The sequence below is a fragment of the Cornus florida genome, unplaced genomic scaffold (genome assembly GCF_030987335.1).
Source record: "Cornus florida cultivar Cherokee Brave unplaced genomic scaffold, ASM3098733v1 CherokeeBrave_3.0.0_Hap2_Chr06, whole genome shotgun sequence".
Classification (NCBI taxonomy): domain Eukaryota; kingdom Viridiplantae; phylum Streptophyta; class Magnoliopsida; order Cornales; family Cornaceae; genus Cornus; species Cornus florida.
The window spans coordinates 103285839-103356370 of record NW_026775576.1 but is presented as its reverse complement, the minus strand read 5'-3'; the positions used below and the strand labels follow the sequence as shown (position 1 = coordinate 103356370).

The following is a 70532-nucleotide window of genomic DNA, read 5'->3' as shown; positions in this document are numbered from 1 at the left end:
TTGCTGGTGATGGGGATAAATGGGTGTAGGCATAGTTTTAAGTTTTAAGTTTTAAGTTTTAAGGTTGAATTTGGATAATCTTAAGCTGACGAGTGCTCATAAGCTTAGGGTGATAGTCGTTAATTTCTACCGACCAGTGCTCCTAAGTTTACATTTGGCTATATTTATTCTATGATCTCAACTTCCCTTTAGGGTCTTCCAGAAATACAGTTTGAGAACGAGAATAGTAGCCCTATAGAAAGAGTGAGTGACTAAACAAGGTCGAATAACTTGGCGAATTTTAAAGACGTAAAATATTTTTAGTTAAAAAGTGTAAAACATTTTACGTATAAAATATATATTTTTTTATGCCAAAACAAAATGAGCCCTTAGACTTTTTTATTATTCTGATGTAAGTATTTTTCTTATTTTTTGGTGTTTGGTTATATAAAATAATTGCTAAAAGTTCTTACAGTAAAATATTTTACAAAACAATCACAGCCCAAGACTATTTTTATTTTGCAGTACAAATATTTTACATGTAAAATGATTTTTTAAATTTTTTCTAGTGTTTGGCTTGAATTCCAAAAAAAATAAAAAAAATAAATCTAATTTTTTTAAAAAAAATAATATTTGGTTACTTATCCAAAAAAAAACTTCGAAGGACCCAACCCACTACATACATCCCTCATCCCAAGCATATAAATCTTCTCTCTGTAAATTATACCATATATTCTTTCTTGCACAGTAGCGCTTAAAAAATGGATTTCTCTCCCTTTTTAATCTTTTTATTTCTCTTCAATATATCTTCAAAGTGACATCGATTCTCTATCAAAGAACCCCAATTATTGAATTTTAAAAGGCCATATTTCTTCTCACTTCATAGCTCAACCAATCGATTTTCACATTACTATAATCTTGATATTCGTTTTGGGGCTTCAAATAAAATTTAGATCAATCGTTGGCTATTTGGATCAAATTTAGATCTATTGTTGGCTATTTGGATTAGACCCTATAAAACGAGAATGGTAGCTACAGCATTCTGTCGGTTTTTGAGAAAGGTAAGAGATACTATGGATTTTTAGAGAGCGAGAGAAGGAACAACTAAGCAAGGTAAGAGATACTATGGATTTTTAAAGGAGTAAAACATTTTTACTTAAAAAGGTGTAAAACATTTTACGTGTAAATATTTAACATTGACAATATTTTACAAAAGAACTATTTTATATCAAAACAAAAGGAGCCTGAGGCTCTATTTCTTTTGATGTGAAATATTTTTCTTATTTTTTGGAATTTTTTTACATATAACAATTAGTAAAATTTATGAATTTTAAAGACTTAAAAACATTTTTACTTAAAAAGGTGTAAAACATTTTACAGGAAATTTTTTTACTAAGTATTTAATACAATCAAACACCAAAAAAATAATAAATATATATTTTTAAAATATTTTACGTCAAAACAAACACATCAGTCTATGACTCCTCTTTGTGTTGACTCAAAATATCAAAATATTTTATCCGTCAAACGTTTTTTTATTTTTATTTTCTGGTGTTGGGCTTGAATTCCAATATAGTTTTTTGCAATTTTTTTAAAATCGTACTTAATTACTTCAAAACTAACTTCCAAGGTCCAACTCGAGGGCCAACCGGCACACTACATACATACATCCACCCATCCCAAGGTTACCCTTTTATAATTTTCCGAAAAAAAAAAAAACAGGTTACCCTTTTATAAATCCCTCTCTGGAAATTATACCTTCTCTTATTTTTTGTACAGCAGCGCTTAAAAAATTATTTTCTCTCCCAATCTTCAGGTGATGTTGATTCCTTGTCAAAGATCCCTAATTGCTGGATTTTAACCAACCACATTTCCTCTCACTTCGTAGCTCAACCAATCGATTTTTACATTTGTTAAAATCATGATATTTTTCCTTGAGTTTGACGTAAAATTTAAATCGATTGTTGGATTAAACCCTAAATATGTTCTTACATTTAAGATCTTGAATAGGGTAAATTTTGAAAAGTTATTTTGGATTTTTGTAATAATAATTCGAGAATAGGAATTATAGCAATAACAGTCTACTAGATTTCAAAAGAGTAAGAGATACAATCGGTTTTCACAGAGAGAGAGAGAGCGAACAAAGGGTAAAATGACTTGCGAATTTTAAAGGCATAACACGTTTTTATTTAAAAGTTTGTGTAAAATATTTTACAAAAAAAATATTTAAGTCAAAACAAAAGGAACCTTAGTCTTTGTTTCTTTTGATTTAAAATATTTGTTAAAAATTATTTTTCTTATTTTTTTGGTGTTTGGTTGCATTAATTAGTAAAAAAATTGGATTTTAAAGTCGTAAAACATTTTTACTTAAAAAGGTATAAAACATTTTATAGTCAAAAAGTTTTACTAGATATTTTATACAACCCAACGCCAAAAAATATGAAAAATATTTTACAGCAAAACAAATAGGTCATCAAATGGCTCCTTTTGTATTGATAAAAAATTATTTTTTTAAATCTTATTTGATTACTTCTAGACTTAACTTTCAACGGTCCAGCCCACTAAATACATTCTCACTCATCCCAATTACTCCCTCTCCTTTATAGAAATTGTTTCATATCTTCTTTATTCTACAACAACAACAATTTTTTTTTTTTTTTGGCAGACTAGTGGGAGGGAAGATGAGAATACAGACGCACCAGTCTGGAGAGGTAGACGTTTTACCAATTAAGCCATATGCAGCTTTACAACAATGTTTAAAAAATAAAAAATTTCTCCCTATTTTACCTTTCTATTCCTTTCCAATTTATCTTCAAGTGCCATCAATTCCTTGTCAAAGAGACTCGATTACTGAATTTTAACAAGCCATATTTATGCACACTTAGTAACTCAACAAATCGATTTTTATGATGCTATGATCCTGCTATTCTTTTGTGGTTTGAAATAAAACTTAAATCTGGGTGTTTTTACAAACATGTACTTGTGTTTAGGATTTTGAATAGGGTGAATTTTGAAAAATTATTTAGGATTTTCAAAATATCAATTAAGGAACAACAATAACAACTGTAACATATTATTTTTCAGAGAGATAAGAGATACAATTGGTTTTTAAAGAGTTAAGAGAGAAGAGATAAGAAAAAGTGAACGATTAAATAAGATAAAATGACTTACGAATTTTAAGGCTTAAAATATTTTTAATGTGTAAGATATTTTTTTTGTGTAAAATATATCACATCAACAATATTTTATACAGAAAAGGAGCCTAGGCTTTGTTTATTTTTTATATAAAATCTTTTTTATTTTTTTATTTTTTTTGGGAAATAAATAGAATTAAAAAAGCTCATTTGCCAAAAAAAAAATAAAAGCGAAGGGCTTTTATGTCATTTAGTGGCGAAATAGACAATCCTTTCTTAAACCCTACCAATACAACCGAAACCTCGAAGTCCTCAGCAAAAGGTTTTGATTCTCTTTTCGCGTTTGGTTTCTTCTGTTTTTTTCAGATGGCGAAGCGTTTGATCCCTTTTCTGAATCGCGTTTTGGTTGAGAAAATCATTCCTCCGTCGAAGACTAATTTTGGAATCTTACTCCCAGAGAAGACCTCAAAGGTAGGTTATTTCGCTAAAAATCCCTCCATTCTCTTGCCGCCGAAGAATGTTGATAAAACTTCCCTCTTTAGAAACTGTTAATTTTTTTTTGTAGTTTATCCTTTTTTTCTTGAATAAATGAATTTCATTTCTTGCTGGGTATTGTTTAAAAATCAGTTTTGTTTCGTGAATGTCATGTTTGTATGGGAGTACCAACATTGAATACCATAAACCAGTGAGAGTCTCTGGATTTGACAAAATAACCTTCAAATAAACACTTTGATTGGTTACCACTTTTTTACTGTTTCGCTCATGTTTTCTTGCGGAAAGTTGGTAATACTTCTGTTAATAAATGTGTGTTTTGGCATCCTCTTTGAATATGTGAATTTTAATTTCTGGTATTGTTTGAATCGGTTTTATTTCACTTCTATTGTACGCTTGTATGAGAATGTCGACATTGAATACGATAGATCAGTGAAATTAACCTTGAGCGGAACAATTTGATTGGTGATTAGTTGTTATTGGTTGTGTTTCTTTTGGAAATTTTGATCTGGGTTTTACTTGTTTTACTCTGCCTGTGTGATGTTTAGTACCTAGCCGGTCCCAAGCCTAGAAAAGAAGGGTTGCGTTAGGTAGTGTGACAGATACTGTAAAACTCTTGTCAGGTGCATTATGAACCTGAATCCTAGAAAAATACAAGTAAATGTTGGGGCATTCCCCATAAGTGACACATTGCATTAGCTTTCGGGTACTTCAAAAAATGGATAGGCGCATTGCTCGAATGCAGTAAAAAGAAGACAAGGGTTCGTGCATTTTTCTGGAGAATTTAGCTAAGGATAAAGGAATGGAGTTGGTAGACAATATAATTAGAAGGAGAGTTAACATAGTAGCTACAATAATCTAATTGGGTAGGAGAAAAAGTTAGAGAAATTGAGAACACACACAGGATATAAAGTTTATTTCACCAAAAAAAAATAGACATAGAAATGGAGTAGGAAAAAGAATATAAAAGAAGTCATAGTTGCTACTTTTTTTTTTTTTTGATAAGCAAAGATGCAATAGAAAGCTACACAAAGCCAAATAGGGCACCTAAACTTTCAAAGAGTTCAAAAAATTAACTATCTCCCCCATAGATTTACAATTTCTCCCAAGACCCCCAAAAAGAGAGAGCTAAGAATAGAAAAGTTAGCACTCCAATAAGAAGATTCCGTTCCCTCAAACGATCTCCTGTTACGTTCAAGCCATAAGCACCACCAAACACACAAGGGCGCTGCCCTCCAAAAATCACGAGCTTGGGCACCCACTATACACCCTCTCCAAGCCTTAACCAGCCCTCGCGAGGAGCGAAGCACAATCCACAACACCCAAACAAGGCCAAAAATAAACTCCAGCAATCCCAAGGCACTGGGCAATGCAACAAAAGGTGATCAACAGTGTCCTCACCTCTCTTACACATGCAACACCAGTTGACGACCACCTATCTTCTTCTTCTTAGGTTATCCAGCGTCAAGATCCTCCCCAAAACAGCAGTCCACACCAAAAAAAACCCACCTTAAGAGGGTCATTGGAACGCCAAACAGCCTCCATGGGAACTCAGGCCCTAAATCATCAGTAAGGCATTCATAAAGAGATTGGACATCAAAGCGTCCCTGAGATCAGTGATATGATAATATTAGTAAAAATTGTGTTGGGAGGCAATATAGTTAATATAATTAGCCCTCGTGCACACTAAGTAGGATTAGATGAACACATTAAACCACACTTTTGGGATCATATGGATGAAGTTATTCAAGGGATACTCGAAGGAGAGAAATTATATATAGGAGGATACTTTAATGGGCATGTAGAAAAGATGTCGGAGAATATGAGATAGTACATGGTACATTTTTGTAATCTTTAACATAAAAAAGGAAGATTTAAGGGTTTTAGTAAAAGATGTCAAAATTAAAGAAAGATGAAAAAGTTACTTTGAGAAATTGTTAAATAAAAATCACATAAGGAGTTTAGGCTTAGAATAATATAATAACCTTATTGATAACATATTTTATGTAGGATCAAGGAGCGTGAGCTGCGTGAGTATAAAAATGCATTAAAAACGATAAAATTAGGAAGGGCATTAAGGCCAAGTGCCCTACTATGGTTTGGAAGTGTTTAGGGGATGTAAAGGTGTCTTGACTAACTAAATTATATAATAAGATAGTAACAACTAAGAGAATGCCTAATGGGTGGGAGCAACTTATCAAAAAAAACAAAAAAAATGGGTGGGAGCAGAATTATTCTAATACTTATATATAAAGATAAAGGGGAAATACAAAATTGTGCTCCATCCTTCCCACAAAAAGTGTCCACCTTTCCATTTTTGGCTGTCCCAAAATAATTTTCCTAATTCAAAATCCAATGTACTGTTTTTAATATTCCTAATTTACCCTCATTGCCTTGAAGTTATAAAAGCATGTGGACCCACTATAGAAGGGTATGTTTAGAAATTCATTCCCTACCACTATGATAAAAAAAACATAAAAAACTACACTCTTAAAAGTTAGATTCCCAAAAAGGGACATATTTTTATGGGACAGAGGGAGTAATTATGATCGTGGTATTAAATTGCTAAGACAGAAAATTGTAGTGTTGGAAAATCAATTTAAATTCATGTGAGGCTATTTACTTATTGAGGAGACTAATGTAAAGATTTAGAGAGATGAAGAGAGAACTTTATATAGTTTTTATTGATTTTGAGAAATCCTATGATAAAGCAGGCACGTATAGAACTAATATGGAGAATTTTAGGGAAAAAAATCACGAAATATATTGACTCAATAAAAGCATGTATGACGAATGTGTGACTATTGTTAGGACTACCACGGGGGAAACAACCAATATTTTCAATTTTTGTAGGCGTACATCAAGGGTCAGCATTAAGTCCGTATCTTTTTCTCTTAATTATTGTTAAACTGACGAGACACATTCAAGGTGAGATATCAAGGTGTATGTTATTTGCTGTTGATATTGTTTTAGTTGATAAAACTAGTGGATTAAGTGTTAAAGTGGAGGTTTGGAGGGTAACTCTATAACTAAGGGGGTTTAATATAAGTAGGAATAAAACTTAATTCATAGTGTGCATCTAGTATTTTGATAAAATGGAAGAGTGCATCCAGTATTTTTCAATTAGCGTATCCCTATAAGATTGAAAGGAAAGTTCATAAACAACCTATTAGACCAATTGTTCTTTATGGGACAAAATGTTGGCAACTAAGAAACAACATATACATAAAGCGAGTCTAGCGAAAATACGATTGCTGAGATTGATGGGTGGGAAGATAGTAAATGATAAAATTAGAAATGGACACATTCACGAGATGGTTGTAGTAGAACCAATTGTAGATAAAATGAGGCAAAATTGATTAAAATGATTTAGTCATGTGCAAAAAAGACATTTATTTCGTCAATTAGTAAGAGTGATATGATCCACATTGAGGGAAATGCTAGAGGAAGGGGAAGACTAAAGTTAATGCGAGTAGAGTTAGCAAGGAAGGATATAATAACATGTGGTTTAACCAAGGTTATGGGCTTGGGTAGATCATAATGGAAAAATAAGATTCATGTAGCTGACTCAAAGTAGTTGGGAAAAAAGCTTTGCTGAGTTGAGTTATTGTTTCACTTTGCTCATGTTTTCTTTCTGAAACTTCAGTATAACATCATTTCAATAGAGATTATACAGTTATAATTATGTGATTAGTTGAATTATACCAGGATATCATATAGTAATGGTTTTACTTTTATAAAATGTGTTTTTAAAATTTTCCGCTCATGAGTTGTTGACCTTTATGTTGTTTGGGTTTCCAATAATGAAATGATGCAAGTTGGAATGTTTTTTAGGGCCTGTTATTGAATCCATTTCGTTTAAGTGGGTTTTGTTATCATTTTTATGTATTCAATGTCGACGTGTCATTGTTTTTTCAATATCGGAAATGAAAACTAGGTAAAATTTTACAATGGGTGTTTCTGAAACATTCTATAATATGTAATGGAGTTGAATTTCTAAAGTTCAGAAAATTAAAAAAGTTCCCTTTAATAACAAATGTTCCCCTAAACTGTTGTTGAAAATTTTCCGCCCTTCTTGCGTTTTTCATTTTCAGAAAAAGAGATTTTTTAAAAAAATGTACCAAAAACAGTCCCTTAATTTCTTACTTTCCTGCTTTTCCTCGGCCAACCAAATGCAGTGCAATTTATTCTCATTTACTCGATATTAACTCTCGCTCCCTCTCTCTCTCTCTCTCTCTTTCTTTTTCAATATAAAGTTTTAAATGCTTTCAATTATTATGTTGGAGTACAGGGGCTTGTAATCCATTTGTCAGTTTGGCTTTGTATTTTTAATATTTCTTGTACTTGATGATTCAGATAAATTCTGGAAAAGTTGTCGCGGTTGGTCCTGGAGTTCTTACTAGGGAGGGAAAGCTGATTCCTGTCAGTGTGAAGGAAGGAGATACTGTTCTATTACCCGAGTATGGAGGAACTGAGGTGAAGCTTGGCGATAAAGAGTAAGTAAAAGATTTTTTGTTTTTTAGGCTCTCCTACAGTCCTACTCAAAATTCTTACTATTTTCGTTATTTGTCTTTTCCAGCTTACGTTAATGTGATCAATCTTTCTTTGTGCCATTAGCATAAATTGTATTACAAGAATTAGAATCTGTGTTGGTAACTTCTGTTATTAAAAATGTTCTGTAATTGGTCAAGTTGATTCTTTTGGTTTAGGCCAGTCTATGTGCGGTTTGTGATTTTCTGTTAATGTGATGGTTTTGTTTGGCTTATGACTACTGTCTTGATTGACTTGGTTGGATAAAGAAAACTTTGACCTTAGGACTTAAATTGATAATCTTTATTTAGTAGACCCTTGAATCACAAATAAGATGAGTTCTAATCTTTTTGAATTGTAAAAATGTGTTTTAAACTGACTACAACATGTTTGGACTTATATCATGAGGCTTTGAATCAATCTAGGTCAATACAGTCCCTAGAGGTTTAATATACAGTCCCTAGAGGTTTAATAACCACCCTTGGAAGATTGATCACCTCAAGTGACGAGGCAAGATGATCCATCCAGGGACGGAGCCAATGAAGGCCTAGGGGGGGCACGTGCCCCCCCTGAGTTGGTCAGCAACCTATAATATATGTGGTAATTTTAAAAAAAAATTCCATATGTATGAAAAAATTTATATAGTGCCCCCCCTCAAATTTGTAGTTCCTAAAATTATATTCTTATTTTTTCTTTTACTCTTCACATTCCTTAAATTTCCTTAGTAGAAAAAGTCAAATTTTTCTTCCTCAATTGAAACTTTTTAACTATTTCCTATTAAAGTTCTTTCATTTTTCTTTCCTTTTATATTTTAATAATTTTCTTCTTCTTTGTCTTTTTGAATTTTATAGTTGTTATATATATATGTGTGTGTGTGTGTGTGTACTCCGTATTGTTTTTTTTTTGTTTGGCAGTGTGCCCCCCCTCACTTGAAATCCTGACTCCGTCACTGGATCCATCACCTTTGTTCTGGAATCTGGACAGCTTAAGGGATGATCCCTTTTGGCCTAGGAGCTGTCCTGCTTTGAGTTTTTTCAACGTTTTTCTTGATCTGAAAATTATTTTAATTATTGTTAAAGTGGGATCAGGGTTTCAAATGTATAAAGATTGTAGTGTCTTTATACATGAGATACCTAGAGAATTTAGCTCTTTTGCTCCCCTTTTGAGATATTTTCAAAGAGTTGGAGGTTTTTTTTTTTTATAATAAATATTGTATTGGATAGTTTTTCAAAACTGGGGCATATCCTTCTGCGTTCTAAGACTTCCAATGCTGTCCACATTGCGGAATGTTTTTTTCAAGAAGTTGTTCGACTTCATGGGTCGCACGACACCATTTTTTCTGATCGAGATGTGAAGTTTGCGAGTTGGTTTTGGCGCAAATTATTTTAGCTGCTGAATAGAAGGATAAAATTTTCTTGTCCTTTTCACCCGCAAACTGATGGTCAAACCGTGGTTATTAATTACAACTTGGATGACTTGCTTAGTTGTCTTGTTGATAATCCATTTCTTGATGCTCCTATTACTCACCTTCCACCAGGCCCAAGTTTAAAGGTGGAAATCGAATATACTATTGATCACCAACTTGTTTCAATAAGAGGAGGTGGTTATCAAAAGTTCCTTGATAAATGGATTCCCGATAGCAAGTTGCAACACCTACCTCCTGATCTCTCTATGAGCAATTTCATGCCTTTAACTCGTCGGGGTTGAGTTTTTCCAAGTTATGGAATCTTCCATTGGGGCGTTGAAGTTTTCCATTATCTTTTCTCTTTTTTGTTGGGGTTGGGGGAGAAATTATTCATCTATAGATGAAATTGTGAACTTTATGGGTTCTTTGGGACCATAGGTCTTTCCCTTTTTCTTGTTTCTGGCTTTTTTACAGCTCTTGGGACGCGTTCCCCTTTTGAACGCTTTCTAATACATTTTACTTATCAAAAAAAAAAAAAATGGCAGCATTGTATAAGGGTGTATAAAAGGCGCAAAAAGGATGATTCTAAGACTTGAACTGGCATAGGCTAGATGATGTGGGTCCACATGGAGGCTTAAATAATTGGGAGTTGTAGTAAACTTTTATTTACTTCTGTTCTGCTAGTTAGTATTGGTTGCCTTAATTATGGAGTAATCCAAGAGTCAAATGTTGATTACCGTAATTATGGGGTGATTACTTTTATTATGCTATAGAGCCAAATATTGATTACCTCAATTATAGGGTGATTACTTTTATTATGTTATAGAGCCAAATATTGATTACCTCAATTATGGGGGTAATCCAAGGGTCATGAGTTACACTTAAAGAATGCTATAAAAAGGTTAGGAGGTAAACTTGGTGACAGTGAATGAATGGATAAAATACCTATGAAATTTCTTGGCTGAGTGATTCACAAAATATGAGGGTGTGAAGCCTTCTCTAGGTGTAATGCCTAGACCTGTTGGTGTGATTCCAATAGGCTGCTGTTATTCTATTTCTTTTCTCCTTGATTTTCCTACATTCCTATTATCAAACCTCCAAATTTCAGCCCTGGAGGTTTTAATTTTCAGCCTCTGAATTCTGTAGGATTTTAGTTATTTAAGGTTGCTCTCTTGTCCATCATCATTTTGTCACCCTTAGAAAATGTGTGCGCATTCATGTTTGCTTGGAGCTCTAGTGGAGATCATTCAAGAAGAACTAGCAGCCAATTGTATTGCAAAATGCTTATATATTTGTTGGAGTTATTCTTCCCGTAGTGAACCACTGAACCGTATTTGGTTCACTTTGCGGACTAAATGTTGATGATTGGTTAAAAGGAAGGTGGATTACGGCTGAATAGTTGTACTTACGGTTATCTTTGTCGCGGCACCCAATGATCTAGCGCAGCTGTACGTGATTTCATGTGAACCTGGTGGCAATACTCTTGAGTCAAAGGTAAATTAATAGCTGGTGATTCCGGCACAAGGTTCTCTAACTGGTTTTAACATTGGCATTTGGATGGTGTCCTTGTGGTTTTTCCCATTGGGGGTTTTCACATTAATCCTTGTGTCTCTTATTTGCTTTTGTGTGTTTGATTGATTAAGTAATTTAAATAAAAAAGAACTTACTAATTAATTTTTCTCAACCATAACAAGAATAGAACACCTTTTTTGCACCTTGTGCGGTTATGTTTTGGATCACGCAAATCTTGCTTACTGTCATATCAGATTGCTCAATTTGTGACCGATAAATGAAGAAGATTGCAAATGTGGTATTTGATAATTGGCTCAAGTTTGCAAAAGGATTTAATTATCCCCACATCCCCTACCTTTCTTTACCTGTACATTCACTGACACACAAACACTAAAAAGCTGGTTTTCTAATAAACAACGATGCGTCTTATTTTTATATTTTATAATGGATTTCCATGCCAGCTTATTGTTTGTTCTACTACCACTACTTGCATGACGATTCTGACTCTGCTGAACTTTCTTGGAATGCAATTTTAAAATATCTAGTACAGTTGAGTTGAATATTAAAGAAGCTATTGTTGCATCCAATGCTGTTTTATTTTATGCAGGGACTCAGACAAGTTACTGCCTAGGCAAGGGCATTATCATGTTGTTTTTGCATTCAGTATTTCTAATATACGATTTGATCAGAGTGATGCCTGGGCGGTAACTAGGGTCCTTTCACCAGCTAATGGTTGCTTGGGACCTTACCACGCCAAGCTTTTTCGTTTAACATTTATAAATGTGCATCCATATATCTTCTAATCTTGCCATCTCCCCAATAATAGTAATGATGACAATGATGATGGCAAACAAAGCACATACTTAAGTAATACTTCTATAAAAAAGTAAGTAAAATCATATAATCTTATAAGCAGATAGACTGGATTACCAGACTCATTAAAAAACAGTTTCTCATAACTATAATCTTTGAAGTCCTAGATAGGAGCGAACATTAAGCCCGAGCTAATTGAGCTCCAGCCTTCATCTCTCTCTCACTCTCCCAATTACTTCCCTCTTCCTATTTTTTTTTTAGCGTTGGCAATTTGTGTTGGAAAATCTACCCATTTTAAAAACATGCTTATCATAACTATTGAACTCTGCCTCAAACCTTGATCTGCTCGTTCAGAGCTGTTGTTTTTCCTATCTAGTGAATACTCAAAAACTGTTTTAGTTGCGTTCACTCAGTTTACAATGTCAATACTAGGGGTGGCAAACGGGCGGTTTAGGTCGGGTTTGGGTTGTGACCCATATTCAACCCGCTTGTGGGTCAACCCGTCATAACCTACCAACCAGTTTTAGGAAAAAAAAAAGTTATTGTTTTGAATAATCTCATTATTTTAGTTCTTGATTTTATATGTATAAAAGCTTGTAAAAATATGTATGGATAATTGTAAATCTTCCAATTTATTTTGAAAATTCTTTAAATTTATATTATTTTATTTTATGACTAGACATGCATGAAGTTAAATGTTATTTTTATTTATTTTATTTTTTTTTATTTATTTTTTTTGATGCAGTAGATAAACCAAAAAAAAATATTGATGCAACTCTAACACGCCTTCCCATAGAATCCCTTGAGTAGGAAAGCAAAACAGATATAATACACGATACAATGTATTGTGGATGCAAAGTAATACTATAGTACTCCAAAGAATTTTAGAGAGAGAGAGAGGATGATGCGAGGGAATCTTAGAGAGAATTTTAGAGAGAGAATTTGGTATTGTGTGTGAGAATTTTAGAAAGGAAGAAGATGTGAATTTGAGTCAAATAGAGGATGTGAAACTGAGTTTCTTATATAATGGATGAAACACGGGTCAAAATGGGTGACCCATATTCAACCCGTTTAATCCTTTATAAAAATGGGTTGAATATAGGTCACTCATTTTGACTCATAATTTAAAATGGTTCAACCATATCCATTTTAAAGCGGACAGATATGGGCTGGTTGGTGGGTCATGACCCATTTTGCCACCCCTAGTCAATACGTTGAAAGTGGTCTAAAAGCTGCAAATATAATTGTAGTAGATGAAATAAGAGCCTTCGCTTAAGCTCCCGACTCCCTTGGGCTTTTTGGCAACCATGTTTTAGGTTTGACCTTTTATATGACAATAAGTTGAGCATTTTTCTTTAGATGTTTAGATGGAATTTTGAAATACATTTGTGCTATGTTGGGAGCACTAATCGGCCGCTTGGATTTGGAAGAAATTTAGTTAAAACTTTGAACTAAAATTCCTCCAATCCCAAATCTAAAGCATTGATTCAGTGTTCCCAAATGCAACATTAGTGTTAAATGTTGTGAAGGTGAAATGAATGTTTTTTGTGGCTGTTTGTTCATCTTTTTCATGGTTAATAGTGCTAAAACACTGGGTTGAAAAAAAATGTGTTATTGTGAGGTGAAACTTAGAATCAAATCAGCTCGACTAGTTTGGCTCGAATTTACCGGTCTTAAAATTTCTGTGTTCCATTGAAGAAGAAAACATTAATTATGTTGACAACCTAAATCAGAACATTCCTTTTGTTCTTGTGCTTTTTGTTTTTTCATGATTTATTGTTAACAATTTAGACATCACGAGCATCCATCACAGACATCTGCTGCTGAGTCCCCATGGCAATCATCAATTCGTTTTTTCAGATCTTTTAGTTAAGCTAATTGCTGACTACTATGTAAGTTTTGATGGTGATGTAAATAGTTCTTGAAACTTTTCAGGTATCATTTGTACCGGGACGACGATATACTGGGAACACTGCATGACTGATGTCTTTACTTCCCACCATGTTGAAGAATACTTCGTTGAGAATTTGATTGGGTTTAAGCTGTACCTTTAATGGAAGATTTATACCTTGCTTTAGCGATCAGACAGCTCTAGTTTAATCTGTGTGCTCCATAAGAAACATGCTATATTATTATTAAGGATTCCAATTGTTTTGAGGAACAAATTTACAAAAAATTGGGGCATGTTTGGTTTGTAATTCTGAAAACAGTTCTTAAAAATTCAGAGATCAGAGAACAATAAAAGAAAGTTCTCTGAAAACGATTTTTTTTATAATTGAGTTTTCAGAAAATTGAACCAAACAGAATTTTTTGTACAGTTTTTTGTTTTCACTTTTTTGAAAACAGAAAATTGTTCTCCGAGTTGCAAACCAAGAAGGGCCGATTTCTAGGCTATTTAAAATCTGAATTATTATTAAGAGCAGTTTGTTCAGTGTTCAAAACAATTTATGTCCTCCCCGTGTCAGGATTGGGTAATTTGCCCGCCTGCTGCCTTCCTCGGATATGGTAGCCGTTTCTCAGACTCCCTCTCCAGAATCGAATCTTAATTCTCCGTCACTACCATAGTAGGTCACTATCTTACCATCGAAAGTTGATAGGGCAGAAATTTGAATGATGCGTCGCCGGGTGCTTGGGGGCACTAAACGGGTTAGGTAGGGTTTGAGAGCACTGGTGCCTTTTTACAACGCTTCGTGGTCCCAATCATAGTTTTAGTAAGTGTCTCATCATATTAGACCATGAGATCGCTTGCCTGTGCATGGAAATCATGAATTTTAGAACTGGATTTAGTCTCCTTACCATAAATATGCTAGTTGGAATTCATTATATTCTCTACGGGAACCTAATTCCCGATTGAAAAATAAGATGAGCCAGTTGTTGAACAGTGTAAACAGTTTCATGTCTCAAGTTTTATCTCAATTGGGACTCCTAACTGAGATAAAATTCATCTCATCAATTTTTTTTTTGATGAAATGACCATATAAATGCGGTTAAGATCCAGGTTAATCAATTCTAGATAAGGATTTTTTTTTTTTTTTTTTTTTTTTTTTTTTTTTAACATTAAAGTGGTATTTAATAAATTTGAAAATTAGGTGTTCAAATTTTCAAGTGCTAATTATAAATTGAGAACTTTTTATTTATAATTTTGAATGTTCAGTGTTTGGGTAATAAGTGAAGTGTCATTCACTTGAAACTTACCCATATCTGCAGTAACTATTTAATGCATATTTAATATAACTTCATTATTTTTTATATTGATTAAAGTGAAAACTCATAAGGATTTATATATATATATATATATATATATCCAAGTGAGAAGGATTATGGAAGAATAAGAAAAACATAGGGAAAGAATGAAGTTAAATATTACTCCATTTAACTTTTTAAGAGGATATATTTTAATATTTTTTATTATATTGGTAGTGAATAAATTATCAAATATGTACCGGATGTGATTGTTTATTTTTTATTTTTAAATTCGTAAAAAGGTTAAATTGATAATGTTGTAAAAAATACTACTCTACAAATTGGTAGACATTTAATTTAAAATTATCTTTTATGGTCCGTATCTATGTGTAAAGGTAATGAGTCAGGTTCATGTCACTATGTATTAATCATATAACTAAAGACACAGAAGGGAACAAAATTGAATTAAAGATCATATGAAATGCTAAATTGTTCATTTCTTCTTAATAAATCATATATCTATACTATTATTAAATGTGTAAAGTGTTTCAGTATTTATTTATTAATATAAAAAATATTTATTAATTGATATAAAACTCTAAAAATTTCTTAATAAAATTCAAATTACAAATTACCTAATAAAATTCAAATTATAAATTACCTAATAAATCTATACTATTATTAAAATAGTTTCTTTAACATAAAATAAAATCTAATTAGACAAGAATAAGTCTACCACAAATTACCTATTTTTATTTTCAATAAAACTCTATCACAGTATACAAAGATATATTTAAAGAGTTTCTATAAAACTCTAACACAAATTACCTATTTATCTATTTATTATAAGTTTTTAATAAAATAAAATCTAATTATACGAGTATTATTAATATAAAAAATTATTTATTAATAGATATAATAAAAAGAAATCTAATTAGATAAATGATATATTTGAAGAAAATAAAATAATTTATATAAAACTTTACCATAAATTGCCTATTTTATTTTCAATAAAAGTCTATCACATAAAAAAAAAAAAAAAAAAAGATATATTTAAAGAGTTTCTATAAAACTCTAACACAAAATTTAATTATTTTATTTGAAATTCAATCAAGAGGGCACATGTCATTAAGCCTATGAATAAAGGCATGGAAGAAGAAGAAAATAAGACAAAATTAAATATTACTCCACTTAACCTTTTAAGAGGATATATTTTAATATTTTTTATTATATTGATAATGAATGAATTATCAAATATGTACCGGATGTGATTGCTTACTTTTTTTTTTTTTTAATTCGCAAAAAGGTTAAATTGGTAATGTTATAAAGAATAATACTCATACAAAAAGGTAGACATTTAATTTAAAATTATCTTTTGGTTCTTATCTATGTGTAAAGGTAATGAGTCAGGTTCATGTCACTATGTATTAATCATATAACTAAAGATATAGAAGGGAACAAAATTGAATTAAAGATCATATGAAATGCTAAATTTTTCATTTCTTCTCAGTAAATTACATATATATATATATATATATATATAGCAATTAATAAATACTATATACCCTACTTGGGAATAGGACTGGGACTTGGATGAGCCTAACCCGAGAAATTTGAGTCCCATTCAAAAATTTTACGGTGTAGGCAAGGAATTTGGGACTATAGGCGGTGATTGGGCTTAAATTTTAGAGCCCGAACCCAAAATATATAAAATAAAATAAAAAAAGTAAATAAATTACATATTTTTAATGTCACACGTTGCATAGATGATTTAATATTTATAGTAGGATATTCACTTAAGCGCAGTTGCTTTAAAAATTAAAGTAGAATATTCACCTAACTTAAACGCAGTTGCTTTAAATGTTTAAGGTAAAATAAATTAGTAATTGAATTTTAGTTAAAGAACCAAAATAATAAATAATATAAGATTTGGGTTGTTTCTAAAGTTTAATAAGAAATTAAGAATGAATTTTATTAAGTATGAATTTTCAAATTCTAATAATATAGTTTGGTTGATTTATATCATTTTTATTTCATGTCAAGTGAATACAGTTGAGATGCACTTTAATATTTTTTTCAACATTTATTTATAGTTAAATATTACAATAAAATATCATTTTTAAAGGCGTAAATACTTAAAAAAAAAATATCAAGTGCACTTTAACATTATCCCAAAAATTACAGTTGTTAAATACTTTCGATCAATTACAATTTCTCATTTACCTTGACAATAAAAAATGAGATATTGTGATTGGCCGCGGGTATTAGCTTACCCCAGTACCAAAATAACTTCTCTCGTGGTAAGAGGACTAATTAATTACAATCTAATTAATTAGATATCTCAAACCATTATTTGACATTAAAAATATAAATTTATAGGACAAAAGTGCTCTTTTAATACTTTTTTTCTCTCCTTACTTGAATAGTGCATATATATATATATATATATAAACACCTAAATTTTTTTTTACGCCTATGTGTATATATATATATATATATATATACACACTTTCCTTTATATATCATCAAATCTTTGCTAATCCAACCATTTTATCTTCTTTCCTTAGGATATCTCTCTACTATTCTCTCCAAAACTAATTTGATGGCTAATATTAAAACAGTCATGTGCCAAGTCTCCCTTTCTCACTTTCTCTCAATCTCTCTCAAAATCTCAGATATTGAGACCAAATTTTTCTCTTTTCTTTTTAGTAACTTTCATACCTAAATTTTGCTTGCCAGAATTTGCCGGCTTCTTCAACTTGTGCTAAAGTTAATATATGCACAGATATAAATAAAAGAAGAAAAAAAAATTAATTCTCCTCTCTTGCTGGCTTCTTCAACTTGTGCTAAAGTTAATATATACACATATATAAATAAAAGAAAAAAATAATAAAATAATTAATTCTCCTCTCCTTAGGATATCTCTCTACTGCTCCCTTCAAAACTAATTTAAAGACTAATATTAACATACGTCATTTGCTACGTCTCCTTTTCCCTCTTTCTTTCTCCTCTCAACCCCCCTTTCTAAATATTTTCTCTTTCCTTTTCACAATAACTTTCATATTCAAATTTTGTTTGCCTGAATTCGTTGACTTCTTCAACTTGTGTTAAAGTTAATATATACACGTATATAAATAAAAGAAAAAAAAATGATTAATTTTGAAAACAAAAAATATATATAAATAATAACGATGTTTGGCTATTGGAGTTGGGATTGGACCGAACTAAAGATGGTCTTCTCTGTCTTCCTCGTGGAACGACTGATCTAAGATCGTCATCTTAGATCACTTGACACCATTACCTTTGCCAAATCTAAAACCTTAAATGGATTCCTTGATTGAATTTTTAGTTTATTAATTTGTTCTGATTTTTTTTTTTTTTTTTTTAACTCAACATATATTTATGATTATTTTCTGGTGAATTGAGCAAAATCTAAAACCTCAATTGTTGGTTTTGGAGATGATACAAAATCAGGAGCAATATCGAAAAAAGATTCAAACATCCAGAGTCAATATAAGCATGGATGGGCTTGCAACTACAAATGCATTCGTCGGAATAACAAGAATCCTTCACGCCGACTACAAATGCATCCGCTGGAATAACAAGAATCCTTCACGCGCAAGCATGGTTTGGTTCAGGTCTGAGATAAAAAGTTTACGATTTGAGAGAAAAATAAGTTTTGGGTAGGTCAATTACATGAAAGTTACTGAAAAAGGAAGAGAAAAATTTGGTTTACTGAAAAAGGAAGAGAAAAATTTGGTCTTGTATCTAAGATGGAGAGAAAGATTGAGGAAAGAGAAAAAAAGGGAGAAGGAGATGTGGCAAATGAGTGTCTTAATATTAGCTTTCAGATTAGTTTTGGATGGATCAGGGAAGAGATCTCCCAAGAAGAAGATCCGTATTTTTTTCTCTCTTTATTACGAATCCGTATATATATATATATACACACACACACTCTCCGTATATAACTAAAAGACAATTAAAAAAAGAAATAAATAAAAGAATCCATTCCCATCAAACAATTTTAAAAAATAAAAAAATAAATAATCATAATCAATTATGATAATGTTACTGATATATATATATATACGGGTTAAGTACAAGAAACACCCTCATGATATGCATATGATATGCATAAGGTGCAAAAAATACCCTACTATTTTATTTTTTATTTATTTTATTTTATTTTATTTTATTATTATTTTTTTTTTGTGCAAAAAATCCACTACTATTTTTCTGGGTGTAAATTGCCCCATAATTAGCCATTTTGACCCATTTTTTTATAAAAATTTCAAAATGCCCTCCTAGTCCGGTGAAAGCCATAGCCGGCGAACACCATTTCTGGCCCGCCAATAATTTTTTGTGTTTAAGTGTTTCACTTGAAAACCCATTTATGATTTACGATTTTTGTGATGAAGGATGATTGAAAACTCATCTCCGGCAAACTCATTTCTGATCGAATACCCATTTAAGAGTACGCTTAGAATTTACTATGGTTCAAAATATATGTGAAGAAATGTTACCTTTTTCCATAACCGAAACAATTTACAAGAAAGGTGTAGGGAAAACTACACTTAATAAATTTAGGACAAATTGATCTATTTTTAAAGTTAATTTTTTAATTTGATCGAGTTAGATAAAATAATTACATAAGCATAAATAGCTATTATTTATATCCAAAATACCCTCGAAACTCTAATTTCAAAATACCAAAATATCCTTTCTAAATCAAATAATTCTTTAATTTAGAAAATTTAGAAAAACAAGATTTTTTAGTTGACTTTCAACTTCGCATTTTTGCATATGGTGTATTAATTACCAAAATAAATAAAATAAAAAAATAACATTATATATATATATTTGTGCAAAACAATTTAAGGTATGTCCTAATCTATTTCGGTTCAAACATGCAAATGTTAATTTAGAAATATACAAAAAATTTAGTGAAAATTCATTATGTATAGAATTTTTTATTTCAGTAAGTGGAAATTCATCACACACACACACACACACACACACACACACACACACACATATATATATATGTATAATTTTAACCATATCTCCTAATTCACACCACTATAAACTTGTAAATATGAAAACTTTCCTATATATACATATCTACACATACAGCACAAACACGCGATAGAGGGTAGAGGGAGATCATGAAAAAACTAAATGGTTGCTTCAGTATAAATGGTACACCAACAATATATATTTTTTATTTATAAAACAAGTGTAATTAATTGAGCCAAAAAATTAATGATCATCTCAAGGCATGCACCACAACAAAGACGATTTATATATTCTTGAGTTTAATTATATTTTTCTTTTTGGGGACTAACATTTGATTGCCTCATTTTTTACTATTTTGAATCTTTTTTATTATTTGTATAAGTTCTCGTGTGTGTATATATATATGAAAGTTGTAACAATATGGTTCAAAGTTAAATGAAATATCTTATTTTTTAAAAATTTTCAAGTAAATAAATTATTTAAAGAAAATAATTGATTTTAGGAGAATAATTTTTTGTATTTTAGAGTAAGTGTTTGGAGAACATTTTGGATCTAAACCATAATTATTGATGCATATTTAATTATTTTACTTTATTTAACCAAAACCAAAAATAAACTTTTAAAATAGGCCATTTTATTATTTATAACTCCTAATAAAAACTTTATGCAAGTGTAGTTTCCCATCTGGCATAATATGCATTGCCATTACACTACATTCAAAGGTTTTTCTTTTCTAATACCCGGGAGTTAGCAAATTTAAAGAACATATGGGCTTCCTAATCAACAAAAGTTGCAAGCCAAGTGAAAATATCATACTTTGTTGACCATGATCACAAGGTTGACACATATTTAACATAACAAACTAAAAATACACAGATTTTTTTTTAATACCAGATAATAGGAATCATGCTTTTGTAAAAACTTAACGACTCCCTGAAAATCAGATATCCTTGTAAATGACAGCTATAATTATAGAATGCCTATTCACTGATCATGATTGAGCTTAACTGACAGTCCGTGATTAACTAAAATAATAATAATAATGTTAAATGGGTTTTCAATCAGAAATGGGTTTTCAATTGAAACACTCAAAAAAAAAAAAAATTGAAGGCACGCATTGTTTGGCTGGAAATGGTGTTCGCCCATGATGGCTTTCATTGGACTAGAAGGGCATTTTAAAATTTTTATTAAAAAAAAAAATGGTCAGAGTAGCTAATTAGGGGGCAATTTGCACCCCGAAAAATAGTAGAGGATTTTTTGCCAAAAAAAAAAAACGAGGACAACAATAGGGAGTTTTTTTTGCACCTTTTGTATACAGTGAAAGTGTTTCTTGTCGTATTTAACCATATATATATATATATATATCAATTAAAATATATATATATATATATATATATATATATATATATATAAACATGTGTTTACATTCATATACAAGTCAACTTAAGAGACATATGTAACGTTAGTGTTCGAAGTGCCTATTTTTTGTCTTTAAAAATTTAAAACAGATCACAGGTATTTTTCACTAATCCTAGTAATAATACCCCTCATGCTTTTAATGACGCGTGGAAGGACATTTGGAAAATCAGAACCAAAGAAAAGATCAAGTTTTTCATATGGCAGTGTTGTTTGGCAGTTTTGAAGAACCTCCAGTCTAAAGAGATTGTCTCCGATGCGATTTGTCGTGTCTGTGGGATAGAAGAAGAGACAATTTCTCATATGCTTTGCAAATGCCCCATTGCCTAGGTGGTTTGGAAAAGCAGTCCTCTCATGTTGACTTTTTCAGACTCTAGTTCTTGTTCATGGCAACACAACTGGTTATATCTTCTGAACTTATGGCACGTTCATCAGGCCTTGGAAAGTTGTCTAAGTCTTGTCTCGGTTATCATGTGGTAGTTATGGAAAGGGAGAAATGATTGGCACTTCAATAGCAAAAATTGGTCTCCCCACTACATCATTGATCGAGCTTTATTCAACTTCCGTGAGTTCTGGGTAGTCCTCCATCAAGACGCTTCCATTTTCAGTCCCCAATCTTTCTCGTCCCCCCGTCTATCTTCTTGGCAATCCCCTATTTTGGGTAGATTAAAGCTAAACATTGATGCCGTTTTCAATTCCATCTCCCATCTCGCGGGGGGTGGTGCCATTCTTAGGGATGACAAAGGGAGACTGGTTCGGTGCGCCTCTTTCTTTTTTGAGAACGTGGGATCGCCTGCAGCGGCAGAAGCTCTCACTTTAAGGGAAAGTCTGAAACTTCTATCTTCGTGGGGCCACACAAATGTTGATATTGAAGGTAATAATTAGCGCATTATGCAGCTCCAGTCGGTGGATGGTTTCTCCTCTGTTATCGTAGAGGATATTGCTTGTTTGTTGCCTCATTTGCACTCTTGGAAGCTTCTCTGGACTCCTAGAATTTGCAACAGAGTTGCTCACTTCATTGGCAAATGGGCTCTCAGGTCTAAGTGTAGTGATCTTCAGTGGGATGTTTTGCCTCCTAGTTTGATTCAAGCCATTGAGGTTGATTTCTAGTTTTTCTGTCTGTGTTTTTTTGTAGCCCTAAAAAAAAAAAAAAAAAAAAGTAATATTAATTTTAAATTTTAAATTTTAAATGCTCATAATGATAAGAGACATATAATTAATTAGTTAATATAAATTTTAAGAATCATAACCAATTAAGAGTGACTCCTCCTCGTTGTCTTGCAGCTTGGTGGACCATGCCTGTGAGTAGGGTTAACCCATTTATCAATGCTGATCCACCCAAATTACTGGTACATGTAAATTTCGTGCAGAAAAAGCTATATTCACTTCATCGTATTTTTAAAAAGAAACTCAGAAAATTCACAAAATCTAAATTCAGATTTTAAGAATTTTCTGAAATTACTAGTTATGGGAGTACCATACTTTGCCCAACAGAATCCTGAAAAATTTGGGCCCATTTAAAACTCACGCAACCAAAAAACTGTCCCTTTTCACACCATTCAAAGCCCAAATGGCAAAAGTGTAGCTGCGTGGCTTGGAAACGGTGAGTGCTGAGACTCTGCCAAGTCTATCTACCGTTACACTCACTCAGCACACCACTCCACACTTTCTCTCACTACCTTCTCTCTCTAGACCGGCCTTTCCCTTTTCAAAAATCAAAATTATACCAAGAAAACGGCAGAGTGAGAAACAGGAGAAATCCCAATTCTTGTTTTTGATCAAAACCCTAGAAATGAATACAGAAGACGACCCAGTGAGTCTCTTCATGATTCTGGATCAGTGGCCATATTTGCCGATTGGATTCGTGGAGGTTGGGGACGAGGAAACTCAGGAATTGTCCGGTACTATCTCTCAATCCTCCGAGACCTACATGGTTGGATTCGTTATCGTCAACATCGTTGGATTACAGTACTATTCAGGCACGATCAGTGGACGAGAGATGGTTGGTTTGGTTCGCGAACCGTTGAACCAATACGATCAAAACGCAATCAAGGTGCTCAATACGAGGACGGTTCAAGTGGGTCACATCGAGCGGGCGGCGGCGAGGGTTCTGGCACCGTTGATCGATGCCAATTTGATCGCCGTCGAGGGCATTGTCCCCAACACGCCCCGGAGGGGGAATCGGTTTCGGCTCCCTTGTCAGGTTCACATTTTTGCCCGGATTGAGGCCTTTTCGAGAGTGAAGTCGGCCATTTCGCGAGGTGGGTTGAATTTGATTTCGGAAGACAATGCGTCGTTTACTCTGTCGGAGGCTGTTGCTGTGAAGGAGAAGACGAACGCCAAGGATGGAAAGAGTTTGGATGAGATATTCAAATTGGTTGATGAAAATGTGAATAAAAAGGGGGCTATGGAAGCATTGGAACCGCCTAAAGATATTATCAAATCGGAGCTTTTCTTGCACCAAAAGGAAGGCTTGGGATGGTTGTTTCATAGAGAGAATTCCTGCGAATTGCCGCCTTTTTGGGAAGAGAAAGATGGCGCTTTTGTCAATGTGTTGACAAATTATCAAACCGGTGACCGGCCTGATCCATTACGTGGTGGAATATTCGCTGATGATATGGGATTGGGTAAAACTCTCACCTTGCTTTCCTTGATTGCTTTTGATAAATGTGGCAATGCTACTTTTACAAGTGATACTAATAGTGTAACTATGGAAAAGGGAGAAGAAATCGATGAAGAGAATGAGAGATTGGTTGTTTCAGGGGGTAAGAAATCAAAGAGGGGGAGAGTCAGCAAAAAGGTTACCAATTCACGCAAAAAACAGAAAACAGAGAACGCCCATTTAGATGTAACGGTGAAAGGAAAATTAGTGGGTGGATTTGATAGTTCTTCTAGTGCTTTAGGTCCTAAAACAACGTTGATTGTTTGCCCCCCTTCTGTATTTTCGACTTGGATAACACAATTAGTGGAGCACACTAATCCTGGAAAGTTGAAGGTGTATATGTATTATGGAGAACGGACCAAAGATGCCAACGAACTTCAGAAGTATGATATAGTTTTGACGACTTACAGTACTCTCTCTAGTGAAGATGGTGGGTCAGAATCACCGTTGAAGAAGATAGAGTGGTGGCGAGTCATTTTGGATGAGGCACATGTAATTAAGAACGTCAATGCTCAACAAAGCCGTGCTGTAAGTAACCTCAATGCCAAGAGAAGGTGGGTTGTTACAGGTACACCCATACAAAATGGGTCTTTGGATTTGTTCTCTCTTATGACATTTTTGCGGTTTGAGCCATTCTCAATTAAAAGCTATTGGAATAGCTTGGTACATCGCCCAATTGCTCATGGAAATGAGAATGGGCTCTCGCGGCTGCAGGTAAGAAAAATTTACCCTATAATGGGAACATATCTTCAGATTCAAAATTTGATATTATATCTACTGAATTTTCTACTTTACAAACTTGGAAATTATCTTTATCTTGTTCTACTAAATGCTTCTCCTTTCTCATTGAACAATTTTGTCTACAATAGTCTGTATTTTTAAGATCTCAGTGCTTGAGTTTATCTAGTGCAAAAAATTGAAAAGAATAGATTCATTTCTTGTGTGCATTAAAGGTTTATTATCATATCCTTGTAACCTGGATATACATTGCATTTTCACTTGGATATGTTTTCTCTCTCTCCCCAGTCCTCCCCTCGACCCCATTTGAAATTGCCCCAAATCCATCCCATTAGTGCCCCTAGTTTGAGGTGGGGCAAATTGCTATCCCTATTTTGGGGACACTTCCCTACTACAGGAAGGACAAATGGTGACATGGACACGTGTCTATGTCCAAAGAAGAAGAAAATGGAACACCTGAGAGAGGGAGTGAGCGTTGTTGTCATACCAGGTCCCAATAGTGGAACACTTAAATGTCTCTTCATTGTTTGCATCTACTTCCTTCTCCTCACTCTACCTCTTTAGGTAAGAGAGCTAATGTCAATTTAGAACCTTTTTTTTTTACTTCCTGTATACCATAAACTCCTTTAAATATAATAGTTTTATAAAAACCTGTATGCTAGACAACTTCTTTAACTGTATTCTTTTATCTTTGTAACATGCAAAATGGTAACAAGGTTTAGTTAAGAAGCACGGACACTTCTACAAAGGTGCCGTGATTGTGTCGGACACGACATTTCATGGACAAGTGTCCGATACTTAATGGACATGTTAATAATTGAGACATGATTTTTATTAATTTGGACACTTAATTGAGACAGTCCGGCCACTTGGCTTGCATATTTCGAACACTTGACTAACACACTCTACACTCTCAAATACAAGTCTTCTAGAATACAAACTTATACAATCTTGAAACGAAACAAATACAGTTCAAAGTGTCCAACCTCTTTCTTTTAAAATAAAATTGACACTATATACATGTCATAACATGTAATGGCACTTCTAAATATATGAAGACAACATTTATAATGTCAAGGCGGGAGAGTAATTACATATATAATATTAGGATGTTCACATAGCTCTTTCCAATAGTCACATAGCTCTTTCCTCTAAATTATGCAACACACTGTAACGGTCTTGTTTGATAAAATTATTTATATATATCAGCCGTGTCCACGCCATATCCGTGTCCAATTTTTTCAAGATTTGACATGTTGCCGTATCCGTATTGTATTGTGTCCTCGTCCACGCTACATAGAGGTTTACAATAGATGCTGCTAAGGTAAAAAAGTAGTGATAGACTATAAAGAAATGTATTTATGTATATGAATCTGTGTCTTGATTTTTTGGACCATATTGGATAGTGTGTACATGTATTTTACCTCCACACATCTACAATAATAAACTCAGCTTCACATTCACCATCTTTGCTACTGAAATTGAAGCAATATAATTTCCAATCTCCGTTTTAATTTTAACTACTTTTTTCATCAATGCTTCATAAGAAACTGCATATAGTTGAGTTGATTTGAGTTCCTGAGCTGCTGCAGTGTTGTGTTGATTTGAGTTCTGTAGGCCCCTTGACGCTTTCTGTTGAAAATTCAAATTGTGTACAGTTGAAAAGCATCTTTACTTCGTTTCAAAATTTTAACACATGTACTGGTACTGAAACAGCAGGAAGAACACTTGTATACAGATTTATCGCTCTGCTTGGTACTTTTCAAGGCTATTCAATCAAGTTCTTTTTTGATAAGTTTATTAAGTTCTTTCCAGCTAACTTTATGAATGAAAAGGATTTCTTGTAGTTGGATATTAAGAAATGGAAGACCCTCTGTTGCATGCATTAGTAAGTATACTACGAGGATTCTTTATCTAGAAAAAATTGCATTGTAGATAAGAAGTTGAGGATGGGGTAACATATTAGAGGCAATGAGAAAACTTAGTCTGATTAGTCAGTATTATATTAACAACAACAAGATAATCTGATTAATATTCTTAACGGGATTCAGGATTGCAATGATGCTTATTAAGGTTATCAGAGAGTAGTTGAAGGCTTTAAAAGCATCTTTGGTGGAATATACAAACATATTACCTTCATGTAGAATGGTCTTTGATATTCACGTTGTAAATTTGTAATGCAGAACAGATATTTTGGAGATGAATGATTAATTTCATTTTGTCACCTATGTTATTTCTCTCTCCGTCTCTCTCTCTCTCTCTCTCTCTATGTGTATATATATATATATATATATATGTTCTGCAGTTCTTTATTGGTATGATAACATTTGGTGGTCATTCTGCCTGTATCTTTTCAGGTTCTTATGGCAACTATTTCTTTGAGGAGAACAAAGGACAAGGCTGTAATAGGGTTGCCAAATAAAAGTATAGAGACTTGTTTTGTGGAACTTTCTGTGGAAGAACGAGAGCTATATGATCAGATGGAAGGAGAAGCCAGAAGTGTTGTCCGTGATTACATCTATGCTGATAGAGTAATGAGCAATTATTCAACTGTACTTAGCATAATTTTACGACTTCGCCAGATCTGTACAGATTTAGCCTTGTGCCCATCAGATATCAGATCACTACTTCCACCTAACAATATTGAAGGTATTTTTATGAATTTGTCATCTTTTAAAATTTTATAATATTCTTAGAGAGGTCTCATGGCAGTTCTTCTAATAATATCTATTAGTTCTCTCTCTCTCTCTCTCTCTCTCTCGTATCTTCTGAATTATCATGGAACAAAAATTTGGCTCAGTAGAATTCAATGAGGATTTCAGATATAAATATATATAATCTCTTTTTTTAACTTGTGTGTACAACTTTATATCTTGTATTTTTGTTCTCAATACCCTACATTCCTTACATGTCTACTATTTCTTAAGATATATTGTTTTAGGTGATTTGATTCATTCTTCTTGAGGAGGACGTTATTTCTCTTGTTCTTATATTAGTTAAATTTCTCTCCTTTTACACATAAAGTTTTTCGTATTTAACTTATTATTGAGATAGTGTGAAAAAAATATAACGCATACGATCCTGAAACGAGGCAAACTCAAAAAGTCAGTGGGGGAGAACAGGCCAGGGTTTAAAGGTAGTTTATATGCTCGTGTTTAGATCAATACTTTTTTTTTTTTTTTGGCTTGTTTGTTGGGTTCTCTTTTTATTAAGAGATTGTGATGCCATATTTATTGAGTGGCTAAACAAATATGATAGGTTTGGAAGCCTAAAATAGAAGATGTGGGCTGCAGGAAAATTAAGAAGTCCTGTTTGATCCTAAGGGAAGTCTTTATGGTAATATGTTGGGTCATAATTATGTTTTCCTGAGGTAGCATGTAAATTGGGTTATAGTTGATGTTTGCTCTATGTTAGTACACTGCTGATAACTTTTGTTTGTATTTTATATTATGTTTTAGGAGTTTTGGATATTTTGGTTATATCTAGCTTTATTGGATATTGGCTGTGTATGGTACTGGTGCATGGGTTCATGTTTTTGGTCAAATTGTGTTTTTCCCAAGTAATTGGGAAAAGCTTGGTTGTTGTTGTTGTGTGTGATCATTTCTTGTCTCTAGTAGATGTCGAAAATTTCTTTTATATATAAAATTTGTAATTTTTCTATTTTATAGGACCCTAGTTATGTAAGTTTCTACTTCCCTTTTTTCCTATATGCAAATGCACATTCAATTTGGTAGACTTTGAGTTATATGAGAAGCTTGGTGGTTTGTGGTACAACCTAGCCTTAAGGGTTGAATCTTAAGGGAACCTATTTGAGATTTCTAGACTATAAAAAGGTGAGATTTCTAGACTTCTCATTATAAAATGTTTGAACCTTAGTAATACAACCACAGATACTAAAACCTCGTTTACTTTTAATGGGTGACTGTTTATGGCCCCAGAATAATCCCTGTTTCATTATTTTCATATCCATAACTTCATCCTTCCTAGTCCTAATCAACCCAATCATTTTTTTTTGTTTTTGTTTTTTGGTTCTTCAATTTATCTCTTGAACCTAAAGATCTTGCTATTCAGAGTTTCCAGCTGCGGCGTCTCTGAAATTCTTGCAACATAATACTTCTTTAATGAAGGCAATTTCAATTCTCCTTGGAAAACCAAAAACAAGCTTTGTAGCCTCTCTATATTCCCAACTGTAAAGAATGTTATTCCAAGTTTGAAGTGCTGTCCATCATTACTTGGCGCCCAAAAGTGGGATATATTGTGCCTTGCAAGAAAATAAGGAAATGTAGAAGAGAGAAAAAAAAAATTAGGGCCAGTCACTAGTCTCCTACAATTTTTTTTCTTTTTCTTTTTTTGAATTGTAAGAAATATTATAGCAATCATCTTAAAGCTATATGCGGTCCAAGCCTTTTCTATAGGAATTGTAATCTCCAATTGGCCCCATCCTTTTGAACATGCACATTTGTGAAGGCTTCTTCTCTACGCTTAAATTTTGATTCGGCATATGCATTACAAAGACCTCTCCTCAGGTAATACTCGCTACCTTCTTCTCTACGGTTAAATTTTGATTCGGCATATGCATTACAAAGAGCTCTCCTCAAGTAATACTCGCTACCTTCTTTATAGGCACTTTTGAAGATCATAGAGAGGAGTTTCTCTCCAAAAAAAAAAGTCTCATTGAAGACTTGAAAATTACCACGAGGACCTCCTCACCATAGACAAGTCTTTTTGAAGAATACTGTGAGGACTTCTTTATTGGTTAGCATCATTTGAAGAATAATAAAACCCTGACGTGCCTCGTGCATGGGCTGAGTTGGAGTAGAACTGAGTAAATGTCTATAAGTTCAGTTCAGGGCTAATCGTCAATTGCCATGACCTGCTTGCAAACGATAGTCCTATGGAATCCTTGGAAGTACTTGACTGGGTGGCTGAAGTTAAGGGTTTGTCGGGGTAACCTCACATCTTGCATTGGTTGAGTTGAAGTGGGACTTAGGAGGCTTCTACAGGTTTAGTGCATGGCTGGTCATCATAACCCACTTACAAATTACAAAGGATAGCCCTCTGGAATTCTCGGATTACATGGCTTGGTGGCTGAAGTTAAGGTGTGTCGAGTTAAGTTCACTTTGAGGCTTGCGCATATCTTGAACTGGCTTGAAGAGTAAGAACACTACACCCAAATGACATATGCACAGTATGACATGACATACCGTATTGGACCACTGGAAGACTTTCTAGGGGCGCTGGCTATTTTGGCGCCATCTTATTGCATTGCATGGCCACTTTAGTGCATAGAAATTTCTATCCGTAATGGTTAATCCCTTAGTTGTTGCGATGTACCTAGTACATCTTTGACCTCAAGGAGTCTGGGCTCTCTCTCTCTCTCTCTTCCACCTAGTTTGGTTTATTTGGACAGACGTTCCCATTGCTTCTTGGTATATATGCGAGAAAATATGGATAAGTATCTAACTTCAATGAGAAACTGAAATATTTGTATATATGTGGCCACATTAGATTTCCATGACCACAGTTAATTTTTTTATTTTTCTTTTTATTGTTCCCTTGACCCTGTTATGTTTTATCTCAGGCATTATTCTTCCCCATAATTGAAATGATGCTCCCCATTCAAACTTATTCAAATTATGCTTATATTGAGTAGTGTGTTCGGTGTTTTTACTCATTTTGTATTCGCTTTCTTTTCTAAATTCTTTTGGTGTTTTGATGTAATTTAATTATGATGAGTACTTATAATCCTTAAATTGAATACAATCAGATGTATCCAACAATCCAGAATTGCTGAAAAAGATGGTTTCAGTGCTACAAGATGGGGAAGATTTTGACTGTCCAATTTGTATTTCTCCACCGACTGATATTGTTATTACATGTTGTGCTCACATCTTTTGCCGATCCTGCATTTTAAAGACCCTAAAGCGCATGAAACCCTGCTGTCCACTGTGCCGCCGTCCATTGTCAGAATCTGACCTCTTTTCATCCCCACCAGAATCTTCTGACACAGACAATACTGTAGTTTCCTCTTCCAAGACATCATCGAAAGTGTTAGCCCTCCTGAAACTCCTGTCAGCTTCTAGGGATCAAAATCCAAATACAAAATCAGTTATATTCTCACAGTTCAGAAAAATGTTGATTTTACTTGAAGAGCCCCTTACAGCTGCTGGTTTTAGGATCTTGCGCTTAGATGGGTCCATGAATGCGAAAAGAAGAGCACGAGTAATTGAAGAATTTGGAGTCCCAGCACCAGAAGGGCCTACAATTTTGCTTGCAAGTCTGAAAGCTGCAGGTGCTGGTATAAATCTTACAGCTGCTTCTAGGGTCTACTTGTTAGAGCCGTGGTGGAATCCAGCAGTGGAGGAACAGGCTATGGATCGTGTCCACCGGATTGGGCAGAAAGAGGATGTCAAGATTGTGAGGATGATAGCTCGAAACAGCATTGACGAGCGGATATTGGAACTGCAAGACAAAAAGAAGAAACTGGCAAGGGAGGCTTTTGGTAGAAGGGGCTCAAAAGATCGGAAGGAGATTAGCATAGATGATCTCCGTACCCTGATGTCCTTGTGAGGTACTCTTACTTTTACATCATGTACATGTAAAAGTATGCATGCATGCATGTTGCATTTGCTCATACATGTATCTACACATTCTGTAGTTTTTTGCCATGTAGTATGTATGTACATGTGCATCGACCCATCAATACAAATATGTAGGGTATGTATTAGATAGGTTCACTTTTTGAATGCTGGAACCATTTCTTTACATGTGTCACAGAACAAAAAAAATGTCAAAAATGAGATCAAAAGATTTCCTTTTTGTCCGATGGAGTTATTTTATTTTTTTATATTTTTTTCCCGGTTTAGTTACTTTTCAAAGGATTCTGATCCAGGTTTTGTCCTTGTTTAGAAGAACAAGAGTAATGTTATACTCACAAGATTACTTAGTTTATACGAACACTGCCCAGCCCAAGTTGTAGATCATGTATTTATGCGTACAAGTGTAATGTATATAATATGTGTAATGTTTACACGCACACACACGCACACACACTCACATATATATATATATTCGTGGATATATGATGGAAATGGGCTGGATTTGCTGTCTGCGGTGATGGGTCAAATAGAGTTTGTATTGGCATGAAAAACGATTTTGTAACAAATTGGTGTGGATAGTTGTTGTGCAAATATGCCAAAATTCTGCAGAGACAACTCTGGTGGCAGCAACATATTTGGTTTTAGTTGAGGAGAGCGACCTGTTTGTTACATTGAACTTTTTCAAGTGGGTGAGAGGAATTTCACAAGCTGTCTAGTACTATCTTTTGAAGCAACCCTAAAAATTAAATTGTATAAGAGCCAGTTTGGGGGTATTATCGGGAATTCATATACCATCATGTGGGTTGAGGGAACTGTTATGTAAGTGTAGGTCCATCTTGGGAGGGTACAGGGAGTCCCACATTAAGAATTGAGTGCAAAGAAGACCAAATTGACTAGTCATTTTTGGTACCATACTGGTCATATGAGAAAAACTTTGTTGCGTACACATCCGACCATTCATTATTACGTGTTACACGGACGATCTGAGATGGTGCAACTCCATAGTTTTTCTCATAACCGACCTCTCTTTTGTTTTGTGCTCATCCTAAACAAGTAGCAAAATGTGGATCTCCTTTCATCATATGCAACCTGCCCAACCACTAGCCACCACTAGCATGTAATCTGCACCACCACATTGACATGCGAAAAATAGTGTCACAGAGTGTTTATGTGATCTGACTCTATTTATATTGAATTAAAATAAAGATAATGACGATGATAATAATTACAGAGAAAAGAGTAGTCACACCTACTCACACAATACATAATTGTCATCCTTCAAGCCGGAAAATGTATCTTTTTTTCATGAGATATTCTTTCATGAGAAAATGAAATAGTTTAGTGAGAATGATAGGCTAATATGAAAATTACATTATAACCTTAAAATTGATTTTGTCAAAAGTAAAAGTAGCAAGGACGTGTTTTGGTTTATTAAATATGAAAAAAAAAAAATTCCGTCCAATTAAAATAAGGAGTTTTTTTTTTCACCTGATTTAAAATTAAAAATTAATTTAATTTGTGAATCCTATTATTCTCAAATTCAATAATTTAAACTTAGAAATGGATTTAGTGCGAAATCAAATTTCAGTATTATTTTGATTTATGGATTCGAATATGACTGCATTGAATCCAAACCTTTATAGAGGACTAGAATTCTCTCTAGTCTTCAGTTTTTCGCTGATGTAAGTACGACCAACAATAACACTAGAAGACGTTCAAACCTTTAGACTTTTGCACCCTAATTATATTTGACCCAACAATATTTCATGTTTTTTACTTCTTGTTTTTAAATTTGGGTCATTTGACTTTAATTTTCATGTCAATCTAGAAAATATGAAGGATGTGGGCACATTTGCGTGTGAGTCAGACAACCACGTGTAAACCTAACAAACAATTGTGAATTTGGCAAGTTTACAGTGTGTCCCACCACCGCAACAATCCGGAATACCAATCCAATCCCTTATGAGTCATCACATGCTTTTTGCGCCACTAAACAAAATTCTTCGTGTGCGTGTCTGTGTGTGTAATTGTGTGTTTATTATATATATGCGTGTATATAATATATATTGTATATAGGGAGAGAGAGAGAGACAAGCGCCACTTTTGTTTACCGACTTGAATTTGACATTATAAGAAACTTTTGATTGTTAAAGTTGGTATCTAAAGAATAATGGAGTAATTGATACAAGTAGTCAACTAAGCAGCCCACTCATAACGATGAGATTCATTTTGTTTCATAAATGCATATATATATATATATATATATATATATATATATATATTGGAGTAACAACAACATCCACCACCAACCTTAGCTGTGGGCTGTGTTGAAAGTGACGACTATATTGGTGCACGGCCTAAAATTGTGAACCTTATGATACCACATCAACATAATAAATGACACCTTTTAATGTTGTTATGTACGTATTTGTTGGTCCAACTTTTTCAATCATACTACTTCTTCCACTTCGAATTCGCCTTCTCAATTATTAGTTCAACAATTCTACTTCATCTACCAAATCAGTTTGGAAGCCCATTGTACGCTAATGGCTTTTGTTCTTCATCTACCAAATAACTATGAAAAATAAATAATATACACATTTTAAATGTGGATAAAGTAGTGGGATGTGTATTTCCCAACGTGATGTCATCCATGACATCATGACATGTGTGAATTCTACATATGTTCTTATGAATAGTCAATAATATTGACCGTTCAAAAAAAGAATAACTCTCTAATTTTTTTTTTTTAAGATAAAAAAAAATATAAATAGCATTACATTTTGTAAGATGGAAGGAAAAGAAGGAAAAAGAGTAGGAAGGGAGCAACCATTTATTATTTGGTAAATGAAGAAGAAGGGAAGATATGAGTGATGGAGTAGTCTTCTATTGTTTGGCAGAACAAAGAGAACCATGAAGGATGGAAGGTATGAGACAAACATCCATTTTTTGTCCACCATTTTGTTTCCATTCAAAAGTCCAAAAAAAAAAAAATTTAAATAAAGAGAAAAATAAATATATTTATAAAGTTTTACAAGCATTCTTACTCTCATTCTAATATATTAATTTATATATTTAAAAATACATTAATAAAATAATTATGCCATTTATTTCCTTCCAACAATACAAAAGAAAGAATATCAACATCCCACATCTTAAAAATATATTAACAAAATAATAATGACATTAATTTTCATCCATCAAAACTAAAGAAGGAATGTCAACATCATTTCTTAATCATGTCTCATCCCACTCATCCCAATCTTTTTCCATTCATTTTCCTTCTACTAAATCTTTTTTTATTTTCACTTAGACTTCTAAACACAACCAACCAAATTAATATGTTTTTAATTTTCATATGTGTACATATATATATATATATATATAGAGGACTGTTTACCTGTTTACTGGTATGCAAAAAATTTATACATGAATTAAATCTTAACTGTTGAATATGAAAAAATAAATTATCTTTTTAATTGCTCAATAAAATTTAACAATTAATATATGAGATGTGCATATATTTTTCTGCACATCATAAAACAAGTGAATAATTCTGAGTATATATACACACACACTAACATAAGCTGTGGGTGTTCTTGATGGTTCTTGAACTAAAACCAAGTTGTGAAGTTGTTGAACCTAGTTTTAAGATGTAAGAAATGATTTTCCTTTAAAAAGGTACACATTACATCTCACTTTTGGAATATGCCACTTGTGTAGTTGTGTGTGTGTCTCTCTCTTACATGTCAATGAATGATTGACTAACCTTTTTTTATTTTTTTATTTTTTTATTTTTTATCTTCCCTCACCGACACGTCACTTCACCGCCCGCTATTTTGTTGCAAAACACACGAGTCGCCGAGTATACACAAAACTCGCCTCCGGAACATCATCAGTAATTCCCAATCTCCTTTGCCTCACTCTAATTTATTTATTATTATTATTTATTTTCTTCTCTGGCCTTTTCTGTACGTTTTTGAGTTGTAACCAACTAACCAAGTCAAAGTCTAAATCCAAAACTTCACTACTTAAAAATAAAAATAAAAAACTTAAAAAAAATTAAAGGTATATTTGATTCAGTTTTTTGATTTTTAAAATTTAAAATAAAAAATATACAAAAATAATTTAATTTAAAATTTTAATTTAAAAATAAAGTATATGTTCAGAAAATAAATTTACAAAACCAATACACCTATCTCTCATGAGAATAAAGTATGAAAATATCATCTCTAATAATAATAAAAGAAGAAAATATGTCATACCATCACTTTTGTTAAAATTTAATTGCACATGGGACATCGTTAATAGTTGCACAAGTGATAAGTTTAAAATTGTAAAATGATGATTTAAATGTGTTTGGAGGAAAAAATTAAATAGAGAGAATCTATTTTCTATAAATCAATTTAGCACTTTTTATGCAAATAAAAGCTTAATCAGTCGGAACTAATTGCAACTAGCACGTTTTTGTGCAAAAAAAATCCTGTAAAAAGTAAAAATTGTGAATGTATTGAATTCTTCAAAATATAAGAAGAATTATTGTAATTTAAAAATCAAACATATCTATTTGTTATTTAGATATTGTACATGTAACTCTTTTATAATATATTCCTAGATATTAGGCATTTAATTCTTGATATGAAGAAACAATTGGTATTCACATTTATGGTGGAATTTGGAACTGATGGCCTGTTAAAAAAAATAAAGAACACAAACTAATCTCTTTAATACGGATACGGGACACATTAAGAAAAAATATGTATATGATTTGACAAATTTTAAAATAGAGGATATGGATGCAGCATGCATAAGTTAAAAATAATATATAAAAATAATAATTTTTATTTATTATCTATATAACTATAAATTAAATCATTAATTAGAAATTAGAGTTAGATATTTGTTATTTTAATTTTTAATATTTTATATTATATTTTTAATATTTCATAATATATTTTAAATTATATTTAATCTAAATTTTTTAAAAAAATTACAAAATTAATCCGCGGATCGAAACGTATCTTTGTGGTTTCTCAACCATGTCTAACTAAAATATATATTTTTAAAATTTAAATAGTTTTAATTATCTAATGTGTTTGAGCCATGTGTGTCCGATAATGATACGGCCAAAACACCCCTAGTCAAGTGTGAACCAGTGCACCGTGTAACTGTAATTAATTTAGTGCTCTAAATATATTTCTAGTCAGATTCTGCATTCTAGGCTCCTAGCTTTTACCTCCACGTTGATATTCAAAACGGGTTTCTTAAAACCGTTCGGAGTTGAACCTCGTGTGAAAACCAGTTCTTTGTGTTGATTATCTATCTGCCGTTGTTTTTCTAACCAAAAAAAGTTTCTCGTCTTATCGCAATACACGGTATTCCTTTTAGAGAGAGAAAACAACTGTAATAGTTTCATTTTATTTTCTTCTTCTTCAATTTCTCACAATTGCAGTATAGCTTTCTTTAGATTTTTAATTGATTCGACGGGAAAATTCGAAGACTCGATAATTAGTCAAATATTGGTTTTGTAAATTTTGCCAGAATAACGAATAAATTTGCTTAGGATATATTGTTGATTTTCCGGTATAGGTTTAGCGTTCTATTATAATCTAGAAGATATTGATTTCCGATCATCTGTTACAACCATATCTTAAGTTTTGTATGTGACGTAATCGATTTGTTCGTCGATTATCAGAATACCTATCAACAATTTTGGTCAAAACTGATTAAAAAAAACCAGAGGTTTGACCATTTTTTTATAATCATTTTACCATCCAACTTTGATCGAAATCCAGATTTTGATTTCTGGGTGTTTTCAAAGGCACAAGAAAGCCAAATTCTGATTTGTTTTATTGACTGAAACTCGATTTTCTCGATCTGGGTTTGTCCGAATTCAATTCGGAGGCTCTATTTTCAGTCATGGCGATGAATTCTGGAAGTCTTGATAAGTGGAGAGACTATTTTCGCACTGCAAATTCTGATATATTCGCCATAATCGAGCACGCTATTATGGTGGCAGCTTCGGATTGTCCAAAGGAGCTTAGATTGAGAAGAGATCAAATTGCAGAGATTTTATTTTCATGTAAATTGGGTCGGTGTTATGGGTGCGATCGAATTGAGTTGGCGGTGCCAGGAGATGTTGTTGATGATGATGATGAAGATGAAGGTTGTAAAAGTGGGTCTGATACAGATAGGTTTAAATTTGAGGCTGGTGGTTGTAAGGAGAGCAAGGTGAAGAATAGTCATAGAGATGATCATGTTGATATGAACATGAATCATGTTAGCAATTACAGCTTTGGAGAAGCTGAGGCATTGACTGATGAGATTGAAGAAGAAGGTCAGATTGTTGGGGAGGTCTTGAGGATCAAAGAAATTCTTCATAACAGTCAAGATGAGGTTTGTCTCAATTATTTCTTTTAGTATATGTTCAATTAGTTTGTTACCAATTAGCATTTTGTCTTACTAGTCTCAATTTTGTATTTTGTACACTGAAATCAAAGTTTTCACACTTTTGATGGTAATTAATTTTGATAAATTGCAAACTTCTGCTGCTTTCTGAAATTGGTTTTGAAGAATTTTTTCTGTTAATTAGGATATTGTTCTTTGCTTTCATAGTAGCATCTCTACCACTACTTAAAGTTTATCTGTTTTTGAGAACAGTTTGGAAATTTTGAGACCTTGGTTGTTGATCCATTATTAGAGCCTGTAGTTCTATTGATTTTAAGATGGATTTTGAAGAATTTTGCTGTGTATTGGGAGATTGCTTGATTTTAGTTTTGAGTAATTTCTTTTTGTTATCTGGTCTTTGATTGGTGGTGGTTTTTCTGACAGTCTGATTCGGTATTATGCGATTCACTGAGGCGGCTTCAACTAATGGCCTTGTCTGTGGATACTTTGAAGGTTTGAACTGAAACTTTTGTCAGTCACTAATTTTGTTTGCCATTTAATTAGGGGCAGTTACCATCTCTTTAATGTTGTTTTAAGTTTTCTACTGAAATGGGGGCATATAATTCTTTGAACCTCAGTCTACAGAGATTGGAAAGGCTGTTAATGGTCTTCGAAAGCATGGGTTGAGGCAGATTCGGGATCTTGCACGGACGCTCATTGAGTATGAAGTTCTTTCTGCCTCTTTAATACTGTCCATATGTTCTAATTGTGGTCAAAAGAGGAAATAAATGTGTAATTATTGCCACTTTCTGAAAAAAACTAATAATGTTTTTCATGCTATCAACAGAAAATTATACCACTTTACAACACCCAAATTTTAGTTTCTTCTGATTCTAAATTTTGTAGTGCTGATTATTCTATTTGCTCTATCTGTTTTTTTTCTGCATCTGCTCATAAGCTGTGTAATATATTAAGAAGTGCAAAATTTCTAGCCACAAGCCTTATTTTTTTTACTATGACATGTTTGTTGACAGAGATTCAATAGATTTCTAGAATTACTCCCACTTCTGTTGTCTTATAAATTTAGTGTAGATAATAGGTTTGTTTGCACATCCGTCAGCTAATTCTTTGCATAATATGAACCTCACCGTGTTGCATTCTTTAGTTCTGCTATATGGATGAGTTGACTCCTTACCAATGTTTCACCAGAAGCATATGCATAAGTGAAATTTTTTCTCAATTCAATGTCGTTCATATAGAAATTAATTGCTCATTTGGTTCTTCTGCCTGTTTTTTCCTGATTGATTATGGTGAATTCAGTTCATTTCCTTTATAATAAGCTATAGTTAGATGTACCTCTGAATTTTTCTATCAATTGTTTCTGTTTAGCAAAAACATATCCCCTGAAAATTTAATTTAATTGTTGTAAAATGCAGCATGTGGAAGGATATGGTTGATGAGTGGGTCAATGCTACAACAGCTATTGCAGGTAGGTTTATTTTATATATTGTCAATAATTTATACTTAATAAATATATGTACTATATTGTGTCTTTGCATTCTCTGTTAAAACCAAGTTCAAAAGAGGTATGTTAATTGTTCACTTATAGGTGCAGAGGGTACCCCAGAGTCTGTGAACCCATCTGTTGTTGATGAAGAAGAAGGGCTCCCTTCACCTCCACTGGATGAAGGATTTTTCCTGGCTGGTCCGACTACTACAATGGAGCTCTCTCAGGTATCTATATCATTTTCTTCTTCTTACTTAGGAAATCAATTCAGTTATTTTTTATTTATTTTGTGTTATTTATGTGGCTATTAACTGATTGGATTTTGTTTATGTTTGTGTTCCTCAACTCTTGGCTGCAAAGTTCTTCGACTGTATGGATGATGATGGAAGTGAGTTGAACTTGTCATCCCTTGTGCTTTTCTTGTATAGCTTTTGCTATTCAGGTTTCTATTTGAATTCCCCACTTCTTTGAGATTCATGACTCTGAATGGGGATGTTGTTTCAGATCCTCGAAACGGTGGGGAATTCAAGAAGAACCGTGAAAATGGCAGAAAACCATCGATGGAGAGCCAAAATGTTCCAAGGCGGAAGCAGCCGCTTCCCAATGAATCGAAGGTTCCTGCCAAGGACAACAAGGGTGAACAAGTGAAGAAACAAGAAGCTGTAATGAGGAAACAAACAGCTATTGTGAAACCACATAAGCACTCAAACACTGAATCTGGGCCGGGGAGACCAGCAAAACCGAATGTTGTGCAGAAGGTCAATAATGAGACAAAATTCCAGCAAAAATCAGACAAAGTTGCAATCCAGAAGAAGCCATTGGCTGCTCAGCAAGATGTGGGTATCAGTAGTACCTAAAATTCATGTTCTTTTCATCTTCGTGATTTGATTTTATCTGACTGTTGTTACTTGTTTGATTAGAAATTGCAGCGTTCGGATGAAGATGCTGTCAGGATGAAACTTGAAGCAACAAAGAGGAGGCTTGGAGAGCGGTACCAGCAAGCTGAAAATGGTATGTGTGTCTTTCTATAAACTTAAACGAATTAAGTTTTGGTTTTTGTCAATTTAGATCCTGTTGGGTACTAAACAAATTTCAGATTTTTAAAGTCTCCTTCTTTTGCCAAAACCCGAGCATCATAGAGGAATATCTTGAACACAATTGGCTTTGAAATGGCTCTGAATAGAAAAGATGTGACATTGAGATTCAAGAGCTTGTCTCCATCAATTTAAAAGATTCAAAGACATTTAACTAGTTTCAATTTTATCTGATGATGCTTTGTAATTTTATTTTATTTTTGTTAAACAGCCAAGAGGCAACGGATGATACAGGTTATGGAGTTGCATGATCTCCCTAAGCAGGGGCTTGGCCATAAAAATGCACACATCCGACCTGGGAGGAACAATTGGCATGGGGCAAGTGGACGTCGCTAGCTTCTATAATTTTGTAGACTTGGTTCCAATAACTTTGAAGTTTCTTCAACATTATGAAGTAAATATCCGGCTTGCTGTGGCTTAACCTGCCTGAGCATCAACAATGGCACTACTGATATTGGAAGGTTCACGCATTTGAAATTTCTGTCCAGATTTAAGTACAGACTTCTTCACTGGAACTTGAGGCGGGTATGACTTATGCGGTATTTATTGTAGAAAACCCTAATTTGCATCCATCCATTTGATAAACCCTGCAGAAACATTATTTTTCTCCTTTTTCATAGTTACATTGGAAGTCATAAAGTTGCACAAAATAAGTGCATTTTCACCAGATCACATCACACACATGTTGTAAAACTACTAAATGTTCTTTTTTAAGGCAATGAGTCGATCGTTAGCTGACTGAAACCTAGCTGTTATTATGTTATACTGTAATATTGTTGGGACAGATTGTAGAGGAGATGTTACTTTTTATTGAACAAGTTTTGGAAGCATAAAAAATAGCACTTCAGTTGTTATTGACGGTGGCATCAATCCAGTTCATTTTTCAAGTAGGTTGGTGTTATTTTCTTGACGAGGAAACCCTTTTGTCATCCAGAAAGTTTGGAGGGTTCACAAATGCTATTGTATATTTTGGTCTTCCATTTCAAAGGTCCTTTGTGACTTTCTAGTCAACACATGCTAAATAAGCTTAGTGAATGATGGGTTTTCAATTTGTCCTATGATACTAATTTCACTATAATTAAAATTTGAGCAAAACACATAAAATCTCCCTCGACTTGTAACATTTTTCAGTAAATCCTTCTCGTCTAATTTTTTACCAAGGAACCCTCCTCAACTTGTAGTCATTTCCAATAAATCTCCTTTGTATAATTTTTTTACCAAAGAACCCCCCTCAACTATTTAAGGAAGTAAAACAGTTGATATTTGGCCTAAAATGTCATTTTATTTAAATCTTAATTTTTTCAAACTTCAAAAATTCATATCTCACAAATTGTATATCCAAATATTGCAAATAATATATGCAAGGAAAGCTTATAAAACAAGGATTCCATAAATATATGATTTGTTTAACAAAACCTCATAATCAGAGAGAGAAATAAACAATCTAAACATCTATTGCAATAATCTTATTTTATTTTATTTTATTTTTTATAAAATACGCAGGTTATTTACAAGAAAATTTTCAAAACTATTTATTTTCATATGGAACACAACATATAAAAAAAATAGCCCCAATAAAGACGGAATATTCATTTTTATTTATTTTTTAAATGGTGAGTCAATAAAAGAATGAAAATACTTTGACGCAAAGTATGATATCTCGTGGATATGATCTCTGTTGGGGCTATTTTTTTTTATTTTTTTATTTTATATATTCAGCTCCATATGTAAATGAATAATTCTGAAAATTTTCTTACTGTAGTAGATTTTTAGATTGCTCATTTCTCTCTGATTATGAAGATTTGTTGTACAAATTTTATATTTTTGTTTATTAGAAGTGGTGGTTTTTATATTACATTATTACATTTTGGTCCAAATATTAACTATTTTACCTCCTTCAGACATCAACTATTTTACCCCCTTCAAATAGTTGAGGGAATTTTTAGGTAAAAAATTAAATAAGAGAGATTTATTGAAAAATATTACAAGAGGAATTTTTTGATAAAAAAAATAAACAAGAATAATTTACTAAAAATAGCTACCAGTGGAGTGGGGTTTGTGTACTTTGCCCTTAAAATTTTGATTTAGTGAGCTCTTTTGGTTATTGCTGAATAAAATAATGGTTGATATGGTTTCCAATAGGTGCTGAAGTTTGACGCTGTAATGGGAATATATTCTGTTTACTTTCTAGGTTGGATTGCGTGTATCTCTCTCTCTCTCTCATATTTTGAATTTGGAAGCTAAAAAGCTTTCAAATTCAAAATGACAACTTGAAATGCCCGGTCTTCGTATAAATTTATTCTTGTGTCATTCTATATTCATTAATAAACAATAGAGTAGAAATTTTGTGTCATTTCAATTTCACTACATATTACATTTTTTTTCTTTGCAACAAAAATAGGATTAAATCTTTACTTCTAATAATGTTTCCAATATATATTGCATAATTTCAAACGTATGGAATGTGTTATGTCGACAAATGACATATATTTAACTCCATATGCTGTGAAATATAAAAATTTTATAAGCATGATAGTTGATATTGACACTTCACGCAAAATCTAAAGGCTCACTTCAATTTTTAATTTTAATACTTAAAATAATAAGTCTGTCATTCATTTCCTAAATAAAGTCCGTAAAATTTATTTGAAAAGATGGTACAATTTAATTAATTTTTCTTAAATTTTTTAAAAACTTACATCACTCTTTAATAACCAACCAAGGAAAAGTAGTATAAATGAATATTAAAAGACACAATAATTAAAATATAATCCATCCTCACTTTTAATTTGATAAAGAATAAAAATAAACAATATCCATAGATTTTCCAACTTTGCTCACAACAATGGGACTCCAGCCACATATAGTTGATATGCTATATTTTCTCTCCCTAAAAGTCAAAAGTAGGATTGGGACACTTTTGTAGTGGGTTAACCAAATGATTGCTCCACTGCCCTTTATTGATTTGATCTTTAAAATGAGATTGCAAGGGATAAGGGTGTCCTTGTTCTTATCTATCCCGATACCTCACAAACCAAACCGGACTTAAGTATTTAGCCTAAAATATTTTTAACAATAATTTATTCAAAACAATGTACTTGATATTAATCTCAAATTAAATCTTTGTCAAAACCAAAAAAAATAAAAAAATAATATTTTACTTGAAAAAAAAAATACACGCGCGCGGAGTCTTTGTTACATAATTAACTCAAAAAAGCAACATCATTACATTTAAAACTCAACATTATCATATCGAAGATGTAATTTTCGATGTAATTATGGTATTATATTTTTGATTTAAATTACATAATAAAATATAATACAAAAATTTGTACAAGAGAGAATGTTGATGAAAGATGATTCATTTAAGTGTCTTTTATTCTTCCTTTGTTGAATCGTTTTTCAACAATATTTTTTTAGTAAAGATCTATGAAATTTTGCTCAATATTTTTTTATTTTATTTAAATTATTGGGTAGAGAATGAACTAAGAAGAAGATGATACAGAAAGAGAAAGAGAAAAGTTTGTAATGGAATTCAGAAATAGAAATAGAAATAGGTTAAATAATGGACAATATAGAAATTTGATATTTATTACTTAAAAAATTGTATAACTTGCTAGAAGTCGATTAGAAAGTATGTTTTATTGGCTTTGGTCAATCGAACTTTTAAACCACTGATACTTTTTAAAAGTTCGTTCTTAAAAATTTTACTAAATGTTTTTTATTATTCACAAAGGACTTTCTGGACTTATAAACCCGTTTTGAGACTATAGAAAGCTTGTCAATCAAGCCCTTAGACATGGAATTAAAAAGGATTATTGTTGGTTAGATGATTTGAAAGGCCTAATATCTCAAATGCCAAAAATTAAATCTATTTTTCTTTCATTTTCTCTCCCACTAATTAAATCTGTGAATCAATTAATAAAACAAGGCCATAAATAAAAAGTTGCTTCCATCAATATTAAGTACCAGAGAGAGCCAACCATTTAAAAGTATCAATAATCAAAATTAATAAATCAATCTTGAGTTTTCTAAGCTATCATGCATGAAACAAAAACAGGTTAAGTACAGTCGAAGCTTGATTTATTTTATTGATTCATGCATTTCATTACTCATAAATTGAAAGGTTGGTTCAGTTAATTGGTTTGGTTAACTAAGAGATTGGGTGATATATCATACCAGCCCAATTTTTCTGTGTTTTAAAAGTGGTGGATGATAGTTGAATCGTGAAAGTGGTCAACTTGGTGCAATGTTTGACAACCATTTTTGCCTAATTAAGTAAAATATATTGGTAACACCACCGTAGGTCCATAGTAAATACTGTAACAGCAAACAGTATAAAAAACTATATATATATATATAAAATAAAATTTAGATGACCTTTTTTTAATTACTTATTTTGTTTCTTAATCATGCAACATTTTTATTTTATTAAATATGTTTTTGTTTTTATTAAATTTATAACAATTTTTATGTTATCAATCATGTTTTTAATCCCTATTGAACACACTTTGCAACAAAAAATTATTTATGTCTGAAATAAACAAAAGCGGCTGTGAAACAGTCTCAAGTTGATGTTTAATTTGTTAGATTTTTTATTTTTATTACATGTCATCTCATATGTAAATTTGTAATATTTAACTTTTTAATATCATTTCTAATATTCTATCCTACCCTAATTTTGATTGTTTAACTTTCTCTTATCTTATGGGAAAACAAATAGAAATCCTCTTTCATCTATAGTTGGTTGTATTTGTCCATATTAATTAAAATTAAAAACCACGTATCATAGAATTGGCAAGTACACTCCAATCAATTAAGATTGATAATCATAATGCCGTTTGATTTTTAAAAACATACCACCACAAATAAATTTTATGTGCTCAAATTTCCAAGAATGTCTCAATTGGTGTGTGCCTTCTAAGTTCTATAAAAATAGGTCTTGAATTGGAATTACCTTGAAAAATTCGAATCATTCTTTATTCTTTTTTCTTTTTTTCTTTTTTCTTTTTATCTTTTATTGAAAGAGTACAAATATCAAAATAAAAGTACAACTACTTGTGGTCATAATACCCATGTCCCTACTTGTAATACTATATTAGTATGAACCGAATTTCAATTTTATGTAAATAATTGTCTTGAGACATAAATTGAAGAAAAAAAACAATTGAAAACTAAAAATACCATAAAAATACTTTGTGATATTTTTATTATCACCATAAAAATAACAAAGCAACGCAATCTATAGGATTTATTGGTCATTTGGTCCTTTCAAATAAAATTATGACAATAAGATTGTAACAATTCAAGTAGCTAAAATGTACATGTTAAAATGGATAATAAGAGTAACTAAAAAACTATATGTATAATAATGAATGTGTGGGGAAGAAACTAAGAATAATCTAAAGGTAAGAAAATGTGGAAGTATGAATTATTTCATTTATTTATTTTAGAATTTTTTTTTTCTCATGGAAAGAAATTTATATATACTTTTTTATTCTTAAGAGAGACTTTTTTTTTTTTTTTAACCAAGCAAGAATTTCTTTTATTTTAGTTTGGGACAATAAATCATTCATTGTAAGCGTTATAATGATGACGTGGTGTAACCTACAGTTACAAACACTTTACCAAAATAAAAAACTGATATATATGCTTTGTAGAATATTTGTAACAGTCAATTGTATCATACAAGGTACCTATTATGTCACTAGACCATTTTAATGTATAAAGATTAAATCTTTGAAAGAAAATGATAGTTTTGAGTTGATTTAGGGGCATTATGGGGTTTTCCTTTAGGATATAAATTTCGTTCTTGACATGGTCACTTAGAATACGTGATTTTAGGGAGATTTTGATCAGGGCCATACATTCAATGGAAGTTCTAAAGGGGAACTACCTAGTTGATGTATACTTTGGTCGAAGTTTCTTTTGAACAACCATAATAATCAAACATCGGATCCAAATCTCTATCACAGATAACTAAATTCTCGAAATACACGTCCACCACGTGGCACACACATCAAAATCCCGACTATCAAGGTCTGATCTAGGGGCATTTAGGAATTTTTATTTGAAAAATAAATTCCGGCTTTGACATGATCACATAGAAAATATGATTTTAGGAGGTTTCTTAAAAGGAGCAATTTCATAAATGAAATAGCTGGTTTGAAAAGATGCCACGATATCCACTTGGTTCATACCAGACATCTGAATATGCCTATATGTCCCATATTATATTTGGGTTTAGTCATACCATTATTTAGGTCATCATTTAGCCAATTTGAGATCCATCCTAAGCAATTAAGGTACTTATTATGTCATTAGAGTATTTTAATGTATAAAGATTAAATCTTTGACAGAAAATGAGAATCGTTTCAACGACTACAATAAATAATTTTTAGTATGGGACAAATATTTGTTTACGTATATTTGTCGCTTGGTGATTGGACCGAAACTAATGGTCCTAACCATTTAATAATTTTTTTTAAGTACGAAATGTTTTGTGCATTTCTATTGGGATCTGCGTTGGCATAATAAAGGTCATAACAGTAAAATTACCCGTAATAAATTAAACTTCTATAGTTCCAACGGTTAAAATGAAGAATGAAGAGCGCTCCAGCGAATTTAGACACCAAATCCAAGCCGTTGGATCAGCAACCAATCCAACGGTTGAAATTTCAAAAAAATAAGACCGTTGAGAGAAGCGTCGCTTCCCCAGCTTCAAAATGGGGTGTGTCTCAGTCCCCTTTTCTTATTCGTGCTATCCATCACAGAGAAATAGAGCTGTAGAGAGAGAAAGAGAGGAGAGAGAGAGAGAGAGAGGCGGTGAGGACTACAGACCCAGAAGAGGGAACGTTCTTCATCGTCATTTTTAGAGATTTGGAGTAGGTCTTGGACAGATTCAAGGTTCTCAAATGGCTTCAAGACCCGCCGTTCAACAGCAAAACAGAGGTATTACATAACTTCCTCTCTCTCCCTCTCTCTCTCTCTATATATATATATTGGTGGCTGTTCTTGCCTCTGTTGTTTGATATTTTATTTCTCGTCGTTTTAATCTTGGGTTATTGAAATTTTTAGATTTTAAGGCTCTTGGGTGTTAAATTTCTTTGTTTTCCTTTAACCATATGTTACATGGATAATGGATTAATATAGTATTTCGATGATGTTTTAAGATCAGATATGATTTTTGCCTTCTTTTACTTATTTCATCATCATACTTGTTGAGTTTCTCCTATCTTGAGTATGATTTCTATTTACTAATCTGTTCAACTTATACCCTATACTATCTTATTGGTTGATTGGCCTTTCTGGGTTTATCACTTTCTTTGAAATTTCAATGTCTTAACATTTTCTCTGTATTTCATCATCAAGACGATTCTTTATATTTAATTCTCTCTGGTTCTGTATTGTTTCTAAGTAAGTTTCTGGTTGAAAGGGTATTGTTCCATCTCTGATTTGATTTCTGATTTCAAAATAAATTTTTGGTTGAAAGATTATTGTTCCATCTCTCATTTGATTTCTGATTTCTAAATAAGTTTCTGGTTCTGTCTCGTTTCTGGGATTCTAACCTGATTTCATCGTTTTGATTTTTTGATTTTCTGGTGGGTTTCAAGAATTTCATTGAGAACTTTTAACGAATGTTTTACAGGTGAGGCAGTTGCTGCTGGGGGTATCAAGCAGAAGAACATGGCAGCCGAAGGGAGAAACCGCCGTGCCCTGGGTGACATTGGAAATTTGGTTACTGATCGAGAAGGAATTGATGGCAAGCTACTCCCTAAAATCTCTCGCCCCATTACAAGGTCTATCTCCCTCTCTCTCTCTCTCTCTCTCTCTCTCTTCGTGTCTCTGTGTGTGTGTGTTATATAGAACCCTTTCTTAGTTATGTGTTTGATCTATAAATTGATCATTTTTTTCTGCTGTTTCAGGGGGTTTTGTGCACAATTACTTGCCAAGGCACAAGTTGAAGCAGCTGAAAACAATAAGGTTTGCCCTCTTTAACAGTTGATCATGTGGTGTTAATTAATTGCAGGCCTAGCGGTATTAGGGCCTTACTTCCCAGAGGGAGGTCAAGGTTTTAAGCCTTAGTAGTGACATGTGTGTGTGAGTACCAACTATGAAAAATAAAAAATAAAAATTGCAGTTCCTCTGATGGGTGTTCTTGGTACCTTGGATTTGCAGAAACCAGTCACAGTTAATGTGGAAGGAGGCATTGTTGTCAATGGAGCCGTAGCTGTGGCTAAAAGAGCTGCACCACAGAAGAAAGTTACTGTGAAACCGAAGCCCGAGGCTGTGATTGAGATAAGTCCTGATACTGTAGAAGAGGTCAAGAAGCAGAAGCCCGAAAACCGGAAAAAGGCGAGTGATGGGTCATCGCGATCGCGAAAGATTACCCATTCTCTTACTTCAGTCCTCACTGCTCGTAGCAAGGTGCCCTTAATTCTCCAACTCTAAAGATTATGTAGAAAAGAAAAACATTTTTTGGGTATTTTTGGTTGCCTCTTTTCCTAATTTAATCCCACATTGCAGGCTGCTTGTGGCCTAATTGATAAACCAAAGGAGCAAATAGTGGATATTGATGCTGCAGATGTGAATAATGACTTGGCAGTTGTGGAATACGTTGAAGATATGTACAAGTTCTACAAGATAGTTGAGGTATATATATCATCCTGTTTATTTTATTTATCTCTGTGTGTTTTTATTTTGTGTTTGATGTCTGATTAGTATTCATTTAAAATTTTACATTGATATGCAGACTGAGTTCCGGGTTCATGACTATATTGATTCCCAACCCGAGATAAATGAGAAGATGAGAGCAATTCTGATTGATTGGTTGATAGAAGTTCATCACAAATTTGAACTTATGCCAGAGACCCTTTACCTCACAGTCAACATCATCGATCGCGTCCTTTCGATGAACACTATGCCACGGAAGGAACTGCAGTTAGTGGGCATCGGTGCAATGCTTATGGCCTCTAAATATGAAGAAATTTGGGCTCCTGAGGTACATAAAACATCTTGATGCATCATAAATGTTTCCTCTGCTTTGGAATGACTAGCTTATATAATTAACAATAAGAGAATTATTGCAGGTCAATGACTTTGTTTGCATCTCAGACAGAGCTTATACTCATGAGCAGGTGTTGATCATGGAGAAGCGCATATTAGGCGTGCTTGAATGGAACTTGACAGTTGCTACGCCTTATGTGTTCCTCGTCCGGTTCATCAAAGCTTCTATTCCTGATCAGGATGTGAGCATTTCTTAAATCCTAATAATATATATCGTGGTTGTGATGATTGTTATGAGTTCTGTGTCAAGATGTGATTTTATTTTTTGGCTACTGATTTTTGTTTTTTTTTGTTTTTGGGTTGTTTGCCTTATAAAATTAGATGGAGAATATGGTCTATTTTCTGGCTGAATTGGGTATGATGAATTATGCCACTGTAATGTACTGTCCATCAATGGTTGCTGCCTCAGCAGTCTACGCTGCCCGTTGCACCCTAAACAAGAGCCCGGTTTGGAATGAGACACTTAAGCTGCACACCGGTTTCACAGAGCCACAGCTAATGTTAGCTTCATTTCCCCCTTCTGTTGCTTTTCACTTGTGTTGGTATATTTTAAGATTGGTACAAAAATTTTACTTTTTTTTTTTAATCTGTTTTGAACAGGGATTGTGCTAAACTACTTGTTAGCTTCCACTTGATGGCTGCAGAAAGCAAGCTGAAGGCTATCTACAGGAAATACTCTAATCCACAGCGAGGCGCTGTTGCTCTGCTCCCACCTGCCAAGTCTCTCTTGGCTATGTCATGAGCAGAAAAATGATTTGCAGTGAAGAGAAGGACATTGAATTTTTTGTATGTAATATCTTCAGTGAGTCTTTTAATCAGTTAAGAACTAACTAAACAAGTGTTTGAATCTTTTTTACGTTCTGCTTCTGAAACAGTTTTGAAGCATCTTTTTCCCCATGACTACAATTAGTTTCAAGCTCATTCATCAATTCATTTTATTTTTCAATTCGATATTACCAATTGATGTTTGTGTTGTTGCACCAAAATTGCTTTGCCTTGTTGATTAATACCAACAGAAGTTTCTTCTAATTCATTATTTGGTTTGTTGAGTCAGATTATGTGATGTGCAACATCGCCTCACTTGATTTTGCAAGCACTCTGATGTTGGCTCAAATTGTGAAATGATGATGGTCTTGATTAGTGTATTTTGACAACAATTGTGTGACAGTTTTAATCATGAAATCATTATATGCTGAAATTTATGTTCATTTTGGCTTGAACTAATGTTCCTTTATTTTTAACTGATGCACTTTTGGGACTAGAAGTGCTTTGACACCAAGAACAGAAGAGAAGTACACACAATACCTTAATTATTGTCTTTCGATCTCTTCATCCAGTTTGGCTAGCCAAATCATTCGCAGTGTATGACAAACACGGCGCAATTCGCCAGGAGGTGGAAGGTTGTCTTTTATGACAGGAACTTGCACAAAGTTATCAATCCACGAAGCAAATGAAGGGTATTTTGTTGAGTCTACTAACTCAATACCAGCAGCTTCCTCTGCAAACTTGAACCAATATGCAAACACACTTGCCACAATATCAAGAAATCCGATTTCCTCCCCTCCAAAGAACTTCTTCCCATTTATCTCTCCATCAAGAAATTGCAACCCTTCAGCTATTGAATCAAGTGCCTTTGCTTGATCTTCCCCGATTGAATAAAATGCCTTATGCGACGCTCCATACAGCTGCACAAACAACGTTTATACTATCTTAGAACTTATATATATAGTTTTTTTTTTTTTTTTTGGCTTAAAACTATGATCCTTTTTGAACATTAAAAACGATGAAGAATTAGAATGTGACCTTTTCATCCACAAATTTAGCCCAGAAACGCATGTCGGCTCTCTCCATGGGACTTTCTGGCAAGATAGGATTATGTTTCCAAGTCTCGTCGATGTACTCAAGAATGGTTAGTGATTCTGATATCGGTTTTCCACCATGAATGAGCACTGGAACTTTCTTGTGAACCGGATTCGAGTCAAGAAGCAATGAGCTCTTGTTCTTGAGATCTTCTACTATGAATTCATATTCTATGCCTTTCAACTTCAATGCCCACTCAATTCTGTGACTGAATGGACTTAGCTTTGTACCCAAAAGCTTCAAATCCTTTCCGTCCATGACTTTCTATGCTATTACTGTATTTTTGTGCAGCTACAAGGGTTCTTATATTTAGAAGATGAAGTAGACTTCTTAATTTTATTTATTTATTTTTAAAAAGAGTTTTAGTCAATGTCAAATAAGGTGTTTATTGTTGTAGTTATTAGACAATTATTGATACAGATGTGATCATGTGCATTTTGCTGCCATTCTTAAATCGATTTGCATTGGACCACGGTTCTCAAGTTTCAATCAATCCTTGTTGAATACAAACAACACGATGACAAATATTTTATTATTAATTTTTTTCCACTTTTGGTTCTAGGGAATATATATAATACTATTTCAATCCGTCTACTCTTTCTAATCCGCTACCTAATTTAGTGAGTTTTAAAACATTTTACGAAAAAAATTGAATAATAATATATTTAACAAGTATAAGCATAAACTTTGTTGAGTTATTGATTATAAATCCAAAAGATGATAAAAATTAATGGAAAAAATGAAAACACAAATAATAAAATATATTTTATTTATTTTTTTAAAGCTAAAAGTAGAGTAAAATGAATTATGACTCTTATTTTCATTGTAATAGAATAGGGTTACAAATGATTTGAGTTGAGTGAACTTATCGTATTTGGACTCGACTCTTTGATTTGTGGGATTAACTCTCATGGCTCGGGATCGTGACAAACTTAAATTTAGTTTATTATTATTTTGAAAAATTCGGACTTTACTTATTTAATAATAAAATTTGTTTAAATTTAACTTGCAGTGTTAATGAAATTATTCGAATTTAAACAAAATTATATTAATGAACATGTTGATGAACCCATGTATTTATGTTAATGAATACAAATTTTAAAATTAATTTTAAACTCAATTTAACGAGCCGAACTCTTCATGGAGAGATGGATCCAGTTTTAGTCCTACTAAATGAAATAAAATGCGAGAGACCGTCATACTATATACTTTCCTATGTGTATAAGGTAGTGGCGTGACAGTCACGTGACTGATACACGCGTGGCATTCCCTGAATAGCCAGGAGGCTGGCTCTCCAAAAACGCTGACTCGAGGGAAGATATTATTTCAGACCAAAAAAGAAAAATTCTCTCTCCTGGTTTGGGTTGGGGTTTGGGGATAAGAGGGGTTGTTATATTGGTTCTCATGCGTAGAATTAGAAACACCGAAGTCTCTTCTTCTTGAACCTCCCGCCGGGAGGAGATAGAGAGAAGAAGAACAGACTCACTTCTAGAGAGAGAAAGAAAGGGTCTGCAAATAAATATACGTAATTTATACACGTAGAGAGAGAGCTCTACGATTCGCCATGGATTCAGCTCCACCAAGGACCGATAATGACATCGTTTCTCAGAACGAAAAGGGGGCATATACGTCAATGGTCGATCCCTTCTTGGTTGAGGCTCTCCAAAACCCTCGTCATCGTCTTACCAGTCAGTTTCTTCCTTTTCTTTTCTTTCCTCTCTTTTCTTTTATTTTCTTTTAATCTATATTTGTTATTCATAGGATCGATTAAAGGTGTTAGATTTATTTCGTTTTTCAGCTTTTTCCTGTAATTTTTGACCCTGGGGTGCATTCTTCTTAACGTCTCCATTGGTTATGTATGTATGAACTTGTTGCATTGACTGGACTGAATTAGGGCTAGGATTTGGATGCAGTGTTTATTGGGGATTAATTTTCTTGGGATCTGTAGCTGTGTCGTATGGAGGGTTTCAATAGGCAATTAGGGTTCCCTTTTTTCGGTTTCGATGTATGCAATTATAGAAATTTTGTCACACTGAATGTTTTTCTGGTGTCTTTTCTGTTATTTTGAATCCATTTAGTGTTACTTATAAAATCAAAATTGAATCCATTTAGTGTCTCTTCTTGTATTAATTGAAATTAGTGTACTTCATATTTATATGCTTTTACATGTATTTATGTGTGTAAATGTGCTACTTGCTTAGAGAAACTGACATCTGACTCCCCTTTTTTTTTTTCAATAAGTTTTAATTAATTTAAGCACAATTAAAAAGCTTTTATCAAGATTGAATCGTAGTGACTAAAAACCAGGTCTCATGAAAGTTTGAAGAAGCACTAAATCTTAATGATTATTTTCTGAATCTTCATAGTTTAAACTTTACAGAAATTGGTTTGAGAACCAATGTCATTTTATAACAGAAATTGAAGATCCTAATTTTTCTTAGAAGGATCTTTTTACCGACAATTGTTTGCTTCAAGTCTCAAGATTTGCTATTTATCATTTGTCTGTATCTCAACAGCCATGTTATATTTTACTACTATTGATTGACACTGTTCCGGATTTGAGTGGCTTATGTGACATTAGTTGAACCGTATGTAAAATACCTTTGTATTTTTATAAATTAGGTCGTTTGATTGGTGAGAGTAACTTGACACCAATGCTCCTTTACTTATGGGGAAAAAACAATGACTGGATTTTGATGTTCAATCCATACAGGTTCAATATACTTTTTTTTGGTCTACGAATTTTCCTGCACTCATGGTTTCTATAATTTGATGAACCTTTCTTTGTATTTTTGCTCTCTCGTCTGTTTCTTTTCCATGCTTCTACTTGCTCACAAAGTGTTGTGTCGTGACGTTCACTGGGTAGACACTCTTTTCCAGAATAGTATCTAATTGGACTTTGAAAATAGATGGAAGCACATATTTGAATTGAGTTGGCATAGTAATGAGCAGACATGATATTCTTGTAATTTATATTACTTAAATTTTCTTTCAACCGCTATTATATTTATGTATCATGACTTACCAAAGGGTGGATTAAATAAATTCTAATAACCTTGCACAAATATGTTAGGAAATTGAGTCATGTGTTGGCATATTCCTAATAAAAACTGAGTTGTATTCTGTCAAAGTGTCGTCAAGTTGTTTGTGGATATCAGTTAAAGAAATGGCAGACAATTTTTTTTAGAGATTATAGTGTACTGAATCACATCTAGTTGCAGGTAATATGACTATATTATGACCTTAGTTTTGTCGGGTTTATATAATGTTTTGGAAAAAGTTTTTCAACATTGGCTTTTTATTTTTTATTTTTAGCATTGCTTAAAAACTTGGATTATAACAAGGAAAAAAAATGCTTGTTGATCAAATGGTTGACTGATCGGGACTTACTTTCCAGTGTACGTCAATCGATGTGTCAATCGGATGAGGTGTTACCCAAAAAAACTGAAATAAAATCCAGAATGTATTGTTCTAATGGTCAATCAATCTAATGGTTCACACTTCACAGAAGGCTTCGATTGAATGCTTGATCGATTGAACTTGTCGGTCTGCTGTTTTTGGAAACTATCTCTACTTAGAGTTTAATAGGTTTTGACCACCTAAAATGTTTAGGACTCCCATATGGGCTATAATTATGGCCAAGTTAGGACATAGATATTGAGGAGAACAAAAGGGCAAACCTAAGAGTTCTTTATTCGCAGAGAGAATTTCATAGAGAGATTACATAGACAAAGACCATTGATGGGTGATTGAAAACTCTTCAAGTAGCTGTTCATTCAGATTTTTTTCATTCAACCAAACAAATAACAGTAGAGATGGCTAGTTGCTATCAATCAACTAGAAAAGCTGATTTGTGAGTAGCGTATGTTGTAGACAAGTGGAAGCACAATATGGAGATGTTTGAGGGTGACTGAAAGTTTGGTGTTAGTCTGTATTTGGATGTAACTGAAGGTTTGTCTGTATTTGGAGGTGACCGAACTGGTAACCTGGTCGATTTTTTCTCTGCTGTGGGTTTTTTCACGTGGAAATCTTGTGTCTCAACTCTTCTCTAATTTGCTTTGTTTATTGCTTTTACTAGCTTGTTTGTGATTTGACTGGTTAGGTTTGAGAATTGAATCTTCATTAATAATTAGACTTCAAGTTGAATCAATTGGTAGTTGAAAAGTTAGTCTATAAGAAAAAAATCCGCAATCACCTCTCCTTTAGGTCTAAACCACTGCTTGTACTCTGGAGCCTTGGGCAACAGTCCTAAGTTTTTATAAGGATAATCGGCTAATTTGAGTATGGCATTTGATTATTATGTATGACAGTATTAATGTCCAATTCAAGAATCGTTTCTTTGTGATGATCCTATCTCAGTTCTCTCTCTTCATTTCAGCCTGAAATTGGATAGCTTTTGATAGTTAGGTAGGAAGATAGTGTCAGGGTTTTCTAATCTATATCATATTTATTTTTCTTTAAATAAACTTTTCTCTTAATTTGTTTCTCCTAATGTTTAGGTAGAAAGATAGGATCAGGGTGTTGTACAGTATATCGTATATGTTTTTCTTCAAATTCACTTTTCCCTTGGTTTGTTTCTCCTAATTTGTTATTATTTTCAGTTCTGCGAATGGAACTCGAAATTCAAAAGTTTCTGCAGAATTCTGATCAACAGCAGTTTGAGTTCCAGCATTTTCCTACTTCCTACCTTCGCCTTGCAGCGCACCGTGTTGCTCAACACTACGGTCTGCAGAGTATGGTTCTAGATAATGTCTTAGATGGCCTGGGAACTAGAATTATGGTGAGAAAAATGACAGAAAGCAAATACCCTTCTGTCTGTTTATCCGAAATACCTGCTAAACAGCCGGACAGTGACACACACAAGCGGATTAAAATTGTTAGCAGGCCAAGACTTGATAAAGCTTCCTCAGATGAAGCCAATGAACTGGGGATCAAACGCAATCCTGTGAGAACTGTGGAAGAGAGGAAGGAAGATTATGACAGGGCACGAGCTCGCATTTTCAGTAACTCTAGTAGTCGTGAGTCGGAAGATACATTGTCTCAGGATTCATTAGATGGGAAAATTTTGAGTTTGAGCAAAGATGAGAATGGAGGTTGCAGGAACTGCATGGTTGATTCAGAGAAAATCCTCTGCGTCAGAGATGGTGGTACTTCTTCCCAAGTTGCTATTTTCAGAGATAGGGAGAAGGATCGCACTGACCCAGATTATGACCGAAGATATGAAAGGTAGGCATTTATTCCTGTATTTGAATTGGAATATTTTGAGTTATTTAGGTGGAAGGTACCAATTTCTGTTTGAGACTATTTTTGGTTGGCCCCTTCTGATATATCCCTTAAAGAGTTCAATAGTACCTGCAGAACTGCCTGTGTCATCATACTTGGTCTAATCAGAAAATTGAAAGTATTTATTGTACTTCATCTTTCTTAATTATTTAGTAAAAGAGGAGTGCTAATGGCAGTCGCTGAGGCGACTGTCCATTCACACTCGCCCCTTTTCATTGGATAATTAAAACTCATTAAATACTAGTAGCCTATTTTGAAGGGGGCATTAATAGCATAACATAAACAGCTGTGTGTGTGTGTGTATATAAACAGCTGTCTGCCAAAATATATATAAATACTCCTATATATTTATATCTGTCACGGACTCAAGATGTGATTTGACAAAATCCCTTGTTCAAATCAAAAGAAAAGAAAATAACCTTTAATTTATTGGATCCAAATGCCTCGATACCTCAAACCAGTGCATCCTCTTGCATTCTTATTCTTCTTCCAGTGCAGAGAAAACCTGACGCTCATGAAACAACTATGCATTTCAATGTAAAAGAATTATAATAAAATCCTGTAACGTTTTTAACCATACATTTGTGTATGTCTATATGATATATATATATATATATAAACACTAATCTTCAGTTACGTGTATATGTATAATTATATATACGTGTGTGGCTGTTTATATATACAAACATATATATGGATTGAGGGGAAGAGAGAAGAAAGAAGAATGAGAATGAAATGTTAAAGGGGTGGGTAATTTAGTCCTAAAAATGTTATGCTTTCAATGCCTGATGAAAATAGGATACTAATAATTAATGTTTAAAATTAGCCAATGAAAAGAGCGAGTGTGGATGGACAGTTAGCCATTCCTCATAGTAAAAAAGTTGTTTTTGCCTTTAAGAAGCTAGTTTTTTTTTTTTTTTTTTCCTCCGAATGGTAAAGCATGCACACACACCCTTTTACCCACACCGGGGCTCAAAGCCTTAAACACCTCCCCTCCTCTTTAAGGATAGGGAGGTTATACCGCTAGGCCAAAGGCCCTTTGGTAAGCTAGCTTGATATACTTATAGAATTATAGTATTTATAATTTATATTAGCTATTAAATATTACAACTGGTTTTGATATAAAATGTGATTTTGAATAAATTTATATTTAAAAAAAAAATCCTGCAAATACTGGAAATGAAAGGGTTACATGAGTTGGTTTCCAACTGATGAATTGTTAATGGATCAGGCTAGAGTTTTATTTTCAAAATCCATGTAACGGACAGGTTGTTTATGGGTTGAAGTCATGTGTCACCATAGGTACCCAACTTGACTGGATCTGGTAATTTAGTAAGTCTTTGTTATTGATCCTGATATTTTAAGATAAGTAGATCCTCCAATGATCCAAAGCTAATTTATTTTTTTTAACTGGTGCAGGTATGTTAGGAGTATACCAGCTAATCAAAGTGAAAGCTTTGTGCCTTTCAATATGCAGAATTGTCAGCCTCCCTTTGTGCAGTATGATGCCGTTTTTCCTCAGATGGGTCAGATGCCAAGGACTCATGGTTCTATCAGCTACAGTACCCCTGTCATGAGCCCTTTTTGCACAATGGGGCATCAGACATCTAGGAATCCTGTTTATATGCAGTTGCCAAATCCTGCCGTGATGTATGCACAATCATATGATCAATTGAGATATGCTTTTTTCCAGGTATCCTTTGGTACCTTATCTATTAGGGCTTTGTTCTAACCCCAATTTTTTTAATAAAAATTAGTATGGTTTAAAATTTTTGCAATACAATGGAATAATTATAGTTAAAATACAGTGAACAATATCTGTAGGATACTACTGGACATACTGGGATATTTGTAGTTTATAAGATACATGTGGGGCATATCATGGTATGAAGGCTGTAATTTTGTTTATTATTTGAAGAACACTTGACTTGAGAGGTTGGGTTTTGAGCATTTTGTGTTAAATCTTCAAGCTTGAAAATTTTGGATAAGTCAGTCTTGAAATGGGAATTTGATTATACTGGTTTACGTTCTCCAGTCGGCAGATTGAAATGTTATCGTTGTTGACACTGATTCTATGCCTTAGAGATGGTTTGACCTTCAATTGCAATGGAATACGAGGAATATCATATCTACTGCCAACCCTTCTTGTTGAACCATTTTTATTTTTTCTTTGCTTTTCTGTTTGTCTATGTGCCTATGTATGTATTGCTTGCTTATGTAATTAATTGACGCAATTTTACTGTTGTTGCAGGCCCACTACTGTCAGCAGCCTCTGAGTTTTGATTACTCCCAAACCATTGATTGAGTTAGATATGGAAGGTCCATACGATGCAATTTTTTTTTTTTCCTCCCATTCAGGATATTGTCATAAGACAACTTTATAAAATTGTTGTTCTCATAGTTTATCATTTTTATTTTTGGTGACTTGATTTTAGGGCAAGAATACCATATTTACTATTTATTATTTGATTGTAGTTGAATCTTATATATATGTGTCTGTCTGTGTTACATGGCCTTCTCCCCTATTTTTTAGACTCGGCTGTTTATTTAGATAGGTATGATATTCGATCTATATATAGTATATTGTGTTGTAGTGTGAATTATTATACCATCGATAAAACCGAAACGTTCTGAAAGAAGTGAAATTTTAAGTGGTAAGTCATGAATTGGATTTCTTCTGAGTTTATTTATATTGCGTTGTTAAATGTGCTTGATTGGCCCCAATGGTTACCAATTCGAGTCTCCGCAGGGTCACTCGAGGCTTACATGGTTGTTAACTTCAGGCTCTGTGAGATTAGGCGAAGTGCTCGATTTAATAAGCAACTAATTTGTTTATAATTAAATACTAGTAAATTAAATTAACTGGTATTTATTATGCCCGCTGGCTCCGTGAGGAAACAAGGCATGTGGAACTGGAGATGATAATAATTGATACATAACAAGGGACATAAAATAATGTTAATAATTGATCGGAAATGTTTTTGCTAGCTTGAAATCTACACTAATAAATATACTACAAATGCTTTTTGGTACATGTAATAATAGGTACATGGATAATGGAGGCTTCATATAGTTTTAGACGAATTAGAAGATTATTAATTAATTAATTAATTAATAGAGACAACTGAGACGCATGGATAATGGGAGTTTTATCTTGTTAACAAGGTGCTCCTCCGACTGGATTTGGCATTCAAAGCAGACCAATTTATAGGTTTGCATTATTTAAAAATAGACAAGCAGTGCATGATACAGATCATATTTGTCTGGATCATAAGAAACAAAAGAGCGAGTTTGGTGCTCGATGGCACCTGTTTGTCTTTTTATTTTATTCATTTTATACTCGTATTTATTTTTCGTTATTTCATTCAAATATCTTGAATTTCATGTTTTTCCCTTCTTAAAAAAAAAAACCTCTCCCATTAACTACTTTTACAATGAGACAAATTAAATATACATAACAATACTAATAGATTAGTGACATAACGATAACAAGCCTCACTTCTCTTGGAAAGTAAGAAGTTCGAACCTCTGTAGAGATACAAAAACGTGTGTGATTACCAATTAAAATATATATATATATAGATAGATAGATGACAACCATAACCAATATGATGTTAGCATGTATTTGGCCAGGAGACTGACGATCCTGTTGCATGTGGTTGCATAGGTGTTTTTTTTATTTTATAGGTAAGGCGTGCATGGCAAACAAAAATACAGACACCCTCTATTGTCCCCGACTTCCCATACGAGAGGAGGAGAAGGATAAATTTTTTTTTTTTTTTTTTTTTCTTTTTTTGGTCTGGAAGTAGAAGAATATAAGAACAGAAATAAAATAAAATAAATAAATAAAGGTAATAAACAGGGGTGAGGCGTATAGAAAAAAGGATAAGTATAGGAGCACAAGAAGAAGAACTATGATACATGATTTACTTTTAAAATGTTGGAGGTACCCTTGCATTAATAAAAGAAAAATAGACACAAACTATCAATTTAAATCTAAATTATGACATCCAAATTATTCTTTTTATCATATTCTATACAGAATCTAAATTTAAAGTGGGAACTTTGACAGCTTCCTCACCCCGTTGACTAAGATGAAGCCAAGTGGGACCTCGGACAAACTTTACATTGTTTACTTTCTATCTTGTTTCTTATCCATCTATCAATTCATTTAAAATAAGTGGACTGTCAGTAATTTGTAGTATACAATTTTCGGAATCTACTTCAGTTTAGAATAGCAACGCTAACAAAAAAAATAAACAAAGCAAGGTTCAAAATTCAAATGATCACCAAAGAAATAACACAATGTGAGACCATTAAAGTAATAAAGAATATAAACTGATTTCAAATCTCTCTCGTTAAAGTTTGTATCAAGGTAAAGATCACATTGGACAAACATTATACTCAAAAGGTTCAGACAGGTTTGAAGATGTAATATATTCAATCTGTTGGAATCGAAACCAAACCAGTATGAAATCCTGACTTTGAGATAAAATGTAAAAACCTAGGCCCTAATGATCTAACACCACTCTAGCTAGGTTTAAGTATAAAGGTCTGCAGAGAATGGGATGACCCTCCTATGGTTCTAATCCTCAATCCATGCTTCGCTGCCCGACAAAATGGAACATTCAATGGCAGGAAGTTCAACCAAAGAAATGGTGAAGAAGTTCATCATCTATCTTGACATATTTGCTTCATTTAAAAATAATCACTGTTCTCATAAACATTCCTCAAACTAGCTGTGGACAATTTCTTTTCCCCAAACTATAGTATCAATGAACTATCATATATCTTATTCTATAAAGTATAATAGAAGCCGTCGTCACTCAAGGAACTCTCCAAGCTCAATCAGCCCTTAACTAGATCCTCTAACAGGTTTTAGCGTTGAACGGTTTAACCATTTCAACTTCTCTTTTCTTTCATCTACCAAGGAACCAAAAGAAGTACAGGTCAGAGTTTGGCTTACTGATGATGTCATTCTAGGATAAGCAATAGAAACCTTGTTATCTCTAGTTAACCAGTCTACTACACTCAAAGGTTTTGAGTAGAAGAGCTTTATTAGAGTATACTTATGATCACCCTGAATGACGGCATAGCTCAAACGAATGGCTAATCCCCCCAACATTGAAGTTGCCGATCACATCTTATTCCTCCTCTCGTTTTAGAAACTTTCAATTAAGAAGCAATCATGATAAGAGTCTGAATTGACTGTCAATAAGTGAAGATAGTTCAGATGAACATGTGTATTCATTTATGAAGAAGACTTGCCAAATGTTAAATAACATAATTGATCAAAGATGTAACAGAACAGGAAATAAAACAGACTTTATTGCTAAACAGAAAAGTATTCGATAACAGAGGAATTTCAGAAAAACAACCAACCACTCAATACTATTCATGGAACAATAAAATAGAATTAAGACTCCAATAGCAGCATGTTTTTGCTTCTCCTTTTTTTCACTTTCCTGAATCCACCAAACATAAGGGGTTAAGGTCTTGAAAACACACACAGTTACAACAAGCAAAACTCACCTTTACATAGGATTAACTAAGAAACACAAAACTAATTTCCTAAACAAGAGATTCTTGAATGTAGCTGACAAACTTAGTACCAAGTATGCCAACCATGGATGGCAACCCAATTCTTATATTTCTAGCGGACATAAATGGTGCTTGCCAGCATTATTCGCCTCTACCTGCAAGCAGGAAATTTAGCAAACTGTTGCATCCACAAACATCACCACCACCAATAATAAATCTCCCTCACAAAGTAAGATGACGTAGCCACTTCGCAAACTACAAATGAACTTAGCAACCACTAAGAAATTCATATCGACCCATGAATAAGAACACCATCATGACTGCAACCGTTGACAACCTTAGGAGGAACATTGTTACCACTAAGAGCGACATCATGATCAATATCCGCCACCAGTAGCCGACAAGGGGAAATAGACTGATACCCACAACCTAATTACAAGCAAAGAAGTCCAAGCAAGTGAAGGACACTGGAATGGACCTCACCCTTTAACACTAATTTCTCTGATAAGCATAACTCAATCGGAAATATGATCATGATACCCCTGCATCATAAGAGGAAATTTGCAATTTTATGTAAACCCAATACTAATTACCACCACCAACAATATTAACAACTAAAAATCCACAATAAGTAAGTTACTCCAAGATCAGATTTTCAATTTTTCACAAGATCCAAAAGCTGAATTGATAGAGAAGGTAAAAGGAAGACAAGATTTACCCAAATTCAATCATCCCCGGTTGGAAATAGAGTGAGAGCTCTCCTCCCATTAGCTTCAGTTGCCGATTCCAAGTCCTCTACGTATGCCGGTAGTGGACTATGAACTGGTGCCCCAATTCGGTGAACTGGCTGCGACTGCCTTGACAGAAATGGATGCTCAAACTGCCCATTTGGTGGTGACCCAAAATGTCCCACCTGCCTATACTGCGGCTGCAGCTGGGGATGTACAGACACAGCCGCTGCCATCTGCTGCTGTTGGTGGTGGTGCTGCAGCGCTGCCACCGGCACAAACGGATGCAAAAAATGTGCCGGCACAGGTGAGCTGGCGAACAAATGATCCATAGAGGGATCTCCTGTGCCTGTCAATCCTCCACCACCACCACCACCTCCTCCACCTCCACCCCCGGAATGCCCCTGCATACGCTTCAAGTAAAGCCGGTACTTTTGAAGATGACTGGCCACATTCTCACGCGTTAACCCGTCAACACTCATGAGCTGCATTATGGTTTTGGGGACTGCGTTCTTGATTCCCAAATGGGCCACAGCGTCCACAAACCTCTTGTGGAGCTGTGGCGTCCAGACGAGCCGGGGCCGCTTGAGGGTTCGAGCCGGCTCGTCACCTACGGCCCCGCCTCCTAAATCGCCAGAATCGAATTCCGAGGAATTGGGCCGGGAAGAAGGGGTCTGAACCGGTGGTTGTGGTGGCGGCGGCGGCTGTGGTGGGGATTGTGGGCGGTTGGGGTTTCGGATGTCGAAGGCGACAGCTAGATCAGGGGTAATTAGGGTTTGGTACAAGGGCATGAGTTCTTCAGGGGATGGAAGTTCTTCTTCCCACCTTGAGAACCAATTAGAGTCGTCTTCTCTCATTTTTGATCAAACTCAACTGGAGAGGTACTTTTTGCTGAGGCAGTAGAAGATTTGTGGGGTTTGTAATTGAAAAATACGAGAAGCAAAGAGTGTACAAGTCAGTCAATGATAAAGAATTGTGGAAGAAGAGAATGAATCTAAGGACGGAAGTTTGTACATGGGGTTGTTTCTCTTACTCTCTCTCTCTAGAACGAATGATTGTGGAGAGAGAGAAGGAAGAGGAGGAAGGGCGGAGGAATTGGGTGGAAGTGGTGGAGGGGTGATCGAGGTGGATCTTGTGTTCTTTTTGAGCATTTAGTATGGGTTACTGTTGATTGATGATGATGCATTTATGCTCTTTTGTTATGATTTTTGTGGGGTTGTATTTTTCCGGGATTTGTGGGTCTCTTATACTTCACAGCATGCACTATGTTATTAACATTTTTTTTATATTTATTTTCACACATTTCTTTGATTTATAGAGTGTATCTCTCTGCTTTTCTTTTTTCCAGTGTTCCTCTATGGGGCGCGTGCACATCACCCTCTATTGCATTGGACTATAAATACGCTCCCAATTTTCAAAATTAGTTTAAACAATTATGAGACGTTCTCATTATCCTAACCCTTATGAACTTGTGCTGATCTTAATACCATTTGTTATGACAAGCTGCTTATATTTCTGTCTTGAAATCATCGTTCACAAGACGTTCTGACACCCACAAGGATTTTTATTTTACACAATTACATTTACATATTGACCTGATTTTTATGAGTGTTTCGTTTTTTACGTTTTTTTATTCACATATTCTCCTTGACCTGATCTTTATAAGTATCTCGTTTCTTACTTTTTTTTTTTTTTTCAAGAATGGCTCTGATATCATCTATCGTAACTCATCTCGTTGTGTAAATATTATTTATTTTACTCATAATTTTTAAAACACGTCTATATAATTAGGATAGTCGTTGTCAAGTGAAAGTTATTGGCAAATGTTATAGGAATTAACAAAAATTGAAAATGCACACTTTGGTGTTTGGTCACTTGGTGACTATTTTTTTTATTGTTATATTTTTTAAAACTTTTCACTTGATGTGAGAACAAATGGAATTGGTGAATTGTGTTTGTTTCATAGTAAGAATTGTAGTGTAACGATATTTTCTTGCCGTTCAAAGGAGAAAATTAAGGGCATGAATTTATGCAAAAGTAATAGCGAATTTCTTGCCAATATTTAAAAATAAACCATAAAATGAAAAATGTGTCTATTACTAGGTGTGATAGTGGATTACTATATTATTGGAAAGGAAGTTTCTTTTGCTTCACAAAGAATATAAGTGAGTTTGAAAGTTCTTTCACGATAATGATAATCTTTTACAATAGCAAAACACAAAAAGTTTCTTTTGCTTATCAAAGAATATAAGTGAGTTTGAAAGTTCTTTTACGATAATGATAATCTTTTACAATAGCGAAACACAAAAGGCAGATATATATATATATATATATATATATATATATATATATATATATATAAAATAAAAAAACTGGAAAAGACGTAACATTTTTCAAAAAAACAATTTTCATAAAGATGTCAATCAAACAAATGTTTGTAATATTATCTGATTTTTCAGTTATTTGCGAATAAAAAAATATTTTGCAGAAAATTAAACCAAATAAGCCATTAGTTTTTTCTTTGATTTTCAGATTCTAAACTTTGAAAGGTTTATTGTGACATTTATAAGGTCGCTTATTAATTATTATACGCTTATTCTTAAGCAAAGGGTAGATTGATTGCCTTCACATAGGTTGATGCTTTACGGTGGCCGGTGCATCTATGGAAAATTAGTGAAGAAACCAAAAAAGGGACAAAAATTCTGCACTTTTCCCCCTATTGCCTCTTATTCTGCACTTTCAAAGATGAAGAGGTATTGAGGGGCGGAGTCGGTACATGCCCAGGAAGCACGTGCCCTCGGCCTGGCCCCGCTTATTATAATACATATATTAAATTTATGTATTTTTATATATATATGTGAAAAAATTCATATTATACTCCCTCTTAAATTTTTATTTTTTAAAATTATCTCTTAAATTTTGTATTTCTTTTCTTTGTTATTCTTTAAATTCGTTTCATTTCCTTAAAAAAGTCAAATTTTTCTTAAAACTTTTGTTAATTATTTATCTTTTTTAAACTACTCATTGATTGATATATTATTATTGATATATTATTTTGAGTAATTTTTCTTCTTTGTCTCTTGATTTGAAGAATCTACAAGTTTGAGTGACAGCTGTGAATTTGTGACATAGATAAACAACAACATTTTCGATTTCTCCTGTAACTCCACAAGTATGGTTCAAGAATCTATGAAAATAGTGCTTATTGAGATGATTATTTCTTAAAGATAGTTGAAACATCTCTTACATACAAACGGACGATAATAATTTCCAAATTCAATCCAGCCCATATATCAAATTTGTAATTTCATGAAGATTTGAAGTTCTCTTCATGAAACCCTGCATTCATTACCATCCGATCAACTCAAAATTATACGAGTAATGCTCAAACTCAAGCTCACCGGTTAGAAAACGCTTCTTTCAAAAATTTTTGTAAAGCTCTCTCACTTAATTCTTCTTTATTATTATTTTTTTTTGGTTTTGAGTGAGTGTTGTGAGCTTTGTAGGACTACTAATTTATACTAGTTTAGAGAAGATATATTCAACTTAATTTAACTTAACATTGATGAACTTAATCTTGATGTATAAATAAATACCAAGTTAAATGAGCTAACATTATAGCATATACAGTTTAGGACTACTATTTATAAATCTGTTGGGCAGCCTCAAACTATTTTAACAGAACAATGGTGCATACAGTTTAGTACTTCTGCACTTGACCAAATATTTGGACTATTGCTTTGTGCACTGAGTAAAATGCTCAGACCATCAGGTATGTCCAAATCGGATCAAAATCCTCTCCTACATAACAATAGTCTTATCCCCTTACGGTTCCCAAAATGTTGTGATGTGGGGTTGAACATCACAACATTTTTGTAAGGTACATCACTAAGTGGACGGGACGCGACGGGACGCGACGGGACACTGTTTCACAGGAGAGGATTTTAATCCGTCCAAACCATGAGACCAGCCCCTTTTTGTGATAATAATGTACTACATAAACCCTCAATATACCTTTGAAATGTACTAGACATCTTGCAAACTAGCCACGGCCAAAACTCTTATATCCTTTCTTATTTAGCTAATCTATAATCATAAGTAAGAAAAAGACTGCTCAATGGTGAACAAGAAATTCAAGACTAATGACACAGCATCCACAAAAATTAGTTATTTATTTTTCCTTCTTGTTGCGCTTCTACTTTATGTATCTTTATGTTTATAACCAACAAAAACTCAATCCATCCTGTTTAATGTTTGTATACTTCAAATTCAGAGACATTTCAGAATAGGTTACGAAAGCAGAATTGCACAGAAGTGGTAAAAAGAAGAGTGGTATTTGCAAGGACAAAGGAGTTTGATTTTGGAAATTGGGGAACAAAAGGACAATGGGAGCAATTTAAACATATAAAGGATGCATGAATGGGGAACAGATGGTAATTCAACATTTCTTCTGTTTATTCTATGTTTCTCTTCTCCATGAACTGAACAAATTCCAGCCATTCACAAAGCAAATGTAGCTGAAACACGCATCGTGCTTTCAGACAATACTGGTTTCCTGCCCAGTTCTGGATAACCTATCTTTATAAAATTAGCTAGCTTTTCTTTGTTCATGCTAGACAACAAGAGGGCCCTGAGTCCCTGACAATTACAATGTGTTTGGATAAATAGAAGCGAAAGGAAAGGATATTAACTGACCTATTAGGCAGATGGCCTAAAATTTCTCAAATTAACAAAATCAATATGTTTGCAAATCTGTCCTAGTTATTCAGTATTCCATGCCCTTCTATACCCTTGTTTGTTAGATCTTCTATTCTTCCTAGAATCTGACCTATTTTCTCATTCAAATCTGAATAAGGAAAAAAATTGCATTTGCTTTCATAGGTAAACAACTAAAATGATAACTATTTTGTCTTTAAATCATCCATAGGAGCCCTAGGTGGAATAATTACAATCATGGAGATGGTAGGTGTATCCATCTTTGTCCCATTTCTGCATTTTCCTCCAAAATTTCTGGACCTTGCAGACATAATAACTGATACAATATTTTGCTAGTCAAGACGATGTTCTAGCTCAATTATCTTGTAGAACATGCAAAAATCAAACAAAATAACATAAAATAAATGAAATGAATACTAACCTTGACCTCTTTAATTTGACAGAAAAAACTACACTTGGAAAGAATCAAGCATGGCTTTTAGAGTTTTCTGGGACGACTGCCACTGCTTGTCACTTGCGCTTACCACAAATAAAACAACAGTATTTCCCTTTGCAGTTGCCTTTGCCAAATTGTGTGCACCCGTCAGAGCAAACGGAGTCTCAAGAACATATTTGTAATACTGCAAACAGCGTAATGAGAAGAATTAAAATAATTATTAATAAAGCAAGTTGCTCTTTACTTCACTTTCTTCAACATAGAGACGGTGTAGCAAAGCAGATTTGGTGCAGAGTGCAGATATTAACGTTTCTCTATGGACTTGAAGACGTATAGAAAAACAGCCAAACCCAAACTAATACGAAGTAGGTTTTATACATTATCACTAATTTTGACCTGTATTTTTGACAGACAAGCGGACATACACATCAAGAACAGTGGAGTGACTTCATACTCCGACATTTAAAATAAATCAGTATAGTAAACCATATTGGTTCACCCAAAATTGCAGAAAAACCCAGGTATTTTTGTCATAGAGATGGTTTTGGGACGTACACTTGAGCTACAAATTCTTTTATTGTTTCTTTTTCTTTTTCCTTGTGGGCGTGTCAAAAGCTCTTATTACCATAACATACTGAATGAACCATTTGCTACATCCATTTCCTACTAGTACTTACTCAAGTTAATGCTCTTATTACACTTTATTTGCAACCTTTTGGGATGGCATAGTGCAAAAAGTTTCGTGCATAACTGCAGTATTTAACTTACTTTCAGGGACAGTGCTCTTGCATTCTTTTTAATACATACTTTGCACATTTCAAAACCATGATAATTAATCTCTGCTGGATCAAGATGTCCCCATATCCCAACACAATAAATGCTGACAAACCAAAATCTATTTGTCTGTTTTTTTGCTATGTGGCACTGAAGGACCATACAGAAGTTAGATTGAGTTACTTGCGGTTTCATTGTAATTTTTACCAAGAGAAAGGTAAAAATTAGAAGAAAGCAAACCCAAAAATAAATGAAAATAAAAAATTGAAAACATATGACGAATGTAAGAGTAGAAAACTTGTACCGTTTGATCACCAAGCTTCTCAACTGAAGTTTCAAGGAGTTCATCTGGGTCTAATGTGTTCCCGGTGACAAAAGGACCAAGAGAAGCAATGAGCTTCTCAGGAGTCCCAATCTCTTCAATTGTTGCATTGGGTTTGTTAGTCAAACGTATCAAAGGAGAAGCCACCACCTGAATTTTTCCCTGGCTTTCATCTTCAAATTTTACTTCCACCCAAGGCTCTGCACACTTGGGTTGGCAGTAATTGCCAGACAGTATGTTGGCCACTCGAGTCTGTTTCCAAGTTGGGGGAATGATGAACTGGTAAGGCTGCACATTTCCTGCAAGCAACTAAACCACAAGTTTCATTAACATATAGAGAGGAGGCAAATCTTCCCCTTCTCCTATCATTACACTCTATAAGAGCCATGTCACTTTCCATTACTGATTCAAACTATTGACCATCATTAGACATTACCCAACTATCTTAATTGGTTTTCTCATTTTATCTCTAATAGGTGTTGCTCTGATCATCTCAAGAATGTGTTTCACTTCTATTTTTATCATTTTTGTCTTATGACACATCCGTCTCAACATTCGCATTCTTGCAACTCTCGTTTTATGAATATGTTGTTTCGTAGCCACCCAACAAAGTATGGACGGTCTAATTGCTAAGTTATAAAATAAAATGCTTGATGCCTCCTCCATTTAACTCATGCTTGAATTATATTTTTAATGCAATCTTCAACTTCTTCTTCATAATCAAGCTTTATTAACAAAAATGCACTTTATCAATCTCTACTATATCCCTATTCTGCTTCCAGTTGAAAATGTTCTATTTTGAAATTCGGATCTATAACACCCAGGGAAAAAAACAAAAAACAAAAAAAATGGCATCTTGAAGGTGTATATATTAGGACCTGATGGAACCAAACTCCATACACGATCTATACGAATTTTTTCTGATGACAGATAAAACTAAAAAGTGAGGTTGGGTAGCCCAGTAGGAAGAGGCACTCCCCTGGGTTGTGAAGGAGCCCAGGTTCGACTCACCCCATCCTCCCCCTCCTTGCCAGGTAAAAATAAATAAATCATGAGCACTGTTATCATAGCATTTCCCAGAATAAAATGCTTATTTTTTTTGGCTAAGTATCTAAAGTCTATATTGAAATGAATGACTTTAGCACTATGGAAATCAGCAAACAGTACAGCTGCCCATCTGTGATCCAACAACCAGAACTCAGATGCCATTCCCTTTAAATTGATTCAATTTTTATATTCCAATTTCTAATCACTGTTTCATCCAGCACTTCATTTAAATGACTAAGAATACTTATTCTTCACTTCAGATTTGTATAACTGTGGAAACACCAAAAACCAC

The 70532-nt window shown here is 33.5% G+C and overlaps 9 protein-coding genes across 12 annotated transcripts in view; 5 read left to right on the top strand and 4 right to left on the bottom strand.

Annotated features, from left to right (window-relative positions):
• The window catches only part of LOC132313520 (probable auxin efflux carrier component 1b), a 4125-nt gene extending 4097 nt beyond the window's left edge, over positions 1-28 (bottom strand). Inside the window, exon 1 of the mRNA XM_059812317.1 lies at positions 1-28. This exon is cut by the window's left edge and continues 2073 nt beyond it. The gene's annotated coding sequence lies outside the window, so the exon portion shown is untranslated.
• Positions 29-3406: 3378 nt separating this feature from the next.
• On the top strand, positions 3407-14156 carry LOC132313519 (10 kDa chaperonin, mitochondrial-like). Its single transcript, XM_059812316.1, has 3 exons — positions 3407-3584; positions 7962-8101; positions 13801-14156. The coding sequence occupies exons 1-3, from the start codon at positions 3480-3482 to the stop codon at positions 13847-13849; spliced, it is 294 nt and encodes a 97-aa protein (XP_059668299.1). The 5' UTR covers positions 3407-3479; the 3' UTR covers positions 13850-14156.
• Positions 14157-23080: 8924 nt separating this feature from the next.
• Positions 23081-31831, top strand: LOC132313518 (putative SWI/SNF-related matrix-associated actin-dependent regulator of chromatin subfamily A member 3-like 1). Its single transcript, XM_059812315.1, has 3 exons — positions 23081-24856; positions 27238-27529; positions 30648-31831. The coding sequence occupies exons 1-3, from the start codon at positions 23273-23275 to the stop codon at positions 31448-31450; spliced, it is 2679 nt and encodes an 892-aa protein (XP_059668298.1). The 5' UTR covers positions 23081-23272; the 3' UTR covers positions 31451-31831.
• A 4834-nt stretch (positions 31832-36665) lies between these two features.
• On the top strand, positions 36666-41321 carry LOC132313517 (probable mediator of RNA polymerase II transcription subunit 26b). 3 transcript variants are annotated; one of them, XM_059812314.1, is made up of 9 exons: positions 36666-37875; positions 38311-38379; positions 38505-38587; positions 39303-39355; positions 39476-39600; positions 39734-39761; positions 39878-40209; positions 40303-40384; positions 40679-41321. In XM_059812314.1, the coding sequence occupies exons 1-9, from the start codon at positions 37399-37401 to the stop codon at positions 40801-40803; spliced, it is 1374 nt and encodes a 457-aa protein (XP_059668297.1). In that variant the 5' UTR covers positions 36666-37398; the 3' UTR covers positions 40804-41321. The 3 variants fall into 3 exon arrangements, with proteins under 3 accessions (XP_059668297.1, XP_059668296.1, XP_059668295.1); XM_059812313.1 differs by having other exon boundaries at positions 36668-37875; positions 39482-39600; positions 40294-40384; XM_059812312.1 differs by having other exon boundaries at positions 36669-37875; positions 40294-40384.
• A 5916-nt stretch (positions 41322-47237) lies between these two features.
• On the top strand, positions 47238-50566 carry LOC132313514 (G2/mitotic-specific cyclin S13-7-like). The gene is made up of 9 exons (XM_059812309.1): positions 47238-47418; positions 48116-48266; positions 48393-48450; positions 48646-48894; positions 48994-49119; positions 49220-49468; positions 49557-49715; positions 49855-50033; positions 50134-50566. Exons 1-9 carry the CDS (start codon positions 47382-47384, stop codon positions 50273-50275), a joined length of 1350 nt encoding a protein of 449 aa, XP_059668292.1. The 5' UTR covers positions 47238-47381; the 3' UTR covers positions 50276-50566.
• Positions 50567-50655: 89 nt separating this feature from the next.
• On the bottom strand, positions 50656-51697 carry LOC132313515 (probable glutathione S-transferase). Its single transcript, XM_059812310.1, has 2 exons — positions 51337-51697; positions 50656-51218 (listed from the first exon to the last, which is right to left on the bottom strand). The coding sequence occupies exons 1-2, from the start codon at positions 51649-51651 to the stop codon at positions 50844-50846; spliced, it is 690 nt and encodes a 229-aa protein (XP_059668293.1). The 5' UTR covers positions 51652-51697; the 3' UTR covers positions 50656-50843.
• A 1046-nt stretch (positions 51698-52743) lies between these two features.
• LOC132313513 (uncharacterized) lies at positions 52744-59184 on the top strand. The gene is made up of 4 exons (XM_059812308.1): positions 52744-53081; positions 55995-56619; positions 58096-58369; positions 58928-59184. Exons 1-4 carry the CDS (start codon positions 52958-52960, stop codon positions 58979-58981), a joined length of 1077 nt encoding a protein of 358 aa, XP_059668291.1. The 5' UTR covers positions 52744-52957; the 3' UTR covers positions 58982-59184.
• Positions 59185-61976: 2792 nt separating this feature from the next.
• On the bottom strand, positions 61977-64196 carry LOC132313511 (transcription factor MYBC1-like). The gene is made up of 2 exons (XM_059812307.1): positions 62936-64196; positions 61977-62759 (listed from the first exon to the last, which is right to left on the bottom strand). Exon 1 carries the CDS (start codon positions 63800-63802, stop codon positions 62942-62944), a length of 861 nt encoding a protein of 286 aa, XP_059668290.1. The 5' UTR covers positions 63803-64196; the 3' UTR covers positions 61977-62759; positions 62936-62941.
• A 3631-nt stretch (positions 64197-67827) lies between these two features.
• LOC132313510 (psbP domain-containing protein 6, chloroplastic) overlaps positions 67828-70532 on the bottom strand; it is a 3338-nt gene continuing 633 nt past the window's right edge. Inside the window, exons 2-4 of one of the 2 annotated variants that reach the window (XM_059812306.1) lie at positions 69176-69492; positions 68083-68281; positions 67828-67977 (exon numbers count right to left, since the gene is read on the bottom strand). In XM_059812306.1, coding sequence (XP_059668289.1) covers positions 68111-68281; positions 69176-69492 — 488 coding nt within the window. In that variant the 3' untranslated portion in view covers positions 67828-67977; positions 68083-68110. Of the gene's footprint in view, positions 68282-69175; positions 69493-70532 lie in introns of both variants that reach the window. The other variant, XM_059812305.1, reaches the window with a different exon arrangement.

What these genes read in the sequence shown, in the direction of transcription:
- LOC132313519 (XM_059812316.1), top strand. Translation starts at nt 3,480, where the DNA reads ATGGCGAAGCGTTTGATCCCTTTTCTGAATCGCGTTTTGGTTGAGAAA. An exon ending in TCCCAGAGAAGACCTCAAAG is followed by an intron (nt 3,585 to 7,961) that starts GTAGGTTATTTC and finishes TTGATGATTCAG; the next exon opens with ATAAATTCTGGAAAAGTTGT. An exon ending in GTGAAGCTTGGCGATAAAGA is followed by an intron (nt 8,102 to 13,800) that starts GTAAGTAAAAGA and finishes GAAACTTTTCAG; the next exon opens with GTATCATTTGTACCGGGACG.
- LOC132313518 (XM_059812315.1), top strand. Translation starts at nt 23,273, where the DNA reads ATGAATACAGAAGACGACCCAGTGAGTCTCTTCATGATTCTGGATCAG. An exon ending in ATGGGCTCTCGCGGCTGCAG is followed by an intron (nt 24,857 to 27,237) that starts GTAAGAAAAATT and finishes GTATCTTTTCAG; the next exon opens with GTTCTTATGGCAACTATTTC. An exon ending in TCCACCTAACAATATTGAAG is followed by an intron (nt 27,530 to 30,647) that starts GTATTTTTATGA and finishes GAATACAATCAG; the next exon opens with ATGTATCCAACAATCCAGAA.
- LOC132313517 (XM_059812312.1), top strand. Translation starts at nt 37,399, where the DNA reads ATGGCGATGAATTCTGGAAGTCTTGATAAGTGGAGAGACTATTTTCGC. An exon ending in TTCATAACAGTCAAGATGAG is followed by an intron (nt 37,876 to 38,310) that starts GTTTGTCTCAAT and finishes TTTTTCTGACAG; the next exon opens with TCTGATTCGGTATTATGCGA. An exon ending in TGTCTGTGGATACTTTGAAG is followed by an intron (nt 38,380 to 38,504) that starts GTTTGAACTGAA and finishes TTTGAACCTCAG; the next exon opens with TCTACAGAGATTGGAAAGGC.
- LOC132313514 (XM_059812309.1), top strand. Translation starts at nt 47,382, where the DNA reads ATGGCTTCAAGACCCGCCGTTCAACAGCAAAACAGAG. An exon ending in AAGAAATTTGGGCTCCTGAG is followed by an intron (nt 49,469 to 49,556) that starts GTACATAAAACA and finishes GAATTATTGCAG; the next exon opens with GTCAATGACTTTGTTTGCAT. An exon ending in TTCACAGAGCCACAGCTAAT is followed by an intron (nt 50,034 to 50,133) that starts GTTAGCTTCATT and finishes TGTTTTGAACAG; the next exon opens with GGATTGTGCTAAACTACTTG.
- LOC132313515 (XM_059812310.1), bottom strand. Translation starts at nt 51,651, where the DNA reads ATGGACGGAAAGGATTTGAAGCTTTTGGGTACAAAGCTAAGTCCATTC. An exon ending in CTAAATTTGTGGATGAAAAG is followed by an intron (nt 51,219 to 51,336) that starts GTCACATTCTAA and finishes TTGTTTGTGCAG; the next exon opens with CTGTATGGAGCGTCGCATAA.
- LOC132313513 (XM_059812308.1), top strand. Translation starts at nt 52,958, where the DNA reads ATGGATTCAGCTCCACCAAGGACCGATAATGACATCGTTTCTCAGAAC. An exon ending in TATGACCGAAGATATGAAAG is followed by an intron (nt 56,620 to 58,095) that starts GTAGGCATTTAT and finishes TAACTGGTGCAG; the next exon opens with GTATGTTAGGAGTATACCAG. An exon ending in TGAGATATGCTTTTTTCCAG is followed by an intron (nt 58,370 to 58,927) that starts GTATCCTTTGGT and finishes CTGTTGTTGCAG; the next exon opens with GCCCACTACTGTCAGCAGCC.
- LOC132313511 (XM_059812307.1), bottom strand. Translation starts at nt 63,802, where the DNA reads ATGAGAGAAGACGACTCTAATTGGTTCTCAAGGTGGGAAGAAGAACTT.